General features: G+C 39.3%; 1 protein-coding gene across 3 annotated transcripts; it reads right to left on the bottom strand.

The window, feature by feature from the left end:
• Positions 1 to 6,314: 6,314 nt before the first annotated feature.
• On the bottom strand, positions 6,315 to 48,632 carry LOC149311273 (F-box/LRR-repeat protein 4-like). Of its 3 annotated transcripts, none has more exons than XM_089530696.1 (9): positions 48,441 to 48,522; positions 43,089 to 43,215; positions 40,088 to 40,667; positions 31,528 to 31,873; positions 27,400 to 27,644; positions 23,442 to 23,655; positions 17,733 to 17,804; positions 14,690 to 15,002; positions 6,315 to 6,993 (listed from the first exon to the last, which is right to left on the bottom strand). In XM_089530696.1, the coding sequence occupies exons 3-9, from the start codon at positions 40,594 to 40,596 to the stop codon at positions 6,830 to 6,832; spliced, it is 1,863 nt and encodes a 620-aa protein (XP_089386822.1). In that variant the 5' UTR covers positions 40,597 to 40,667; positions 43,089 to 43,215; positions 48,441 to 48,522; the 3' UTR covers positions 6,315 to 6,829. The 3 variants fall into 3 exon arrangements, with proteins under 3 accessions (XP_089386822.1, XP_089386823.1, XP_089386824.1); XM_089530697.1 differs by lacking the exon at positions 48,441 to 48,522 and adding an exon at positions 47,908 to 48,103; XM_089530698.1 differs by lacking the exon at positions 43,089 to 43,215 and having other exon boundaries at positions 48,441 to 48,632.
• Between the last annotated feature and the right edge of the window lie 18,289 nt (positions 48,633 to 66,921).

The raw sequence follows: 66,921 nt of genomic DNA, 5'->3' as shown, positions 1-66,921 counted from the left end.
CTTTGATGCCCTGTCTTGTTGTTTTAAAAGCCTTTGCACCCATTTAATGAAAATGAGCAAAATCTCACTCCTGGACTACTGTCTCTTTCTGCATCTTGTTCTGTGGGAACTGAAGATAAAGATTTAGGGCAGTGATGGCTAACCTTTTAAGGACCAAGTGCCCAAAGTCAAAGGTGTTACCCAGTGCCAGGGGCGGAACTTTTGGCCACATGCCTGTTCTTCCTCTTCCCGGGAAGGGGAAATGGTACAGGATAAGGAAAGAACACTATTGCCGCTTCTATTAAGAATTCCCCCAATGTAGTTAACTTAAAAAAACTTTATCTGAGCATTTAGAAATACAGTTTAAGAATCAAAACAATAGGATATGCCAGTATTCTGCAAAACCCTAACACTAAATGTATTGTACATGGACAAAGAAGCCTTTCCATTCATGCGCACTTTGACTGTTGCAAGACTCACTTTTGGTGCATCTGTAGATGTGTGTGAAAATTCACTCACAACTTGACAAATCTACTGACACCATATAGGCATTCAATGCTTCACCAAAGAAATTTAATTATCTTGGCTTTGGGAAGTAAGATATTTGAAGGAATTTCAATATTACAGTTTCTCTGCAAGTCTGAAGAAAAATGGCAGCACATTAGATTTTAGTAATAGTTCAGACAACTTGCACAAATGTGCATTTAATTTTAATTTCTGCTAGTTACACAAGTATTTTAAGTTGATTTGCTTATTTGGAACATACTTTCTAATTAAAATGCATTAATTGGGGGTTATGTTTTTGTCATTACCTATGAAAAAGAACTCAACAGAAATCTCTTTTATAGTGACCAATGCCCCATACTCTCTACTCCACTATTTCCTCCTCCCTCCCCCTCCCTCCCATCACCTGAAAATTGTCTCACTGTGATAAGGATTAGTATTCAAGCTAATCTAAGTTTTATTTTCTAAAGATCAAACACTGGTACAGTACTTTACTTTAAAGTATTTTATTTCAGGTTTTCTCTTTCAAACTGTCTACCTTCTCTACCAGGTCCTCTACTGGACAGAAGCAGACTGAAAATACTTGACCCACCTGCAACTAATAATATTCTGAAGTAAATGGTAACCTCGACTGATGCCAACAACTCTTTTCTTCAGAATGTTATGAGACAATCTTTTGAACAACTGATCTGTTTAACTAAGAAGTCTAACATTTTACTGTGTTTCCTTTTAACATAATGGTTCCCATACTTATTTGGACTACCATCCCCTTTCTTCTTGGGTGACAACCCTAGTGCCTATTTCTCATTAGGTCCACAGTTCTACTGCAAACTCAAATCAACCAACATACACACAGAATGACAGAATCATAGAGTTGAAAGAGATCACAAGGGCCATCCAGTGCAATCCCCTTCCATGCAGGAACTCCCAATCAAAATATCCCCGACAGATGGCCATCCAGCCTCTGTTTAAAGACCTCCAAGGAGGGAGACTCCACCACTCTCCAAGGAAGTGTGTTCCACTGTTGAACAGCCCTTACTGTCAGGAAGTTCCTCCTAATGTTGAGGTGGAATCTCTTTTCCTGTAGCTTGCATCCATTGTTCCGGATCCTGTTCTCTGGAGCAGGAGAAAACAAGCTTGCTCCCTCAACACACACACACTGTTTGTGCTGCTACCATTTTCCTTGGCCTGTCTGACAAAAGAGGGAGCAGGAGCAGGAGCAGCACAGATCCAACCTGCCAATCAAGTTTGAGTAAAGTTCACAAAGCTTAAACAGAGTGCCAAATTTGAAAGCTTATTTTCACAACCACTTTTCTCCCACTCAGTGGTCCTCAAACTCTGCCCTTTAAGAAATTTTGGACTTCAGTTTCCAGAAGCCTCAGCCATGTTGGCCAACAGTCTGGGATTCTGGGAGCTGAAGCCCAAAATCCCTTAAAGAGCTCAGTTTGGGGGACCACTGCTCTAACTCCTTCATCCAGTCAGTCCCCAAATGTTGCAGCTTCAAGCCATAGAAGTGATGCCCTGTGGACATGCCTTGTGAGAGTTTCGCAACCACTATTGCACTACTAGCAAAATATGCCACTAAGGGAGCAAAGACAGGTGACGAATGGGAAACCACCCCACAAAATGATCAGCAAGGCTGTGTGTTAGTTTTAAAGGGCCCTGAAGAGATGTTTCATGCAACCCTAATCCACACCATGGTCCTAAAGGCTGCTGGTTCCTTTCTCTTTCTTGTGTGCAAATAATTTGACTGAAGGCCCCCCTCCATCCCTTTTTCCCTCACTGACCCCTTCCGCCCCATTCCCCCTCAACCCTCCTAGATCTTTCCACCAAAGAACTGCTCACTTTGGGAATCACTGCTTTAAAATGTCTTTAGACAATGTCCCTGGAAGTTATCTTGTTTGGCTTGTCCCATCTATCAAAGAGATGGGGGAAAAAGTTGGCTCAGGGCTGAGTGATAAGATGACAGAATACTCAAGATTTTTAATCTCCTTCCATAATTGGTGGCACAGCTTGTTTACCTCAACCATCTGTGCTTGTTTGATCAATGTTATCATTTCTCCTATCCACTGTGGTGTAGTATACTTTCTAAATGAAGACTATGAAAACACAGAAACTCCGATGCTTCTCTAGAACCTGTAGGCTTGTTGTCTACATATATGTGTGCACTGAAATCAGACTAGATGTTATCCTAAGATGAATGTTGTATTTTCATGCAGTGAGAAAATCAAATTAGGCTTGCCTCCCCAGAGTTTCACGTTGTCAAAATCCCCTCCAAGTCCCATTTCAATGTGTTTTATATCTGCTTTCCTTTCAGAAAAACACTATGAGCAAACTAACACACAATTTTATTTATGTTCTATTATATATTTGACATTTCAAGTAGTTTTCATTCAGTATTAAGGCAAGAAACAGATTAATCTTCAAGTGCAATTAAGTAATCAGGGAGGAGATGCAATAATCTAAGCAAAAACATTTTTGTGTGAATGTAGTATATAAAGCAGAAAAATACTGATATGTATTTGGACTAGAAACAGGCTTTTTAAAGAAAGGAAAGGTAAACTGATTTTTAAGTTATGAGCATTTCTTATAAAATGGCTTTTTTGTATAATATGGCAGAGATTTCTTCAGGAGAACAGAGTTCTGCATAGAACAGAGGCCCCACTACTCATCAGTTGTTGGAACTGCAACAGAGTAACACACAGTTATCTTTCATTCTGTTGCAGGATCCAACAAGCTGCATGTAACTTGTATGTGGTCCCTCCAAAGGTGCTCTGTGTGAACTGAGCCTCTTCTAAGAACTTCACATCATAACTTTTAAAAAAAGAATTAGGGTAATCTTGGAAGTGACTTCTTGTGTAGCATGAGTTAGACTTTGAAGCAGAAATGTGAAATATCCAAACACTTGAATGTGCAAAGGAGGTCTTTGGATTCCAGCCCAGACACAGAACACAGTACTTATAAGATATTTGATAGAATGATGGTTTCTTTCTTTCCAGTATTCAAGACAATCCTTCTTGAAAGTGCAGCCCCATTTCCTTACAAGATGCAATTACTTGTTTTTTCAGTCTTCAGCCTTTCAAATAACCCCAATACAGTAACAGTTTGAATGGCGTGGTATTTGGCAATCCCCAGGATTATAAACATTGGCCAGAATTTCTGAATAAAGAATTTAATTCATTCTTGGACAAGTTTTACAAGTCTAATTTCTAGGAAGAGAGTAATCTTGATTTCTCTGAGATGTAAACAAAGAAATTGTAGTATAAACCAAAACATGTTTTCTTCAGCTATACTTTAAACCCACATGTTCTTGTATGTTCAGTTGATTGTAAAAATTGAAGGCACAAGTTTTAATTCTATTTACAGTTGGAGATGTTCATATACTTTGTTCAAAGGAAACTTCCATGCATACATACAGAAGCTACATAAACCAAGAACTATTTTTAAAATTAAAAACTGTAAACACAGTGTACACAGTTCAAAAGAGCACACTTTTGTTGCAAGTATGTACAAATATGGTTCTTAATTATACTAAATAGATCTTGTAAAAACACATTTTCAAAGGGTAAAATAACTTTTCTACTGAACAGTTTTATGGCTACTGTTTTGACAGCAAAGTACCATGTTCAGATTTAAATAATTTGAAGACCTGTTACTAAACATACTATTTCATCCCTGTGGCTATAACAGTTGAAAAACCCACAGGATAAAAAAATTAGTATGAACTGCACAACACATAAAACTGGTGGCCATTTCCATGACTGTGCAACATTCTTCAAGCATCATGATCATAAAATTAATGTAGAAGTTTCTATATACTTCTTAGATAACAGTTAACATTTATCTACAGTTAGCTACAAATACTGTAATTATGTATCCACAGATCTGACCTCACTTGCATGGAGGGGACAAACATTTTGCCTGCCAAGTAATAGTATGTTATCTCAAGTTCCCTGAAATAAAAGCTGAATGAAAGAAACTAGTGTGGCCTTATGGTTTGTCCATGTAGGAACCACATCCTATTCTGAATTCTTTGCAGGCTTCAAGTCCCCATAAAATATCAGTAGTACTGTTTTGGAATGCTGTATGCATTTTAGTAAGTGCTCAGTAGCCTTACAGGGCTATAGTTAAATATCAGCCTTTTGAGAGGAGAGCTCTCTGGCAAGCAAAAAACCCTGCCTGCCTCTTATCAACAAGAAGGGACGAGTGGCAATCACTGTTTATCATGTCTTATTTCTTCTTACCATTTTCCTCCCATGGTGAGCAATGAGAGAGAAATATTTTAGACCAGTTTCAGTATTGGTCTGAATGTTCCCTATTTTGGAAATATGGCTGGGGGCTTTGGATTCAGAGCACTCTCCTGATCTTCACTCTTACCCCACCCTTTGATATTGGAAAGGTTAAGGGCACAGATATTTCTGCAGGGATAGGGAATGTGATCCATGTTCTTGGGGTGGGGTGGGTGGATTCCAATCTATTTTTATGGTATCTGAGATACTGCCTGAGGGAACACAGGATTACATTGTTAATTTATGAACATCTGACCGCTTAATTTTATGAATATTTTGAAGCACTCATTTCTTCAAGAGTCTCCTCATTTCCAGTTAAGACATTGAATTCTTTGTTCACTGCTGTTTAATGCAACTTATTGCCTGTTTTTCTATCAGTTAAGAAGCAATGCCAATAAATACTGGCACAATTCAGGAAAAGTTATACATGCTAAAGACTGACTGAAATCCAGGGGGATACATCCATTTAGATATACCAGGTGGTATGTACTTGCTAATTCCAATAGATTGGATCAAAAATTCTCATTTCCCAGAAGCATTTTTCGGAAGGCAAAAACCTCTGAATCCGTTACTTGTTCCTCCATTTTGCAATTAATCCAAATATCAATTGTATGCTTGCTGGGTGTGCCAACTCTAATAATAGGATCACTAATAAGTACTAGTTTAGATTAACAGAAAGTACAATAAAAACTTACATCTCCTAAGGAAATGCAAGAGATAGCACAATGCTGGAATTTATCAACTTTGTCTTACAAAGATTTAAAAGCAGATAATGCAATCATGAATCTGGAGTGAGTTTCTTTATCCTTGAAACAACATAAAGGGGGAGGAAAAGCATTTTTAATTGAAAACCTAAAATCTATATGCAATCCAAAATATCTTCAGCAATAGTTTCACGGTGATTTATCTGAAGAACAGATATTTAAGAAGTAGGACTGACAGTGATGTGCTACATCTTTCAAGATCTCAGAAATGTTTCTACATCATCACTGGCTTCTCATTATATGCAACATGTTTAAGTTGCTAAACCTCCAGGATATAAGAGGCATGGAGAGAAAAGTACATAAGTAAGTTTGGCTTGGTATGTATGCATGTGTGCAGTTTCAACTCCTGTTCAGTATCAAATTACAAGCCTCACAACTACTGATAACAGTTAAAAGGTTTTGGTTCATCTAATAAAAACAAATAAATATTGAAATATACATATAGGAAAATTTGAGTTAAAGGTTTTTTTTAAAGAGGTAAGATGTTTTAAACAGAGGATCTCACTTAACTGGTACAAATAAAGATAATCTTAGCATTTTCTTTATAAAATTTAGATGTGGTGGTATAACAAAGATGCAGAAATGTGACTCTAACAATGCTACTTTTCTTCCCCTGCATGATTATTTTTATCATTTTTGCTTGATGAAGAAATTAGAAAACTTTGAAAGCTAGTGTAATTATTTTTTTGGTTGGCTCAGTACAGGTATCACCACAATGTATATTTTGGGATTTGGGTTCCATTTTACAATGTATAATAAATGTAACACTTTAAGATGGTAACACATTTAACAGCAATTCATTTATTAGAAATAAATATTAAAACTCCTTTAAACAAATAGCAATCTTAAATGAGCTACTGTTACAACAAAATGAGTTTAATTTGCACTTCAGACATTTGAGGTCCACCTATGACCAAAGCATGTCCGCCTCTTAAAGGCCAATAACAAAAATTAAAATAGAGTACGCTCTTCAATTTGTCAGTTAGTCAGTGTTACAAATTTATTTTAACGTTACTATCCTACTACTATTAAATGTGCATTTAAATATCTGCCACTTTACATTTACATGATTCTTTCCATTTCAACATGGAGGCCCATTTGCCATATATAGCAAGTGGAATAATGGCCTATCCCAATTTAAATCTTTGATTTCCCATTTAACCTTCATATTAAGAAGAGTTAACCTTTTCTTCATTATTCACAGGATATTTTTTTTCTTTGAAAAAAAGGAATCACATATTCACAGGAAGGAAGATTGTCAAATCAGTTCCATATAGCAGCATATGAACTGAGTCACTGAGTGAAGCTCTTCTTGATGAGCACATTAGGAAAGTTGGCATTCAGTTCTAGGACAACTCTATTATCAATTTGTGAACAGAAGGACACGTCAAGTAAGGAAAGCTCTTTACAAGATTCCAGCAATTTTCTTAAAGATGCAGGGCTTACCATTCTTGTGCCTGGAAAGGAAGAAAAGAAAAGAGAGCAATTCAAGATTTAACCTTGGAAAGAAACTAAATACATGTTGCTATGGGGAGGCGTTGGCATCAGAGGCTGCAATATTAACACTCATTAAAAAAAAAACCTTTAATTTTAAAGGTGTGTTCTATGTTTATTTATGTTTTTAATTTATTTATATCTGAACTTACTTGCAATAATGGCACTCAAAATAGCTCACAACGTGATTTAAAAAACAGGCAGAATTAAACTCACAACAAGTTATATTAAAATAAAGTTAAAGAGATTGTCCTATTAAACAACCAAACTAAAGGCAATTTTAAAATCTGATTGATTGTAGAAATAAAAAACTTTAGTCTAATCTAACCTACAATAAAAATTCTGAAAGTAAACGTACAAGCCAGTGTGATATATGGGATTTGGAAGGCCAAGATTCAAATCTCTTTTCAACATGGTGTAGCCTGGGGCAAGTCATGCTTTCACTCTACTTCATGAGGTTGTTAACATAATAAAATGAGCACTTTCATCTCCTCTCAGACAAGACAGAATTAATCTTGAACAACCAAACTATAATCATTATCTTTACAGTAACCACCCTTCTCCCATTACCATTTCTTCTTTGTCACCTTTGGAAGTCTATGGACTCATATCAACAATGTGGACCAGTCAAATATTGTTTATATACTTATATGTGTTTGTACATATATGTACCTATATATATGTACCATTCATATACCATATGAATCATATATTATATTATACACACATCCATATATCTGTATCTATCTATTAAAATCTACCCATTGTATAACCAATAAGATGTTTATTTAAAGTAATTAGTCAGTGGCATCTCTGCACTCATTGTACAAATCACTTGTAAGACTCAAGGATAAGAATGGTAACACACACTCATATGAATGCATGTTTCCATCAAAGGAAACATCTGGCAAATAAATTTAGATATATGAACCATATAGAAATTCTCAATTTTTTTAAAAAAATATTTTTTATATTTATTTATTTTGCATTTAACAAGAATCTGACATTAAAGTTCAGAAAAGAGATGTTCTGCTGAAGGGTATATTCAACATTTCCTGGATCTACCCCTGAATCGACTGGTGGCTTTTTCTTCTTCTTTCCACTCCGTCCTCCAATGTTTAGTGAGGTTATTTATTCCCCTATTTATATGTTATACATGTCAAGCAATTAAATAGTCATTTGACACCCTTTTAAAACACATATACATTTAACTCTTGAAGACCTGAAAAATGGTCCTGTGGAGAGTGATGTCACAGAAGATGGCCAGCCACAATGCAGCTCCAAATGAAAACTAGCAGTTCTACTTTTTCTGGATCTCAGTCCAAAAGGGAAGACCAGAACAGGATGAATGTGATTCCAATGGTTTCAAGCTGTCTAACTATGTTTATATGTACCATTGCAAAATCTCTTCCTGTAGTGAGTAATCTTCAATTCCCCAAATACATGTTCTGTATTCTTATTGGCCCTTGGTATCTGCTGGGGTTTAGTTCCAGGAGCCCCATGGATGCTCAAGCCCCATTAACTACAATGGGACAGTAAAATGATGTCCCTTATATAAAATGGCAAAAACAAACTTTGCTTTTTTGTATGTATATATTTTTTAAATATTTTCAAGCCATGGATGGCTCAGTCCATGGATAAGAATCCATGGATATAGAGGCCCAATTGTATAAGGTATAGTAAAATATATTAAAACATGTCACTTAGAAAAATCAGTTTTAAAAAGATATGCAACACATACTTTTCACTGTTTTATCTTGAGAAGGAAGACCATTAAACAGTATTAAGCATAATAAGGTGAACCTTTTTCTCTTTTTCTCCATATATTGTTTGTTAGTCCCAACTAGACGAGACCTATTCAATTAATTGTTAAATGATGAGTCAACGTCAAATTGATTCAATCCAAGTGCTTCAGCTAGCTATCCATGGTTTTGTTCAAATTCATCATGTAGGAAAATTTGTAAGGATTTTTCTGTTACAAATACTTTGATGCAGGCATCTTAAGGAATGTTTAAGCACAATTGTTGACTGAAAGCCTTCCATTTTATCTTTATTTACCAACTGAATCCAAGGAAAGTTTTAAGGCATTAAGAGCAATTCCTGTCATAATGTTCTCTAAAAATTCTTGGAACTTACCCCTGTATTTGATTAGGATGATAGTATTGAGAAGAGAGGCTAAAGCTAGAGTCAGAAACCCCTTTTCTCTCAGGGGCCACATTTGTAGTATACTGTGACACTATGCAAAGGAAGGTCGTGTCAGATCTACGGTATACATATTCCTCCCAATTACACCATTTGGTCACTCTCACTCTCTCTCTCTCAACTCAGATCTAAACTGATCACTTGCAGAGGGGATTTGAAATTATACCAAAGGTCAAATTCTATTTAGCTCATAAACTAGCAGAGTGGTTTGCCAGTTCTGGAGGTCTCTTTCAGAAGGGAAACTCTTAGAAATTCAGGTATGTAGAAGTCATTTCTGGAGCAGGGACTGTGTTTTTAATCTGCTGATTATTTCTGTACAGAAACTGAGTAACTGCATTTTGAAACTGTCAAGGAAAGCTGATGGTTTTGACAGCCATGAAGGGGACAGTTGGAGCTTTTGGCATTCTAGGAAGCTGTGGGAGGATTTTTTTTTTTTAATTTAGTTTATAGCATCTAAACAGCTATATTAAACATTCTCATAACAGAGAAGAATGCATTGTTATTCTTTCTTCAAGCCTGAACAGTTTTACATATTTGAGAATAGAGCTTTACATTTGTATGAACTTAAGACAGAATTACCCATTTTAATTCAACAATCTGAGATAAGAACTAGTGTAGGGTGCATACAGATGGCTAAACCCACTACTTTCTTTAAAGCTGTACTTTATGCTGCCTGGCTGCAGTCAAAATATCAAATGGAAGTTTGTTTTTCTGAACATGTTTTATGCCCTTTTTAAAGCATAATCCACACATATGCAGTCATTTATGTGATGACATAATGACAATATATACGATGCCCTAAAGCAAGGACCAAAACTATCCCCTTTTAACATATTATCCACTTTCATATTTAAATGAGTACACTAAACCTGGCATTTTAGGATTAACAAGGAAGGAAGGGAAAAGGAAAGACATGGACATTATAACTGCTCCCACTTGGGTTTATAATCCATCTATTTACGTGTAGAATTTAATAGGGGAACCAAATAAAAGGCATAAATACAGCCAAGAATTTCTCTCTCTCTGCTTCTTAAATGTATACAAATGTATGCAAAGGGATCTTGTAGCACCTTTGGTCTACCCCACGCATCTGAAGAGGTAGACTCAAGCCTACAAAAGCTCATGGTATGAACTTCTATCAGTTAAGGCCACAACCACATGATGCGGCCCCAATCCATCTTCAACCCTGCTGAAAAAGGAGTGGCAAAGAACTGCTCCTTTTTTGGCTTACAAAAAACCAGTTTTGCTGCCTGCACTGCAGCCAGAAGCCAGCTTCATGGCACTCCGGTGGCTTGCGGGCATGCAAACGCCGTGACCCTGGAATGTCTGGAAGCTGGCCTACGTCTGGGAAGCCGGGTGGCACGCTCTGAAGCCACCCCGAAGCAGGCTTTTTTTGCCTGTCTATTCGAGCCCTTAGTCTCAAAGGTGCGAAAAAAATCCCTTTTTATACTTATTTTCCATACTAACATGCCTACTGTATGTCTTTGAATCTTAAATTTATGGGGTACTTGAACAGCATCCCAAATTTTAATTTCTACAATAGTGAAATTTTGCTATGACAAGTACATCTCTCTCCAGATTCTCCATTCCGAACATGCATCTGAGGAAGTAGGCTCAAGTATACAAAAGCTCATGATACCAACTTCTCCTTTTCAGTTAGTCTAAAAAGTGCTACAAGATCCCTTTGCATACTAAGTACATCTGAACAGACATAGCAGAACATATTTGTGTGACTAGTCAGGTAGTGCATTGGTGTACCCAAAATCATGCCCATCTCTCTATATTTCTATGATTTAATACTGTTCTAAGGAATTTTAAAACTTAAAGAAAGTTAATACCAAAGCAGAAGTAAGCAAAGTGTAAGTTGAGAGCTTGTTGTATGCCTTTAAATCATTTCTGACTTATGGCAACCCTATGGCTTTGGAGTTTTCTTGACAAGATTTATTCAGAGCAGGTTTTCCTTTGCCTTCCTCTGAAGCCAAGAGAGTGTGACTTGTCCAAAATCACCCAGTGGATATCCATGGCTGAGAGGATATTCAAACCCTGGCCTCCAGAGCTGTAGTCCAGTGCACAAACCACTACACCACATTGGCTCTCTTACTTATTCATTCTGTCACGCTGATCCCCTTTGGTGAGCTGTTTGAGGACTTTGATATGATAACCATTAAAGAACATTATTTAAAGGATAGTATTACTTAAAGGGCCCTATATTTTAATTTACACAAGGGTTTTCACTTTCTGTTTGCTTACAGTCAAGTGCTGTGAATTTTAACTTGTTAAAAGAAATCACTGATTAGGAACTAAGGCCTGTTACAGACAGCCAAAATAAAGCTGCTTCGAGTCACAGTGGAGGTATGGTGTTTCAATGATGCATGCGTCCTAAGAGTCCAGAAGTCGCACCAAAGCCATGCTCCAGCCCTAAGGACTGGAGCGTGGCTTTGGTGTGGCTTCTGGACTCTTAGGACGCATGCATCATTGAAACACCATACCTCCACTGTGACTCGAAGCAGCTTTATTTTGGCTGTCTGTAACAGGCCAAAGTCACTTTTTGAAACTGGGTATTCTTTTCTGTGTAAATATCAAAAGGTAGGTCAAATTTAAAAAGGGTAAAAAAAGTAAATGTAAAGGCAGTCCCTTTACATGAATGTCTAGTTGTAACCAACTGCAGGGGGTGGTGCTCATCTCCATTACTAAGCCAAAGAGCCAGCATTGTCCGAGGACTACTCTGGCGGTCATGTGGCCAACATGACTGCACCTAATGCTATTACCTTCACACCAAAGTGGTACCTAGTTATCTACTTGCATTTGCATGCTTTCAAACTGCTACTAAAATTTTATTGTTGATATACAAGAGAGATTGCATGTGGAAATTATATTAAACCAGTGAAGAATGTCACTATTCAGATATGCAGTTTTAGTATAAAGTTGAGATTGCTTTGTGGAAAGAGAATGATATTATGAGAAATATTTGAGAGTGCACAGTCAATACATATACTAAGGTGTGGGTCCTAAAACCTGTTTACCTAAGGACATTTATGGAAGAAATATGTGCTTTCCCTGTCCTCTGCCTCCAGAACAATATGGAGCGTTAGATGTAAGTGGCTGCTGTGCTGAGAGAACAATTGCAACTGGACATGAAACAGCCCTCCTTCAAACAAGTGGAGAGTCTTTCTTTGTTTGAACTTTTCTATATCAGCTTAGGATATATATCCACACAAACACACATACACAGCTTTTTTTATTCAATTGGCTGAAATCCTTCTAACATGACAAAGAAGTCTTGTTTAAATCCATATGGAAAGCTTATCTAATTTATAGCAAGTAGAATAAATTGATACTTAGTTTATTACAGGCTGAACCTCCCTCATCCGAAATGCTTAGAACCAGAAGTGTTAGGGATTTCTGAGGGGGGAGGTTGGGGGGGGGATATTTGCATATACATAACAAGATATCTTGGAGATGGGACCCAAGTATAAACATGAAATGCATTTATGTTTCATGCACACTTTATGCACATAGCCTGAGGATAATGTAAACAAAATATTTTAAATAGTTTTGTGCATGAAACCAAATTTGTGTTCGTGCACACTGAACTATCAGAAAGCAAAGGCATCACTATCTCAGCCACCCATGTGGACAATTTTAGGTTTTGGAATACTTTGGATTTCAGAATTCTCAATAAGGGAGTGTGGAGAGACCGCATGCAGACTAGCCAATAGCTGCCCGCTTCCTTCCCCTTCGCCCTGAGAGAGAAAGCAAGGGTCCCTTCCCTTGCCCCCTCCCTCTGCCTCATGGCTTTGGGGGGGTCTCTCAGCTGGGTGTCCTCCAAGGCCTTGGGGCAGACAGAAGGAGCACAGGGTCCCTTCCCTTGCCCCCCCTCTTCCCCATGGCTTTGGGGGTCTCTCAGCTGGGTGTCCTCCAAGGCCATGGGGCAGACAGAAGGAGCACAGGGTCCCTTCCCTTGCCCCCTCCCTCTGCCCCATGGTCTTGGAGGACACCCAGCTGAGAGACCCCCAAAGCCATGGGGCAGAGGGAGGGGGCAAGGTAAGGGACCCTTGCTTTCTCTTTCAGGGTGACTGGGAGAGAGGGGAAGGAAGCGGGCAGCTATTGACTGTGGCTGGGGGGGGGGGGCATCCAGGAGGGAGCAAATTGATGGCCCTGGCAAGCTGCCTCTGCCCCCTGGCTCAGTGCCATCCCAGGACTGAGGGAAGCCCCCTACTAGGTCCCAGGGGGCCCAAGTTAGGCAGGGGAGGGTGCTAAACATGGAAGTAAGCAGCGATCATCGGGAGGGAAGGGAGGGAGGGAGGGAAAGGAGGGGGAGGGGGAGCTGGGAAACTCGCAAATAATCAAAATTGCGAGTTCCAAGACCACAAATATGGAGGGGCAACTGTATTAGCTATACAAACATATAAAAAAGAAGTAAATACTGAAAAGTTAAGAGAAATCAATACATAAGAGACTTCAGCTAGGATATATCAGCTCAGAAGGAATCATTAGATCATGTACCAATTTTTGTTCCAGCACCAGAAAAATGGTACAAGATCTTTATGGCCAGTATAACCATGTTATATGTTATGTGGGGTGGGGATGGGGGAACCAGTACAGTGAATGAATATTGTCTCGTACATTAAGAATACCAGTCTAAATAGATAGTATTATGTAACTTGCAGAAACGTACAACACTGGTTCACACTGGCATACAGCAAGCTGCCTGTGTGATGTGTTCCTTTTGTGTTTGCATATTGCACTTATGTACTATTTTTTTTAATAACACTGGACTATCCAGAAACAGTACCTAAATCCAATCACACACTTGAGTTTAAGTCAATTAAGAAGCTTTTTGAAAAGTCTTTTCTTTACATGTTTTGAAAACATTCATATCCAATTCGCTATACGGGCACAGATTGTGTACCATAAGCTAATGTTTTCTGTTATCACCATGAGTGGATTAAAGCGCAAAGCATCATATGTAACACATAAAAATAGTCCCTTTTTATTTTTTGCAAACCAATTTTTATTCTTATTAGTAAAATGCTTCTATTTTTTGAATAACACTGAGAATTATAGTTTTAAGTTTCAGGATAAAAGTTTCTCATGCCTACTGCAGTAGAAATGAAAATGTATTTTTATTATTTTAATTAACATGCTTTCTTTTTTAAAGAAGATGCTTAACAAGATCCAGTTTCTTTCAAAAAACTTTTTGCATGAAATCGGAAGTAATTAAACAAATCAGCAGCCTCATTCACAATTCTATAAATCAAAGAACCTAAAATTGATTTTAAACTCATGTCCCATTATTTGATTGTGTATAAACTGTTTTTATGTATGAATGTGCCACCTGGAAAGAATAAATAAATTTATTCTTGAGAACCTTATTAGATACAACACATACTTTTGTCTGCCACTGATACAGAAAACTGTTTTAAAGAAGAATAAAATGCTCCTGGTTTTACTTACCCAAAATATCAAGCTGTCGGAGATTAGTACAATTTGCAGCAAGTTCCTCTATGTCTGAGTCACACACAGACCTGTTGGCTGTCAAAAAAAGCTTTTGCAAGTTTGGGAGTTTGCGGGCTAGTTTTGCAAAGCAGCCAGTGCTGCTCTGAAGTGTCGGGCACCAGCCAAGATCAAGCTCCTCTAACAAGGGACAGCCAGTAGCTAGCTCTGCTATTCCATTTTCAGTAATGTTTTTACATCGCCATAAATCCAGTGTTTGAAGTTTTTTGCACTTTGCTCCCATCATACTAGCAATTGTGTCATAGTCTTCAATCTGTGAAGAAAAACCTTTTTTTGAGTGTATTGTTTTTTATACCGAGTCATATTTAAGCGTTCACCTATGTACTTACACCCATGCCACTACACAAACCATTGGGTGCCATTTCCTGGTTATTTCCAGGAAAGAAAGAAACAACTACACAGCCAAAGCGTGCAAATATGGTAGGTGTCCCTGGTAAATTGGATGGAAATAATTGCTAGTTTTCCAAACAAGATAGCACAGGAAGCACTGACTCACACTACAGTCTGACATATTGATCTAAAGCCAGAAAATATGAAGATGTACCACTTATTTAATTATCAACTGAGTTCATTTACATGTACAGAACCTATCTGGTGACACTGTAGTAAACTAAACTGTATTGTGTACTAACTTTATTTGGCTTGTGGCTGGTAACAAGGCTGCTGCAACCTCACACAATTCATTTCAGCTTCTGAACAGTATGTTAGCATTGCAACACATAAATGGGATAAAGTGTTCAAAACATATCACCTAGCCCCTTGGTTGAAAATAGTTAAGAAGTTGCTAGCTTTTTGATAATGTTAATAACTAAACAGTGGATAAAATATTTTAGGATAAGCAAAACATTTCTCAAAATTGGAAGAAGATGCATTTTACTTTAAAGAGCAAGATGAAAAGCCATTAATGTTGGTGTCTCCTCAAAACTGACTTGGGAATGCATCCATTTAATTGGAAATATTGTCTGATAATTTCTGTATTGAAACAATTCCATATAAACAGTGAATATATTGTATAAAAACCCTGCATCATGGTAAAGTGATAAATACATAAATACATCTTGATATTGTCTAAACTATTTGGCACACAAAAAGAAGAAGAGCAAAACATTATTCAGCTACAAAGGCTTATGAATCACACAAAATAATCCTTGGACAAATACAATGCACCCGCACCATATGTGGGTACACTATATGTGGCTTCAAGATTACGCTGAAGCCGCATGACAGTAAAATATATGATCATTTACCATGACCTAAACTAATCTAAACACATAAATCAACCTGCCTATGACTAGTAAAATTAGTAAAATAATAATAAGAAGAAGAACCAGCTTTTGGAATTGAGGTAATTTCTGACATGGATGGCTGTAACATGCAAATTCCTAAGAGTAAAATCAAAGTTTAATGAGAGAAGCTATGTGCATATATTTATACATAAACACTAAAGAAGTTCTACATTTTATTCATTTCCATCATGTATAATGTTGCATTTCTAAAAAAACCAAAAACATCCATGCCAGATTACAGCCAAAATGAGTCATAGTAAAAAAAAAACCCTGAAATAATTAAGACACAGAAATACTGGGCTAAAGGGCTAAAATACTAAAAGGCAGAAATAAATATAAAAATAATCAGCATAAAATGACACTTGGCAAAAGCTAACTAGATTAAACCACTCCTCAGTGCCTATCTACATTGAGACATAATGAATCTAGCCCAAACTTCCTTGGGTGGCTCTTCCTGACCTTGAACACCCTAAATGAAAAAGCCTGTCTGAAGTACCCACCCACTGTATTTCTGATGATGGCTGGATCCAAATATGTGTCTCCCCCCCCCCCCCAAAAAAAAAAAAGGGAGAAAAGCTGTCAAGAATACTTATATAAAGAGAGAGCATTCTTAGGGCTTTAAAAGTTAATAATAAAAAATGAAGCTTGTTCAAGAGCAATGTAATATGGGCTAAACCATCCATTCAACATACACAAACCAGACAATCCAAGAGAAGGCATGGGGTGAAGGGGCGTGAAGAAGCATGTAAGGGGAGCCTCCATGATTATACTTTGCCAGTGTTTTACTGGGCATACTGATGCCCTGTATCAGGTGAGAATCGGAGGTGTGACTGTGTGGCAGATCAAAAGGGCTGCCATCCAATGGGATGGCATCTAGGCAGAAGCAGTCAATGGCAGTGTGTTTGTGCGATGGCACGCATGCATGATAGGGAGGTGATAAAAAAATTACCCAGCAGCATGGCTTGATCCTGCGCCAGACGGTCAGGCAGTGCACATTTAGGCTGCCTTCGGGGCAGCTGGTGTGGACTACAAGGTTACAACCTACTTCTAGAAAGTGCAAGTTTCAGCCCCTTTTCCCTGCCCATCTGTTCCGCCCCACGGAAATTAGTGGACCACTTCTTCTATGGTTATATGTCTCAACTTATTTAATATTCCATCTTTCTCCCAATACGGTGGCTTTTTAAAAAAAATATTGCTTGTGGCCACAGAAAATGCAGAAAGGTCAAGCCTCCTTGGTCACATTCTGAAATCAGGATATAGAATCATAGAATCGTAGAATTGGAAGAGACCACAAGGGCCATCCAGTCCAATCCCCTGCCATGCAGGAAATCACAGTCAAAGCATCCCCGACAGATGGCCATCTATTCTCTTTTTAAATAAGCCGGCAAATGTTAATAAATCCATGAAAAAAATGCAGCCATAAAATCATGTCCATGTTAATTTTTATTTGAAGAGAGTGTAACCATCACAGTTCTTACAAAACAGGAAGGCAATATTACATTTGTGGAAAAAACAAAAAAAACAAAACAAAAAACCAAGTAGAATGTCAGACATACCGTAAACTTGTCTTACAATTCTACAAGAAGCAGATTAGTATAATTGAAGAAGCTGAAACAAGTGGTTAATTGTTGTGTAACTGAGCTTGGGAGTCTATGTGTTGGTAAGTTATGCAAAAATCCTTACTTTTAAAAACTTACCATTACACAGCTACCCAGGCTAAGGTGCTGGAGTTCTGAACAGAAGTTGAGAATGCTGAGCAGTGCTGTTTGCTGCCATTGGGGAACACATCAGAAGCAAATATAGAAAGCAAACACAAAGAGAAAGGGTCAATTAGACATTAAAGGCTGTCACCACTTTCCCTGAAATTCAGCTCAAAACCTAGGTAACAGACACCGCAAATGCCATTTAATGAGTCCCCAGATGCTCTAACCATTGATTGGCTTGGAGTCAAGGTAATCATTACAAGCCTTTATATAATAAGTCACTCTGGATGTGGTTTTGCATGCCCTGAAGACACCTTTATTCCCATGACCTATCAGCTCTTTTCCCTCAGGAGAACTCTTAGAAGTCTGGCAAGTTCAAACAACACACAAGGCCAAACCAAAAACACAGAGGGCTGGTGACATCCCAGAAAAGTGCAACATCTCTGACATTCAGTAATCAGCTACAGTCTGATGGAACTGCCAATACAGTCACACTAAATCAGGATCGAGCTGGCGGCTTTAATGTCACAGGATGCTCTTGCTGACAAAGATACTGATGATCATCGAGCACTTGTCACTGGTAACATGCATAGGGGAACAAGTATAATGTGCATTGTACAATCATGTTGCTGCCATTTTAAGCATGTTCATATTGAAGTGCCACATCATTAAAAAATAAAACAGATAATCGTATGTATTTTGGAAAATGGCAGTTCTTTAGAGTTTGGAATGAGAATTCATTCTCACACATGCACACACACTCTCATTTCAAATTAGCAATTTATGTTTTCCTGAAATACTTTTTATGCATTTATGTCTACTTAGAGTAAGCAACACTGAATCATTTAGGACTTACTCCCAGGTTTGTGTATATAGAATGACAGTCTGTGTGACTTTTAGTTTAGTAACATGCTTTGATGTGCAGGGAAAGAACAACTGAACAAATGGTATTAAGTAAAAAATGGAAATGCCTTTCTTCTTTTTAAATGTGTGTGTGCGTGCATGTGTGTGTGTGTGTATAGCCACTTTCTATTTGTTATATTTTAGTATAACATTACTAGTTTTCACATATTTACAAGATTTCTATTAGTCAGAGAAGATTGAAAAGGTATGGCTCTTTTTTAGAATTTTCACTGTGCTGTTCTACAATTATTTGCTAGTTAAAATAGCAAATAGCTAAAATAGCTTTACAGGTAACTAGGAATCTTATTAAATGTTCTTCAGCTATTCACCATTTCTGCAAGCAGCTACTGAATTTCAATATTCTAACATGTTGTATGACCTCTTTAAAACTGTGGTCTTTATGGATGATTGATTTATTGATTATTAATGACACAAATGAGTACTAATTGGGCACAGTTAAATGTACAGACATGATGAGTGAATAGGTTGAGTCTCTAGAGATAATGGCGATAGGGGGGGAAAGGAGGGAAAACAGAGAGGCAAGCTACTGGAATAGCACACATTTGTTCATTTAACAGGAAAACGGTATCCGGTGTCAATATACCAAATTAGCAGCTATCATTATGCACTATAACCTACAGTTGGGGCAACCATATTTGTGGAAATTATTTGGTAAATATATTAAAGTAATTTCTAAATCACCTTTCAAGGTACATAACAGTAACAAAGATTTCAGCACAAGTTTTGATCAAATGCACATTGGAATAAAAAGCTCTCTTCAGAAACCAGGGCTGATGGTGTAAAACTGATACTGCTAGAAAGGGAACTGTGAAGGTGCAGCCAAAGCCTACATACTGTAATCCTGTTCTTGTAAACACCAATTTAATATTTCTTAGTGGCTGACTAGTAAAATGTACTAAGCCTTACCTTGTTGGGAGCAAAATATACAGCACTATGGCTCCTGATTGCATATGGGCTTCAGAGATCTCCTCTGTGGCCCTCCACAGCTTCTCGCTGCTACTCCCCCTCCATGGTGTTACTGTTAGATATAGCAACTCTTGCATGCTGAGACTTTCTAGGACTTTAAGTGCATGTTTGTAGTAACTGATACAATTGTGTGGGAGGAAGAGTTGGGCTGGTCTCCTGTTCTCTCATGCCTGCTGCAAATGCTCTGCTTATGAAGTTTACCAATACCCTAACAGTTACTGCTGTCATCACCACAATTTTATAGGAAATAAGAGTGCATGGGAATGACTTTCTGCACCTTCACTTCAACATAACTGGTCTCCCATCAGCCCAAGGAAAAGCATGTTTGGCAGGCTGACAGAAGAGTAATTTTGCTGGAGAAAAGAATACACAAAGCAACTCAACTAACACATCCCCTCCTTTTGGGTCAGTGAGGAGGCTTTTCAGGACAGTTGAAAGACGACAAGTATTCAACAATCCCAAGAAGATTCTACTATGTTTCACATGCCTTAAACACCAGATTGCAGGCAGGCAGGACACATCTCAACTATCCAATTCAATTCCATTTCTAAGATGTTACCATCTCATAATGAATTTGCACAACATATACTATTATACAAACAAAAGCTGTGGCAAGTGTGAAACTGAATACTTGTTATTATGAACTTTCAAGAATAATAGGAAAAAATCAACTAAAATGGCTAGCTTATAAATTGCAAGAAGTGTGAGCTGATATTTAATTTTAAAACATAAAATGCTGTTTCAAATACTGTGGATTTAGTTGCTTTAATGAACATATTGTGTTGGCTTCAATACAAAAGTGGAAACAGAAATTCAAGATAAGCATCAAATCAAGATAATATACACACACAAATCAAAATAATGATGTGCATTGTGAAGTTACTATGAACAAAGTACTTTTATTGTCCATTGTGCACCTCAATGCATCAATGCCAACTAATTCTAAAAGTATGCTGTGAATGTACATTCAATGAATAAAAGATTAAAGAGTCACATATCAGCAAATGCTGAGACCACCAGAACAAAAGTCTTCTGCATATAATGGTGGTCTTAATTTAGAAAACTGTATAGGTTACTTAGATGGCTGAAACAAAAAATCATATGTTCTATAAAATGACTGCAAGTTAAGAAGCTTTAAAAAAGTAATTATTTGCAATGTGAAGATTTCTTGAATCTTGATTTTAGAAACAGCTTTACATCTTATTAAGGGACATGACATCTGGACTGTTTAAATAGAGGACCAAGTATCTTTAAAACTATCCTTTAAAAAGAAAGATACTCATCCACTACTGGCCACAGAAATGACTGACCTTGTGTACTGAGTAAATGTGGGATAAGAGGAAACAAAAACTGCAACTGAAGTCAGTAATTTAAGTCTGGAAACATGATGCATGAGGTGTATATGTATCTTACATTTTCACATAATAAGCTTTGGATGAGAAGAAAATCTTTTCCAACAGCAGAAATTGTGTTTTATGTTCATAGAATGTGTGCTGTACAGTTGTCCCTCCATATTCGCTAGGGTTAGGAGAACAAGACCCCCGTGAATATGGAAAAAATGCAAATAACAGAAACACCGTTTTTACCTGAGAGGACACCTCTCTAGGAACCTCTAGGTCCTCCAGTGCAACTCTGTGGTCAATGTCCAACATACAATGACCATAGAATGGCACTGCAGTAGCTACAAATGGTCTTTCAGTGCAACTTTTAGTTAAAATTGACCACAGAGTTGCACAGTCCTAGAGAGAACATATTAATGAAATCCTAGACAGTCCTAGAGAGAACATATTAATGAAATCCGTGAATAATCAAATCCGCAAATATCAAATCTGCAAATATGGAGGGATGACTGTACTTACATGCTTGTATGCAAGTAATAAATGACAGACAAAACAGAGATCACAATAAACATTTTTTGTTAAACATTTGGATTCCAGCTTCAGTGGAACTTCACTTGATAGCACAGAGATGTTACTGATGAGTGAAGGAAGCTGAATCACTGTACAAAATAATATTATCCACATTGTTACAATATAATTTTATACTGGGATGCTTTTGTTAGTAATTTACCCAGGGAAACAGTATAGCTGTTGTGGCAGTCAATTGTAAGAAAGTTGAAATGTAGTACATGTCAAGTCCCAGAGACCCCAAGAATTATATATTTAATAGATATGATATTTTTCTAATTCTTGCTTAAATAAATTTCAAACATCAAGCATAAGTGAAGTCAAAGGCTTTCATGGCCGGTATCCATAGTTTTTTGTAGTTTTTTTGGGCGATGTGGCCATGTTCTAGAAGATTTTCTTCCTGATGTTTCGCCAGCATCTGTGGCTGGCATCTTCAGAAATGCTTGCTGGAAAAAGTGGGTATATATATACTGTGTGAGCCTGGGAATGTAGGAGTAATTTGCATGTGTATTGTCCTGTGCTGATGGCAGGCCTCAGGCTGGGAGGCTAATGCAAAAGAGGATTAGTGTCTGCTAGTTGGTGATCATTTTCTGCCGGGAAAGCCCCTGACTCTGAGTGGTTTCCCATTTGCATTTGCTGAGTCTTTATTTTGCTATTCCTCAGGACTGGTAGCCAAATTTTGTTCACTTTAAGGGCTTCTTCTTTCCGGTTGAAATTATCCAGATGTTTGTGGATTTCAGTGGCTTCCCTGCGCATCCTGACATGGTAGTGGTTGGCATGGTCCAGAAATTTAGTGTTTTCAAACAGTATTTTATGCCCAGGATGGTTTGTGGCATGTTCTGCTACTGCTGATTTTTCTGGCTGGCCCAGTCTGCAGTGTCCCTGATGTTCCTTGATTCTTGTTTGCACACTGTATTTGGTGGTCCCTATGTAGACTTGTCCGCAGCTGCGTAGTATGCGGTAAGCTCCTGCAGCTGTGAGAGGGTCTCTCTGGTCCTTGGCTGCAGACTGGGCTTTCCCAGCAGATAATGATCACCAGTTAGTAGACACTAATCCTCTTTTGCATTAGCCTCCCAGCCTGAGGCCTGCCATTAGCACAGAACAATACACATGCAAATCACTCCTGCATTCCCTAGCTCACATAGTGTGTGTGCACACGCACACACACACACACACCTACTTTTTCCAGGCAAGTATTCTCTGAAGATGCCAGCCACAGATGCTGGCGAAAAGTCAGGAAGAAAATCTTTTCGAACATGACCACATAGCCTGAAAAACCCACAAAAAACTATCAAGCATAAGAGCAACCAGGATTCTAACAAAGAAGCCAAGCCACACCAATAAAAAAATGGAGAAGACGAGATGCATAGTGGTACAAGAATGTATTTATACTAACAAATGCCATATTGTATGTATTAATTACAGTACAAGTTATTTTTTTCCTTCAAACACAAATATTTCAAATAGTTTATTCTATTCTATTTTCCCTCCCTTCAGTCCATCTGGTGCCATCCGGCCAAGGAGGGAGAGATGCAGGCCCAGCTCCATCAGGCCTGGCCTAGATTAAGAAGCTGAGCCCTCCTTCCAATCCATCTGCCTTGGTCCACGCCTCAGAGGGAGAGAAGAACTGCCGGACCTGATCCCCTTCTCCACCACCATTTCCTTCGCCTTCTGTCTCGTGTCTTTTTAGATTGTAAGCTTGAGGGCAGGGAACCATCTTATTAAAAATAATAATAATTGTAAGCCGCTCTGAGAGCCTTTAGGGCTGAAGGGCGAGGTATAAATACCGTAAATAATAAATAAATATTCTTTTTCTTTATGTTTATCTTTGATAAACATTTACTATGTTTTTTGAAATACTACTGTAAATTCAACTTTTACCAAGTGTTATCATTATTGTCCATACCTCTACTTTCGTCCGATAAAGAATTAGCCGTGTAAGGTTACGTAATTTGGCAATGTGGTTGAAGGCCTGAGGTGGCAGTTTATCACAGGAGGAGAGATTTAACTCCTGAAGATTCAAACATGTCTCAGCAATAACGTCCAAGCAAGCCTCGTTGAGAAAATGGCTACAAGACAACTCTAGACGCACTAATTCCGAGCCACAAACTTTCAGAAACCTGTAAAAGGCATATTCTCATGTTAATTAATATGGCAAAGAGAGAGAGAGAGAGAGAGAGAGAAGAGTGTTTGTCTACAACCGCTTATAAAAACTGGATAAAACCTCATTCAATCTCCCCTTCCATTTCTCAGGTCAGGAGCAGTTACAAATATCTAATAAGGAATAACATTAGTATAGCAATAACTTAACCCAGGGCCTATACAGACTAGCAGGATACCACAGGCCAACCCTGAGGTATCCTGGCCTTTGGTTCTGGCCCAGTTCCATCTTCAAGCCACTGCACCACACCCCTTACCTGTCACTGCCATTGCATCTGCTCTGAAGGCCCTTGCTACATTTACATGGCCCAGTGTCCCCTTCTAATGTCACAGGTGGGGGCCTTCAGAGCAGACATGACTGAGGCAGTAGGTATGGGGTATGTAAGGCCAGAATATGCCAGAATCTTTAACCAATTTCAGATAGTGATTTCACATATTGATTTCTCCTACAGTTAGTAACATAGCTTTCCAAATAGCTGGGAAACTATGGTTAATAGAAGATTTCTTGGATTAACTGTGTGTGCCATATCAAGAAATGAGGAAAGAAAAGGTGTGAATTTAGAGCATGCAGGGACATCATTCTCATATATGTCTTTTTATTAAGAGAAAATATCCACAAGTTGTATTTGTAAAATAGAATAAAGGGAAATGATTCTTAGAATGTCTATATTTATTTCTGAACGAACAGAATCAATAGAGTTGGAAGAGACCACAAGGGCCACCCAGTTCAACCCACATTCTGCCATGCAGGAATAAGCAATCCAAACACCCCCGACAGATGGCTAAGTATCCAGCCTCTGTTTAAAAACCACCAAAGAAGGAGACTCCACCTCAATCCAAGGGAGTGCATTGTCTTAATATAATTCTCTTAACAGCTAGGATATTTTTAATTTCACTGAAAAACGTTAGTTCAAATTATTTAGAGAAATAATAAACGTTTTGAAGCCAAAAAGGTACTAATTTAGGTCATCAGATCAAATAAATTGCAGAGGCCAAATCTGATAACTCTGTGTGTTTGAAAAAGTTAAGAACACTAGGAAGCAACCAAGCTCTCTTTAAATCAAGTTTTCAGTTTCACTTCAGTTGGAAGTAAATAGTAAAGGTAAAGGTATTCCTCTTTGACAAGAATGTCAAGCCGTGTCTGAATGTTGGGGTCAGTGCTCATTTCCGTTACTAACCTGAAGAGCCAGCATTGTCAAAGACTCTGTGCTCATGTAGCCAGCATGATGGCACAGAATGCTGTTACTTTCCCATCAAAGTGGTACCTATCTATCTACTTGCATTTACATGCTTCTGAACTGCTAGGTTGGCAGAAGGTGGGACTAGTAATGGGAGCTCACCCCATCACACAGTGCTTGGGCCTCAAACTGCCAACCTGCTGATCTTGCAATCAATAGAATCAGTGTCTTAAACACTTCAGCCACCGCACCCCCTGGAAGTAAATAGTTCCCAATAAAACTTCTGTTATAAACATGCCTTTGCAGTGCTTGATTTTTATTGGCTAAAAAAAAGTAAGAATATACAAAGAAAAAGATTTGATGCAAACATTTTTACCATGTTGTTTGTAATACATAAACCTTTATTTTTATACAAGCAATATTACTTTTACTCAGACATTTTATGTCTTGCATCTAAAGCAACAAAATAATCTGCAACAGTATAGATTTCTTTCTCTTGCAATTGAAATTTCAAGCAGTGTCAAAATTCTACTACTCCAGTGATTCAAAAATAAAATTTTCTGTATGTAATGTGTCTATAGATCTTGTTTACTCACATGTTACATTCTCACAGGCAGAATAGCGTAAACAATTTCAGATGTATTATATTAATACCCGTGTTTGCAGTTCTATTTAGTTTATCACAGATTTCCCTTTTCAGCACAAGTGTAGAAGTTTAGGAAACTTCATAATACCCCAGAGTGAAACATAATCACATTCTTATTTAGCCCTAAGGAGATGGACATTATCAATAAGTTAAATTACCTTCAGCTTTGCCTCAGGATGTTCACATGCCTGAAGCATTCTATCCTCTCTTGGTAATATACTGTTTGCTTGCCAGATTTCTTAGCCCACTATTCTAATTTGCTCTATTCCTTTAGAGTTACTAATACTCTACCGAAACGTACGTCTTCAAAAAAAATTAACAAAAAATAGTAATCTACATAGTTTTAAATGGACATTCTAGAACTAGCCCCCACCTGGAAGCATACATTAAAATCAAAGTAATGCTATCTGAAGGCTAAAATCCAAGGCAACCTACTCATTGGTGACATCAGTAAGATTTAATAAGACATTTTGCAGAATGCAGCATAATAAAATGTTAATGGAATTAACTTTCAGATGGCAGATTAATTCAGAAGAGTTATTCAAGTGCCAAATAATACACCTCCCTTCTTAGATTTTTGCCCTATAGGAAAAGGAAGTAACCCTTTAGTAAACTACTAACTCTAGTCCTAACTTTCATGGTTTCCAAAATTTCTGCAACCAACTAAGCATGAAAGAATTAGCATTTTCTCTATTATAGACAACATTTTCTATATTTGCCAGGTTTGTGTACAATATGAGCTACAATTATGCAAAAAGATAGCTACTTCATTTTTTTTTTTTACTTCATAACTTCTAGTTAGAGATGTAAAGACCCGGGGGGGGGGGGGGGGGAATAGGACAATCCAGCCATATCCCCCAGAAAATATGAAAAAAATGGATTGTGGAATATTGTCTTGCAGAATAATGAATAAAATGTTTAAGGTAAGGTGTTCATACACTTACTCCCCAAAGTTATTTCTAAAAACTATGTAACAAGAACTCTTTTAAAAAACAAGATCCCAAATCCACAAAAGAGTGATAACTTTATTGGCCAGCCAAAAATGAACAAAACACATAATACAAGCTTTCAAAGCTCCACTGGCTTCATCATCAGGCAAAATATATTAAAAAATCACACAGTCCGACAAAAAGTGGTGGTGTTGGAGTCACAAGCCTACATTTTGTTGGTTTTGAGGGATTTCAATGTAGGCAAAAGTCATGCCTCTTTTGGCCCTGTGGGAACCAAGACAAAAGACAATAAAAATTTAATTTAAATCTGGAATCTGCAGTTTAGGGAAGGCTATTTACAGTTCTCAACCAGAGAGCTCTAGCACCTCACCAAACTACAAACTCCAGGATTCCATAGGATGGATAGCAGTTTAAAGCAGAACTGTAGTACTGCAATTGTTATTGAATGGGTTGCTGGTCATAGCCTACTTTTCTCAGTTCTTTTTACAAGAAATGAGTGCTTTATATTTACTTGATGCTATGGTGTACTGGAAGAGGCAAAGTAATTTTCTCTGTTTTACTAATATTGCTTCTGCTGTATTTATTTTTATTTACTTTATTGGTCCTTACAGTTCAGGACCTTGAATTAGAAGTAAATTATACAATGACATGCTGAAGCTATCCATAACTGATCAGACGCAGGATGACGCTCTGATATCCAGAACACCATTCAATGGCTTCAACATGTCATTATATATATATCTATATTAAAAGTAACTTTACATATTCTGCTGCATTTGCAAAGCCATCTATGGAAAATTTTCTCTGTGTAATTTACTGTTACTGTACTAGAACAATCTTAATAAGGGGAAAATGCATTCAATAGCTCCCGAATCCCTCCTGGGGTAGGGCAAGATTTTCTAGTATTTACCACAATTCATCATCACTCACCTGCTAAAGGCAGAAAGGGAAATGGTTCCTCTGTTCCCTGCCCAAGATAAATTCAGCCACTGGACAAGGATACAACGAGACTGTAGGTGTTCCAATGCTGTGTCATTTATCCTTGCCCAATAAGGCTGCAAACTGAGGTGAATATACTGTAAAGGATCACAACAGTGTTGATAGAGTAGTTTACATGTCTGTGACAGTCGACACAGATCTGGAACTGTAAGGTGACTCAAAACCAGTTGGATAAGCTGAATTGGAAAAACACACACAAACAGATCAGACTGACTGATACACAATATTAAAATGTTAACTTTCATTCTAGTTAAGTTAATTATAACATAGATCTTTCCCTTCCCATTACATTCCAACTACTTCATGTTGGGGGCGAAAGGCATTCCCAGTCATTTTTCTATTTTGTGCTCGCTTCCTCTTTTTAAAGTTTCTAAACTGTAGACATTGACTTTTTCAAACTCTGGTTTTCTACCTTTAAGATTTGTTTGTTTTTTTTTTGTACATCAGAAAAATGGAAATGTTTCTGATTCGCACCTCTTTGCATATATACAACCTCTTTTCACATGGAGGTACAAGATCAGCTATTTTACAAAATGAACTCTATCTGGCATGATCTGACTGATGTATTTCCAAGTCCTGTTAATTTCAGTAGGAGAATTAAACACAGGTTTAATTTACTTCCATTAAAGTTAATGGAGCTAGATTTTGATGAATATAAAGAGAAATGCACACAACTCATCTATAACTTACTCTTCTGACATTAAAACAAGACTCAAGTATAACATCTTAAGTACATATTTTAAGTTCACATGTACACATTAGAAAAATCAAGTTTGCCATTAATATATGTAATGAAATGCTTGGGACCAGAAGTGTTCTGTATTTCAGATTTGTTTTCCAGAATTTGAAATACCTTTGCATATACATAATTAGATGTAATGAAGTTGGAGAGAGACTGAGAAGCTGTGAAATGGCAGGTGTGGATTCCCGCCATAATAGGAAAATTGTTCGAAGAGAAGAAAATGTTGCTTTTCCTATTTCTCTGTCATAGTTGGTTAGTTAGTAAGGCCATGAAAATGTGATAATATCCCTTTTAACTAATTTCATTTTTAATGCATCTGATAACCCATATAACACTAACTCTGCATCAGAGATAAAGATCTCTTCTCAGTATCACCAGAAAAGCTAATCCCACTTTAGACTAGAATTATATTTCATAACACCTAAAATGAAAAGGGTATAATGAAATGTCACTAGGACTATGACATTAGGATGTAACTGAAGTACTTTTTGCTTTCAGTTAAACAAAGATAACAGTTTCCAAGCCCATGTGCTAAGACCCATTAATCTTTACTAGTTTAGAGCCTGATATCTGACATATATATGTGTGTGTACCCTAACGTAAAACACAATTTCTCCAAAAGCTGCTGCATACATGGTTTTCAAAACAAATCATATAACATGCATCATTTCTTTCAAACCCACTGTGATTATTACACATTATTGGGGGGAGGGAGGGGGATGGCAGCTGCTATCTATTTTTGATGTTTCTTCATTTAAAATACCCAGTTTACATAACAGTGAAAGAACTATGGAAGGACTTTTAAAATCTTCTCAAAAACTACAAAAGGTTTTCATAATGACTGTGGTGATCATCTTAGCTGATGGAGGATTTAAAATGATAACCTTATCTCTTTCCAAAAAGGAAAAAAAATTCACACATTGTGAGTAAATAAATGATTGATATAATAAAATTTCACAAACTGGGACTAATTTCTTCTATAATAAAGACAAGTGAATGAACAAACATGTTCATTTTTAAAAGCATTTTGCATAATAGTCAAATGTTACATTATTTTTAAGAGTCCTATAACAAATCAAAGGAATAGAGAAGAAAATCTTTACTCTGGACAACTGAGAATTAACAGATTTATGCTGATTTTTTTTTTCTTACACTGGCACTATCATTCTGTGGTGTGGGTTTGTGTACTCCTGTGAGGCAAAGCACTATGCTGTCAGTAGCACTGCTACTGGTAGGACCACTAAGCCAAACAGTTTTTCAGAGAAGAGTCAGACTAAATGTGTCAACCCCTTAACACAAAGAGGGTAAGTTATTGGGTAGAAGCAATTGTAGGTGGTAACTCTGGTGGAGAATCTCTTTGGAAACTACCAGGTACTAGCAGACAATAGATCACAGACCAACACTTTGGCCACCATTGCGAGTAGCATTGCTATAAAGAACATCTCTGTAGAATTTACATACCACAGAAAGAACCATGCAAAGCACTAAGGAGAAATAAATCACAAGGAATAAATGGCAAATCAATAGAGCTGTTTCAAATTATATAGATGGAAACTATCTAAATTATAACAAAAACCTGCAAACAAATATGGGAAACAAAACCATGTCCCAGGGATTGGAAACACCCAAAATGCATTCTAAGAAGATGTCTTTCCCCCAGGAAAGAGGACTGTTGTAACAATTGGGTCACTGCATCAAACTTGCTTTGCAAAGTGATGCTCAAGCTTTTACAAGAAAGCCTTTTGCCATTTATGGAGTCAGAAATGTCAGATGCCCAAGCTGGATCAAGAAAAGGAAGAGGTATTCAAGACCATATTGCAAACATTTGGTGCAGTGTACCAAATGATTTCAGAAGAAAACCCACTGACGATTTATAGATTAGAGCAAAGCCTTTGATAGTAGAGACCATGCAACTATACGGATCACTCTAAAAGAAAGATGGATGCCACAGCTTTTTATTGTCCTGTTGCTTAACCTATATTCTGGAAAAAGAGGCCACTCTCATGGAACATGGCTGCACTTTATCACATACATTTAATTTATACCTAGAACATATCACACAGAAAGCAGAATTAGAGGGAAAAGGTTAGAAACATGGGAGAAGGAACATCAATAATTTACAATTTGCCAATGACATTATATTACTAGCATAAAATAGCAAAGACTTGGAACAACATGAAAGTCATGGAAGAAAATGCAGAAGTAGGGTTACAATTGAAAAATGAAATAAAATTAAGATTACAAATGAATTACATAATAAAGTAGGAGAAATCACAAGACTTGGAAGGGCAGCTATGAAAAAACTACATAAGATCTTCAACTGTCCTCAAGATATATCATTAAATGCCAAAAGCCAGATTCATTGATGGTTCAGTATTCCCAAGTTCTATGTAAGGGTACAAAAACTGGATTATGAAGAATGCTGACAGGAAAAGAATCAACCCATTTGAAATGTCGTGCTGGATTAGCATTACGTAGATACCAAGGACTGCCATAAAGACAAATAAATGGGTCTGAGAAGAAATCATGCCTGAAATCTCCCTTGAATCCTAATTGACTAAACGGAGGCTATTATATTTTGGACATGTCATGAAACAATCTGACTCTGTGGAAACAAATAAATACTTAGTAAAGGGGAAGACATTAGGAAAAGAAGACCATATTACAAATGGCCTGCTTAATCAAGAAAGCTGGTGCCCTGACTCTGCAAGACCTCAGCAGGGCTGTTGTTGACCAGGACAATTTGAGGTTTCCCACGCAAAGGGTCACCACAAGTCAAAACTGATAATGGTGAACCACAACAACACTAGATTTTTAGTATTTTGATGAATACTTGTATTTGTATAACACTGTGAGAAGAACACATTCAGAGGTAGCTGTGTTGACCATTTAACAAATCCAAACAATAAACCAACAGTGATACCTTTATTGGCCATCTGAAATGCACAATATGCTTGTTGTAAGTTTTCGAAGCTTCATGCAGTTCTTCATCAGGCAAGATGTTACAAATCAAACAGGAGAAAAAAACCAATTAGAGATGTTAGTCAGATGCCTGCACGTTGTTTCTGTAAAGATGGTATGCTAGGGAAGGTATCTTTTGCAGGCATTTCAGTTGGCCAATTAAAGTATCACTGATGGATTTTTGTTTGGAACTGTGAGAAGAACACAGAGTTTACTAACATATACTAAGCTTATGATATTTTACAAAAAAAAAACCCCATACAATTGCAAGAGCCATACATGAAGTCATTAACCCTTATAATATAAATTGTTATTGCAATTCCACTTCATCCTAATAAGAAGCCCAATTTCTTTACCTCATAAGGCAATTTATCAAAGTATCCATTAGTTGTCCATTCCCTGAAGCCAGCAACACTGAACTGTTTATTAAGACTGTCCATACTGCAGCTGTTTCTCTCTTCATCTTCATCATTACCCAGATCATTCATACCAATAACTGAAGTATTATGTGAAAGTACAGGCCTCTCTCTTAAGCCATGTAGAACTACTGCATCCAATTCAGTGTAATAATCCAAAAGGGAACTGTTTATTTCCAGTCGTATTAAATTTGTAGGAAAGTTTATCTGTTTGATACTAGGCATAAATTGACGTGCTTGAGATGAATTCACCTTGGAAGGTGGCTCAGACCAAAGGGTTTCCCACCTATAAAAAAAAAAGCATGTATAGAACATTAATGTTATGAAAAATGAATACTCTCATTAACAATATTAAGTTCATTTGCAAACAAATATAACAAAACAGATGCAGATTACCCAGAACTCTACCAGTGAATCCAGATTTACCTTGGACCCACTCATGGAAGAGGGCATGCTCAAGAAACGTTCCAAGCCAGTTTTAAATAAAAAGAGCTGAGACAGTCACAGAATGAAGTAAGAAAATGTCAGAATAATGTTTTGAGGGAAAATACATCTTCTGTTGATGTTATGCTTGATGTCAAAACGTACCTTGCACTTGAAACATGAATGCTATGTTCAATTGCTAATGGAAAAAAGCGATTAGTGCCAACTTCCTATCATAATAATACTGTATGGCAGTCCAACTGTTACTATTTAAGTTTTATGCACAACAGTTATGCTGAGCTGGTAATGTACTAGGAAATAATGACATAGAAGATGAGTTACCTGAGAGACATAAATTTCAAAGTCACTCTCTAGAGTGTAATGTCAAACATTTTTACAGTGCACCCATGTCATACACGGGCATGCCATACGTGTGACAGAATTAGCAATGGCACGCATGCCCATGGTGTGCGCACCACGCCATGTGCATGAGCCCCATTGTTTTTAATGGGGCTTGAGCATATGTAATATTTCTCTTATGCAGAAAGGGGGGTCCCAGAATGGATCCCCGCATAAGGGAAGGGCTGACTGTATGACAAAAACTGCTACAATTTCTAGCAAATGTATGGCGCGTTACAGACCACCCCTTTGGGGCGGCCTGTAGGCGCGCCTTTCCCCGGTGTATCAGGGCCTCAGTGGCCAGAACGGCAGCCGCTGAGGCCCCGATCCGCCGCTTTCCAGGCTGCGGTGAGGAGGAGAAAGGGGCCGCTTGGCCCCTTTCTCCCTTGCGTTGCTGGGCGCAGCCGTCTGAAGGCTGCGCCCAGCGACGCAAACCAGCGACGCAAACCAGGGAGGAGCTCTGAAATGGAGCTCCTTCCTGCTCCGCGCAAAGGGCACATTAAGCGCCCTCGTGCGGAGTGACGACGTCACACCCACGCCGCCCCGTATAGAGACGGCGCAGTCGTGACATCGTCATGGCGGCCCCCATGTGGAAAGGGCGCCGCCATTTTGTACCGACTCAGCACCACCCCTTCCTAACCCTAGTACGGACTGAGTCCGTACTTAAAGGTCTGTTTGTAATGGGCCTATGTTTCATGATATGAGGCAACACCACACAGGGAAGTTTAAAAGCAAATTTAAAAGTAAATGTGTTGACTAGATAAAGAGAAAAGGAGCAGAAAACAGACACAGACTACACAAAACAGAAAAAGGTTATTTCAAAGGTAATCCTCAAAACAACACCAAAAAAACCACAACACCTTTTCCCCCATTTCATTCTGATTGCAACCGCACATACAAATCTGATCTACATTGTGGTTGCAAAATTTGTTCCAAATTAACAGAACCACTCATGACAGCCTAAAATCTGACTTAATTGCAAAATTGTAGGACATAAAAGGGTAAGAAAAGTTTAGGGAATCAGAGAAGGTAAGAGTACAAGCTCCTAGAAACATCTGCAGCTTCTTCTGTTTTTTTTTTAAAAAAACAAAAACATTTTCTTAGTATGGAAGTAGATATTACAGAAAATTATCAGACAACTCTTGAAAGCATCAGGCCTGTACCTCCTTCTCCCTCTGTCATGTTACCTCTCAGTATAATCAAAAGATGATATCATGTTCGCTGTACCACACTTCACTGAATGCCCCTTCTGGCAGCAGGGAAACCCACTACATGCCAATATCAGATGACAAGTTGAGAACAATATGCCACAGAGAGAGGAAGACACACAAAGTTTGTGCAGCCTGGTGCAATTCTGTATCGTTTGTTACGTCAATTTCTTCTTTATTCATCTGTATATATGCTATTATTGGGGGCGGGCATTAGAAAAATTCATCTATCATTAAAGGTCTATTAGAAGATAGAACTTTGATGTTTGTATGGAAACTGATATATCTGATTGAATACCATTTGCTGGGGAGATCTAATGCCATCATACTCTGACCCTTGATCACAGTGGGAAGCAGGATGCTCAGTTACATGGATAACTGACATGATCTAACATTCTTCTTGCTATTTTAAATGCTTGCAGAAGGCCAGAGAGTAGCGTTATATGGATCTCTCCAATCCATTTGTTTGTTCTGGTATCGCAGAATTATAGAAATTTGTCTATTCATAAATTAATTGCTTTTTTAAAAAAAAAAATGCAAACACAGTGTGCAGCTGAACTCCTAAATACTTTATCTGTACTTATGTACATTTAGCCCTACACAAGGTGCATATGGGTATGCATCTTCATCCTTTTTCTGTATGGTATACTGCAAAGAACAACATGGTACGCATAAAGTTTAGAGAAGTTTCATTAAAATGTATATTGAGAATCTTACACGGGATCTTAGTCATCCAGGACAACTGCAAGATATCAGGAAATGAAATAAATTCTGTGCCTCAAGCTGAAGAAAGCAGTACTTATTAAATCTTTGCAATGCTTTAATAAATTCCTTAGTCAATTGTTTGCACAATTCCTTACGTATCTGTTAAATCTGAGGATGAAACTTTCATTTATGTAGGTTTACCTGAGTAACAAGATACTCAAGCCAAGACAGATCTATGAATAAATATGTTAAGAATATTTTTGTTATATGAAATATAGAAATAAATCTAAGGGCTTGAATTTCTTCATTAAGCTGGATTTCTTTAGACTCTACTTCATCAGCTATTCAGCTAGAATAAAACAGTCCCATCAACATTGTCAGTATGAAGCACACATAGAAGAGCGAAGTGAAATTTGCTCCTAGCACCCAACTATTTCAGCTGTTATCCTTCACTATAGCAATTGTTAGGATATAGAGTTACAAGGAAAATGCACAATGTGGGTTTTAATAGTAACCAGGCATTGAAGGATTACTGTGAGGCATAATAATTAGGCATTTAAACAGGAAGTGACATCAAAAGGATAGTCAACAAGTGCTATAAGTACTATAGAATGCTGCCAGTCTGAAAAGTCACTCAGGAGGGTGACTGGATCCTTTGTGACACAGAGGGAGAGGCAAGTCCTAGTAGCCTCACGGACCCTTTGCTAGAGTAGTGACGAGCATTGTACCTCAAAGAGGGTTGTTACTAGTGCGGATGGTGGATGGTGTGGATGTAATTATTGTTGTACACAGTGGAACTCCTTCTAAGAATAAAAGCCTCATTTGAGAGAAGTTTACAGTGTCTCTTTGCTCATTAAGAAAGGGAGAGGTGTTTCTCCAGCTCACAAGCTGCTGACTAAAGTCATGAAGGGGGAAAATCTGATGCTAAACGTTGACATGTTGCCTCACGTGCTGCACAATATCAAAAGCGTTTTAACAGCAACTGCTACATACATGTAATTTAACATATACCATTCCAGTTTGAACATTAAAGCACACCAAAACTAATCTGACTAATGAGAAAACAGATTGGAAGCCTGAATCCTCAGTTAATTGTGGGGCAATTCACGTTTCCTAAGGCTTCAGCATTTGTTTAGGAAGCAAAATTTTTAAATATCAAAATAATATCAAATCTACTGTATATAACTCGTGACAAGTTGACTCCATGTATAAGTCGAGGACAGGTTTTAGGGACAAAATTTTAGATTTTGGTATGACCTGGGGATAAGTTGAGGGTACAACTTAGGGGCATGTAACAAAGGATGTAAATGACAAAGCGCCCCACACACATGCACTTTCTCCTTGCAAAATGCAATTGGGGCTGTTTCCTTCCTCCCTGGAAAAAAGGGAGACATACATGCACTCTCTCCTTGTAAAATGCAATCGTGGCTCTTTCCTTCCTTTTTCAGGGAGCAGGGAAAAAGCCCCAACTGCTTTTTGCAAGGCACACATGTGTGTGTATATGTCTCCCTCTTTCCCAGGGAGCAGGGAAAGAGCCCCCATTGCTTTTGGCAAGGCACGTGTGTCTCCTTCTTTCCCTCCTCTCTGGAAAAGAGAGGAGGGGTGAGGAAAGCAACTGGGACTCTTTCCCTCTTTCCTGGGAAAGAGGGAGACATACACACGCGCCTTGAAAAAAGCAATCTGGGCTCTTTCCTTGTTCCCTGGGAAAGGAGGGACACTCACAAACTCACAAGCCATTTCTTTCTCAGTGCTATTACTGTACTGACCTGTATATAAGTATACCCAGGATTCTGGGGTCAGGTTATTAGCATAAATTTTGACTTATAGATGAGTATATATGGTAAGTCTACTAGAGATTAGCTTTCATCTACACAGTAGTGGAAGAACATACTCCAGTCTGACATTGCTTTTCTGAGAACAGAAACTGACTAAAATAGCAAAACAAAGCAAGTACTGTATCTTGCAATTTAAGAAAATTTTACTAATGCCTTATCTACACATGCATAGGGAGCCTACATCCTAACAACCATACATACTCCACTATAAATCAATCTCATCTATAAATCGAGGGCAGGTTTTTGGGTCTAAACTATGGAATTTGGCATGACCCATGGATAAGTAGAGGGTTAAAGTCTGGGGCTCGGCACAGGCCTTTTTGTATCCACAGTGGCTCTTTGAGAGGCGAGCCTTCACCCCTCCTCCTCCTCTGCCACCTCCACTTGTCTCTCTCATCAGGAGAAAGCCGGGCAGCAGAGGAGACTTGAAGGATGAGCATTCTTCAACCTCTTCCTTGGCCACCCAGCCCTCTCCTTGGGAGAAAGCTGGATGGCTAAGAAGCCTTGAGGGGTGAGTGTTCACCTGTCTTTCTCTTCCCACCACTGGCCCTCTCCTCGGGAGAAAGCTGGGCAGTGGAGGAGCCCTGAGGAGCAAGCATTTGCCCATCCTCCTCCTTTGCTGCCCTCTCATCAGAAGAAAGTGTTGGATCTCTAATGTGCTCACTGCTGTTTCAGGAGCCAACTTTCAGCGCAATCTGAGGATGATATACTCAGATGCAGCTCAAACAATACGCTGTTGACACCCAAATACATTTCTCCATGCTTCGGACTACTGCAACGACTAAGGATGGCATCTCTCCTCTGTCTAAAAGCGGTAATGGACTGGATGACAAAAAACAGACTAAAACTGAATCCAGAGAAAATGGAGGTACTTGCTATAGGGACCCCTAATCCAGGTATGGAGAAATGTCAACCGGTTCTGGATGGGGTCACACTACCCCGAAAGGACTGTGTTCACAGCTTGGGAGTACTCCCAAATGACAGCTCAAATAGACGCGGCAGTTAGGAGTGCTTGTTATCAGCTTCGGCTGATACGCCAGCTGTGACCCTACCTGGAGCCAGGGGACCTAGAATTGTTAGTACACACACTGGTAATCTCTCGACTACACTCCTGTAATGCACTCTACATGGGGCTACCCTTCTGCCTAGTTCGGAAACTTCAATTAGTTCAAAATATGGCAGCCAGATTGGTTGCCGGAAAATCTAGAGGCGATCATATAACACCAATCCTAAAACCCCTGCACTAGCTGCCTATTAGTTTCCAAACACAGTACAAGGTGTTGGTAATTACCTTTAAAGCCTCAAATGGCTTGGGTCCAGCTTACTTGCGAGAATGCCTCCTTCCATACAATCTACACTGCACATTCAGGTCCTCTGGGGAAAATTTTCTGCAACCAATAAAAACCAGGTTGGCTGTAGTTACCCAGAGGGCCTTTTCATCGGCTCCTAAATTATGGAATGGCCTGTCAGAAGAGATCCGACATATCACCAATCTTGATGGCTTTAAGAAAGCCGTCAAAACGGATCTCTTCCAACAGGCCTTCTCTGACTGATCATCTTATTCCCACTGATATGGATTACCTTGACTACCCCAAGATGTCTTGCACAAATTTTGATGTTTTAGTGATTTTAATATGATTTTATAATGTTGATGTTGTATGTATGCATTTTATTATTGTTTTTATTATTGTAATTTTTTACTGTTATAACCCGCCTCGATCCATTGGAGAGGTGGGATGATAATAATAATAATAATAATAATAATAAATTAATTAATTATTATACAATAACATAGCAGACTACAGAAGCAAAAAATCCAGATATAGGTATTGGCAATGCACTGACCACTTTCCACACTGAAAAAAATAACTGACAGACACTGTTGATTTCATCCAAGTCCTTGCAGGTTCTTTATCTTGAGTTGCAATACATACAAATATTTGCAAACTCTCCTCGCCAACTCCCATCAACTTCTCCGTCAGTAGTACATCAGTTGACAGATTAAATCCAACCCACAAGCTATCCAACCCACACTGATCCACATGAATCCAACCGGACCAACCCGCCCCAATTCAACAATCCACACATGACCTGTCTCCTGGTCCACTTATATACAGTATTAGTTGTGAGTCATAATCTGCTGCCTCACAACATGATACAACCTCAGCAGAGTCTCCATCATTCCATGTGATCTGACTCAACATTCTATGGCAGTCCCACAGGATATGACACCACCTGTCAATCAAAATATTTTCACAATTACTTAAAAGAATATTTTTCTAACAGAAAGTGGGTGGTGCGGCAGCCTGGAGGAGTGAGTGTTCGCTCCTCTTCCTTTGTTATCATCTGGCTCTCTCCTTCAGAGAAAGCTAGGTGGCTAAGGAGCCTTGAGGGGCAAGTGTTCACCTGTGTTCCTCTCGCCATCACTGACCTTCTCCTCGGTAAAAAGCTGGGCAACGGAGAGGCAAGCATTTGTCCATACTGCTCCTCCCCTGCCTGGCTCTCTCCTTGGAGGAAAGTGGGTGGCGGAGGAGTCTTGAGAAGTGAGTGTACAATCTTCTTCCTTCACTATCACCTGGCTCTCTTCTCGGGAGAAAGCTCGGTGGCAAAGGAGCCTTGAGGAGTGAGTGTTCACTCCTCCTCCTTTGCTACCACCTGGCTTTCTTCTCAGGAGAAAGCTGGATGGTGGAGGAGATTTGAAGGGGTGAGCGTTTACATATAATAACATAAACACATAACATAAAATAATATATTTTAAGATTTCTGTCTTTAATTTTCCCATTGTATTTGCATGGAAGAAGAGCATTCAGTCCAAGCCAGTGCAGTGTTTTAACCTATTAACAAGATCTGTTTCTCAAAAACTGTGGTCACCAGAATTATAAAGATGGACTTCCTTAATAGCTACATCCAAAAACTCCATCAAGGAAGGTTACACCGGACCTCTCCCAGCTATTCTTCTGCGGCTTTTAATATTTTAATGTAATCTGTGTTTTAATGTTCTATCTAGTCTGAATCCACACAAGACCTATACTGCAGCTCCAGTGCACAGCAGTCTGCCTCAGTTTGACACTGTTAATCGCTCTCACACACATTTTAATCTAAATTCTATAATTTATTTTGAAAGTCATGCAGTTCCCTCACATTGAAAGAGGGTTTCTGCCATGTTCACATCTTCATTGTATCAGATTATTTTAAGTCATGGCAGGAAGGGTCTCAAAGGGGTTTATCTTGGCATTCACATGTGGCAAGCATGGTGTCAACATTTTTTTTTAGTTCAGTGTATGCATGTATGCAGATATTCACGTATTTGAATATGCATATTTGAATATGCAAAGGGATACCTCCCTTTCAGAGGCCCTACGAGCCTTCTGATATTCAAATACCCCTTCGTGCCAAAACCTGCCCACTCCCCACCCAGTGAATGTAACTTTAAAAAAAAAAAAGGTAACATCATCTGGGTAACCATCCAACAACCTATCCATTCACCACCCCACCAAGCTTCCGAGTTCCCCATGCATGCAACCAAGCAAATAATGGTATCAATGTAATACACCAACCTACTCAGACAGAACTGACTTAACTATAAATCCAAACAAGAACAACATAAAAATGACAAAATATGGGATGCTCTTACAGGTGGCCTTTCTGCCCTGGTCTCAGAACAATCCAAAACAACAGAGGTTGTTTTGTACAAGCCCAGTTCAAAGTCCAAAAATGGTACAATTGGTAAGTTCTCCAAATCTAAACAAGTCCACCTTTTCCTCTCCCAGTCGCCAAGTAGAAATGTGATTTGAACCATGTTTTTTATGCTTCTGTATAAATCTTCAGTCATGAAAATAAGACAAAACAAGAATAATTTTTTAAAAGCATGACATTCTAATTTCAAAAATTTAACATTTCCTTTTCCGGGAAAGAAAGAATAGGAATTACCTTACTTCAGCGCACAGATTTTGGGAATATGGACTTGCAGAACATGCCAAAATCCTAATGACAGCACCAGGGTGATATGTTTCCAGAACACGTATTGCTGTAGGATACACTTGCTCCTCAAAAGCAAGTTCTACATAGTCTTGACTGTGGAAATCGGGTGGTGTCCTTGTGAAAGGTGCCCGTGCACTAGGGCACATTTCCCACCATGTTCCATAAGTTCTAAATACTGCAGTCTGCGTGAAGTCACCAGAGCTAGGGTACACATTAGGAGTTCCTGCCAAATTCCACATGGTATATGACATGCTGTTTTCACTACCATAATGAGAACTGAAATCCAACACTTCTTTGGCATACTGGACTAATTCCACATCAATAGGTAAGGTTCTGTGTGATTCAATGGCTCTCCGGTTGTTCATTTGCTCTCCTCTTGTAGCTGTCCTAGCTTGGCGCCGAAGGCAAATATAATAAAACATGCTCAGGACTGTCAACATGGGAAATGCTGGTGACATCCAGATAGATAGTATATGTCTAAAGATCAAGACACATGCATTGTGGGATGTTTTAGTAAACACCAAGGGACCTGAATAAAAACAAAAACAACAAAGCATAGTCAATTAATCCCAAAAATCAACAACTGTTATTTTTACTGGCAACAGCTTGTCAGTTTTAAGTTGGCACTGCAATGGATAAATATTGGTATTACTTGGGAAGAACCATTACTAAAACACCTAATCTAAGCATTAGTGTTTAATGTATCTGAGATTATTTTAAAAGTAAACCATGAAAATAAAACTTTTAAATTTCACATCACTCTCACAGTAGAAATAATGAAAAAGCATGCAACCTATCTCATCCTCAGCATCTTGAACTCTATTGAGAACAACATTTATGACCCTGGGCAATGAGAGATTCTAGCAATCACTGTAGAACTGTAGCAAAACCTTGGGAAAAGTTTGTGGAAAAGACAAAAAAGTTGATACAGGTAGATAGGATAACTATGCTATCCATTAATGCATACTTCAAGCACTATGGTGACTGTCAGACCATTGTGGTACAAAGGTCCTGCAGAATGCATACCATCCCAGACACAGAAGAAATGCCATAATTATTGCAGTAAATGCTACTCAGCTTGAATCATTTGTGTCTGAATACAGAAAACAGCCATTATCAAGAACAGCTAGATAACTCCATGTTTTATCCACCACATACATTTACTACTAGTCCCATATGCATTGAGATGACTGGCTAGAAGTAAAACAAGTAGCAACATCTTGTTTAATTAACTATGGTCCCATACAGACAGGCCAAAATAAAGCTGCTTCGGGTCACTTTGGAGGTACAGTAGAGTCTCGATTATCCGACCTTCGATAATCCGACATTCCAGATTATCCAGCGTCACTGCTCAGTGATTTCTTTACAGTTTCAGAGGACTGAACTGTTTATACTGTACAGTACGTACTGTACATCACAATGTTGCTCGGTGATTTCTTTACATTTCCAGAGGACTGAATTGTTTATACATTACAATGTTGCTACTGTAATGTTACTGCAATGTTACTTTTACTGTTACTGCAGTAAAACTTCAAAACGTTTGCAATTCATAGTGATTTCAAGGCTTTTCTTGGACCCTCCGGATTATCCAACATTTTCAGCTATCCGACAATCAGCCTGCCCATTTATGTTGGATAATTGAGACTCTACTGTATGCTGTTTCAATGATGCATGCATCCTAAGAGTCCGGAAGCTGCATCAAAGCCACACTCTAGTCCTTAGGACTGGAGCATGGCTTTGGCACGGCTTCCGGACTCTTAGTATGCATGCATAATTGAAACAGCATATCTCCAAAGTGACCCAAAGCAGCCTTATTTTGGCCTGTCTGTATGGGGCCTCTGATACCAGTATGTGGCCCAGACCTAACATGCCTGATTTAAATATGCATATCTTTAGGCACACATGAAGATCTTCCCTATGTGGTGGTAACTGCACAGCAACTGAACAAAAAGTGAGTACAGTGGGCCCTTCTTATCCATGGAGGTTCTGTATTGTCTCCCCTGCCATGAATGGCAAAAAATGCAGGACCTCAAGTCCCACGGTTTTCAATGGCAGCGCATGCATGTGCAGCTGCTCTGCATGCACACCCATTAAATTCATTGAGCTTGCCATGTGCAGATGTTCAGACCTGTGGATAGCAAGCCCACGGTTGGGGCGTGTGTGCTGTTCTGTCAATGTAAGCTGATAAAATTGGCCTGAAAATCTCAGTCATGTCTGCCTGCAGCCCAGGCAAGAAAAAACTACCAGCACAGACTGAGGACCACCCACCCCAACAAAAAAATCAGTAGACTTAAAAAAAAAATTCAGTTGGGTCCACCAGATCTTAGTTCTGTTCTATATATCCATCATTGCAAAACTGTCTGAAAAAGAACTCAGTGAAGACTCTCCTTAGGGAAGGAAATAACTTAAAATGAGGTAGGCACGATTCAAGGCTTAGGTAATGGTTTCAGCAAAGTTTCAGCAAAAAGTATTCAGAAGCAGCATTCCATAAGATGAGAACAGGAACGTAATTTCTCTAAGAGGTGAAGCAGACGAGTGGTTTGGAGTGGCCTGTGGCCGCTCCAGCCCCAATCAGCTCCTGATGGGCAGGTGACTGTGGCAACTGCATGGACCGCTCTGAAAGTGGGCTGCCACCATGGTATCAAAAGAGCTGCCAGCAATTTTACAGTCAAAAATAAGATAGTATGTATAAAAGCATTTTAAAAAAAAGACTATTTTTCCACTGTTCAGAAACATCATCATAAAGAGTTATAAGCATGATGAGCATATATGGTAAGCACTTTAAAAAATAGTCTGTATTTTAAGCAGCCATGTAGCAAATTCTCACACACATGCACACAGACAGCAGATAGATATAGTTTCTTGTCAACAGAAAGAAATTAATCATATCATAAGAACACTACAAAGGTATGTGTTCAAAGTGTTTTAGTAATCCCAGAATTATATTAACCTTGAGAAAGATACTTCTGTACAGACTTATGAGTCAAAACGTCCCCAAATTAATCTTCTTGCCTCAGCTTTTAGCAGTTTATCTTCAATGGCAAACAGAAGAGGCAGTGCCTGTAACCTGTTGGAGTCTGTAACAAGGATGACAAAATCTGTCTTAAAATAGATGCAGCATTTGTGTAGCATTTACTAGAACATGCCCACTGGACTAAATGGTGTCTGCATTTGAAAAGGAACCTTTTTTTCTTAACAAAACAAGAGATGACCATAGCAGCCTTCCTCATTTCAATACTACTAATGTTTAAGACACTAACAATGCAATCCTATATTTGCTGCTGTTTATCCAGAGGCAAACCTCAGTTCAACCAGGGTTACACATAGTTCTGTATACAGGATTGCAACTTTAATCTATTTAAGTAAAAGAGGGAATAGGTTTTCATTCTGACAGCCAAATTACACCAAATGGATAAGGAGCAATCTTCTATTCCCGCTGCACCCAAAAAAACTCATCCAGAAGCTAGGGCAACCTGCTGACATCATCCTTCAGGCAGTCTGGAGGGCTGCAACAGTGAGGGAAAGGAGTTCTGTTGTACTGGCCAGCAGGATGCTTGAATCCGTGCTTGTAATGTTTATAAATTTACTTTCTACCAGTTGGGCTGATAGATGGATCACAGACAATCAAGAGGCGTGTCAAAATGGCAGACTTAGATGAGCTAAAGTTGATATCAGTCAGTCTCAAACTAGAGAACATGGAAAACTGGGCCAATACCATTTTCCATATTTATTTTTGGTAGTTGGCAGCAAGTTATGGCTAAGTCAAAATTCCTTGCTGACGGTTTACTATATCATTCCACTTCTCTTAAATAATAAATTACAGTGGGCCCTCGCCTTACGCGGGGATCCATTCCGGATCCCTCCATGTAAGGCGAATTCCGCCTATGCTCAAGCCCCATTGTAAACAATAGAGCTCGTGCATGGCGGTGCGGCAGTGCAGCGGCGCGCAGGGCGCAACGGGCGCATGCGCCCATTCAATTGAATGGGACGCGCCGCCCCTTCCGCCCCACGCGCGCCTCGCGGCTTGAGCACGTATGCTCAAGCCACGTAAGGCGCGCCCGCGTCATACACGGGCACGCTGTATAACATAACTTCAATGTTTTTTCCAAATCAAAATTGTCTTCAAAGCAGAGTACAGGCACCTCAGTCCAACAGCATAAACACAATTCAGAATTACTGAACTCAACAAACAAGTTCATCTCAATGAATTCTGCTGACCCCAAGGCTCCATGATAGGCAATACAGCCCCCAACTCATGACAATGCCTACCCTTGCTACAAATGATCATGACAGATCACGCACCAGCCAGATTTGGCCTATAAGTGTCTCCTCATGAATAAAAGTAATACGTGTTTCTCCTGCTAATTCTCCTCCCAGTCTAAACAAAACAAACCTACATCCATAGAAGATCTTCCTTCTCAGGCAATTATAATTATCCTCTGAATTCTATTCTATTAGAACAATCCAAACTTCCCCTATCTGTGCCATTCCTGAACAATTGTTCTTCACAGATAAGCCACCTTCTGATTTGAACAATTTCAGCTCCCTCTTCTTCCTCCTTTTATCATCTCTTTACTCTCTACAACATACAAAGTAACAGTTAAAATTATCTTCCACGCTTATCTTTCACTAGCAATACGAACCAAAGGTGGACGCCTTTATGAATTCTTATGCAGCTGTATTTCATCAGGATCCTCTCTTGAAATTATTTTGTTTAAGAATAGTCACTCTTAGGTCAGAAGAACAGTGTCCTGGAAGAGTGATCTGTTTACTCCAGGATATCAGAGAAATTGCACATCTCTCTCACAAGCTTTGTGTGATAGCCCTGAATCTGCTTACAGACTTTATTTACCAGCAAAAGGAGGCCTTGCAACAGAGCTTCAGACCCAGAAATCAGATCCAGTGCCAGATCCAAATGCCAACCTTATCTCCACATCAACTAGTCTGCCAAGACCGTTACAAGACCTGACTACATCATTCACACCATGGTTCATATATATCTTCTCATCCTCCTGTATGATTTGCCACAATTTCTCAACAAGACCCTACTGCATTGCCCTAGGATAAATAGTTCACTCTCTGAAGAAAAGAATAAATTATCACAACTCTTAACATCAGAAATCGCAATATTCAAAAGTGTGGAAGGGGAAAGATACCTGCCATAATACAGGTTTGATGACAGAAATGCTGCAAAATACTAAACGATAACAGGCATGTGCCTTTAGCAGCTCAGGGCAGAACCCATCACAAAAACATAGGCATAATATACACTGGACAGCTGCATCACACTGTTGTAAAGATTACCAAGCAAATGTACAGCGAGCAGTTTAAACACTTGAGAAGTGTAATAAGAGTATTTTCCTTCACTTTAGCCTCGCTCTGTGCACATGAGACACAAATCTCTTTCCACCATCAAAAAAAAAAAAAAACATTTTGGGGCTTTAGCCTAAATTCTGTCCCCCCCCCCCTTATAAATTAGTACATTCATAACCAGAAAGCAAAATAAGCAGTAGAGACAAGAGGCACCCAATCTTCACACTGGGGATCAGTTTGTAAAGACCTTAGGACCCAGGGGGGATATTTATTAATATCATCAGCTTCATTTATACACCAGCCTTCCCCCAAAAGGTATAGAAATGCTGCTCCTTGGTAAAGAGGGCAAGTGGATCACATGCAGAGACTGGTTTCCAGTGAATGCGCCTTTCAGAAGCCAACAAAACAGGATTCAGGAAGACAGTGAGAGGAATGGTTATCCTCCTCCCATTTCTTCCCACCAGGCCTTGAAAAGCTCAAAGGGGAGAGCAGGGCATGCCCCTGAGGAAAGAGGGTCTGGTTGGGTTTCTGCCCATCCTAAGCCCATATAATAATGACATTTATGGAGCACTGGCACTAATGGGCCATGAAAGACAGCTGGCGGTTCTTTGTTGGCTTTTACTATTTCCACTCTCAATGGAGAAATTTGACACCACTTTGTGTAGCTCTGTCCTACGGAGTCTACACCCTTTGCTGCCGAGCAGGGTGGCTGCCACGCTGAACTGCAAATCCCAGGATGGAGCCATGGCACTTGGAGTGGTGGCAAACTGCACTGGCATTACTTCAGTGTGAGGAGACCAAGGCCACCATAGGAGAGGAACTTTTCTTGTCTCTTTCCTTCTGTCCTCAGAGCCTCACATGTACCAGAAGTTCATGGAGTTATTTTAGTTTATTGGGTTTTAACCTCCCCCACCAAGCTATGTTATAAAAATCTTGCAAATACCCCCAGGCATTTAGAAACAACCGCCTAATTTATTATTTGCTCAGGTTTCCAAAGTAGCGTTCTATCCAAAAGAAGGGTACTACCAGAGGGAAAAGTAGAGCTTGTAACACAAAACTGACGCCTGTCTCCTCTGGCCAAAAGTGTTCCTCTTTAGAGCTTCAGACAATCTAAGCAGGGTATTCCACCCCACACCTCCTTTTTAGGTTATAGTCTGTGAGCAGTGGTTCTCAACCTTTGGGCCTCCAGGTGTTTTGGACTTCAATTCCCAGAAGTCCCAGTCTGTATGCTCATTGTTCAGGAATTCTGGGAGTTGAAGTCTCAAAAAAATCTAGAGGACCAAAGGTTGCGAACCACTGCTGTATACAGAGGGGGCTGTTTTAGGAAAGGGGTTAACTCTAGACTTTTTAAATCTTATTTTGGGATGTACTTCTGCAGGCCCTGGGCTTCCCTGAAAAACACACACACACATATATACATACATACATACACATACATACATACATATATGTATATATACATATATACACTTGTCCCTCCATATTTGCCAGGGGTAGGGGCACAAGACCCCATATTCAGAAAAGCCGCAAATAACAAAAACCCAATGTTTTTACCTGAGAGGACACCTCTCTAGGAATCTCTAGGTCTTCCAGTGCAACTCTGTGGTCAACGTCTGACAGACACTGACCATAGAACCGCACTGGAGGAGCTACAAATGCCTGGTAGAGTATTCTCTCTAGGAAATCTCTAGGTCTTTCAGTGCAACTTTTAGTTAAGGTTGACCATAGAGTTGCACTGAGGACCTAGATATTCCTAGGAGAACATATTAATCAAATCTGTGAATAATCAAATCCGCAAATATCAAAGCTGCAAATATGGAGGGATGAGTGTATATGTATTCCCCATACATACTCCCCAGTGATTCTCTTATTCCTACTGTTCTGCTGGCATTCACACCTCTAGTATGCTAGTACAGTGTGCCCTTTTTTTACACGGGGATCTGTTCTGGACACCACCACCACCCCTGCCGCATTAAAAACCATGTATGCTTGAGCCTCATTGAAAATAATGGGGCTTGTGTATGCTGTGGTGGCACAGGCATATGCCCCATTATTCTTAATGGGACATGCTGCCCCTTGCTCCTGCAGGCTCCCTAGTGGCTTTCAGCATATGACATGGGCGCACTGTAAATCCACTATGGCAATAATGGCAGTGATTGTGAGCGCAAGCCACAAAGTCTGGTCACTACCTGGCACCTTCCCATGTCTCCCATTTGCTACACTGACTGAGCATGAAGGGCCTTGTAATTCGGTACACTGAGAGCGTCAGTTGTGGAAAGCTATTGATATGCGCCCTGCCTGTGTGTTAAGGAGTCTACTTCGGATCCTAGAAAATCAGAAATGTTTGGCACACCAGATTAGACTGTCAAGAATGCAAATCTGTGACCCAAAAGGAAGAAGGCATTGCTTAATGTCACCCTTGAGGAAGGGAGGCGTCATGGACTGTTGCTCTGTACCTTCAAGCTGTTTCCAGCTTATGGCGACTCTATCACCGGCTTTTCTTGTCAGAATCGTACACAGAGAGATCTTGTAGCAGCCTTGGGACCGATTAAAAGCAACCGGCAGCATGAGTTTTTGTAGACTTCAGTCCACTTCCTCAGATGCATTTGGTGGAGTGGAAGCCAGGCACAGACCTATATATGCCACTGGCATGTGAGGATCAGACCCCATCCTTGTTCAGCACAGGCGAGTCCCATTGCAAAACTGGATCTGCCACTTCATCTCCAAACACAAAGGATTTGTAATTTGGACTGACACATATATAGGTATACGTCCCTGGCTTCCACGCCACCAGATGCATCTGAGGAAGGAGACTGAAGCCTAGGAAAAGCCCGTGCTGCCATTTCGTTCTTTCAGGGAGTCTCACACAGCCAACTCCAGCTCCCAGAATTCCACAGCCTTGAGCCAGAAAAGAAAAACAGGGTTAAAGCGGTGCCAAACCGGGTTATTATTCCTCCAGTGTGGATGCAGCCAAGGAAGAAGGACCCACCTGAAGAACCAGAAAAGGGCGACGGCGCTGGGCTTTGTTGGCCGGCCGGGTGAGCCCCCCAACAACAACAACAACAACAACAACAACACCGCCTTGCGATGGGTCCCTGTTGCTGGAGGAGGAGGAGGAGGAGGAGGAGGCGGGGCCTTTCGCTGCTGTCGCTGCTTACAGCCGTAGACACAGAGCACAGACCCCTCCTCCTCCTCCTCCTCCTCCTCCTCCCTGCTGCGAAAGGGAACGGCGCGCGCTCACAGAAAGGCCAACGGCCGCAGAGTCCTCCAACGTTCCACGCCCCTTGGGCTGCGCGCGCAACCAGTGAGTCGCGAGCCAATGGGAGGGGTTAATTCTCTCTCTGACGAAGAGGCGGAGCTCCCCCATAAAAGGGAGGGAGGCGCAGTCGGCCAGGGTTGTGGGATGGCACACGCGTGCGCATGCGCACAGGGAGTAGGAGGTGGTAAAACAAAATGGAGGCGGGGCTTGGAGGTGGGGTTTAAAAGCTACAGGGAGCAGCAGCAGCAGCAGAGTGAAGACCAGGGCTGGAGCCTTCCCTTCCTAAGTTTGCGTTTGTTCGTTGTTTCCTGAACGTCCAACATTTTTGGAGTGCCTTGGTTCTCCTCCTCCTCCTCCAACTTCGTGGTTTTTGCATATGGCCCAAAGGGGCCAGCCCTTCCTCCTTTTCCAGGACATGTCTTACATTCAGATTTAGTTATAAGGAAAAGGGGGGAGGATGAGGAGACAATTTTAATTTTTCTATGTATGTAATTGTATATTATGTATATAATATGTCATATTATGTATTATTATTATTTATGTGTGTTTTATTGTTGTAACCCGCCTCAGTCCTATGGGAGAGGCAGGGTAAAAATATCATCATCATTATTATTGTTGTTATGATTACATCCCAGCCTCCCTGAGGGACTCCACAGCCTCCTCCATTTTGCGCATGACTAAGAAGCATGGAGCTGACATTTCCATAGGAGCGTCCTTAGCTTTCTTTTGGTCGTCTTTTCCATTTTTTCTGGGCTGTCCCATTCCTTCCTTTCTTCCGTATACAACCTAATAAAATCCACTTAACAATAGTAAAATGTAAGTTAAATCATTAAAAGGCTTCATTAAAACAATCCAAGACGGGAAGACAGAGTATCTTGGGGTAGTCAGTAGGGAGTCATTGGAAAGATGGCCTATCTCCATGGGGTGATCAAGTGAAGAATTCAGGGAATGCCTGTCGGAAAAGATTATGATTATCTTTGTTGTCTTATATCCCGCCTTTCTCCCAATACAGGGAACCCTGGAGACCAGGGCTAAAGTCTCAGTTCAGCCATGGACACCTTTGAGCAAGCCACTCTCTCTCAGCCTCCAGAGGATGGCCAGAGGCCCTCCTTTCCCAGGATACATCTCAGCCTTCTGTCCAGGAGCAATTTCACAATGTCCTCCATTTTCAGCATCACTGAGAAGCATGGGTTTACATTTCTAGAAGGGTGTTCAGTTTTTATTGTGTCATCTCTTACATTTTTCTTGAATGTCCTGCATTTTGCAGTGCCTTGTCCTCCTTTGCAGTTATGACTTCTGGTCACCCTGCCTCTGAAGAAACCTGAGAAGAAATACCCTATGATAGGTTCGCCTTAGGATCACCATAAGTCAGGACTTGAAGGCATACAGCAGCGACAACAACAACAGATATATATATATATCTTCTTCCTGGGAAACAGACCATTTAACGTTAGAGAAATGGTGGAACTGTAGATGGGACTCTTGGTTGCTTGAGAAACTATCAAACAACAGAAGACACAAACCAAGACTCTTTTGTTCAGAAATGGTACCTATTTGCAGATACATACCTGAGAATTGCCTCCAAGAAGAAATGAGGAAGAAATAGTTTCACTTGATTTGACTGGTACTGACTAGTATCACATTTGTATTTTGGCCCTTGTTTAGTTATTCTGAACCATTTTGTTTTTTTACTTATATACTTCTAATCTGAGGAGGATTTTAATTTTAATTAAAAGAAATTTAAAAAATGAAAGAAGTGCTGTAGTGATTTGAGTGTTGGATGATGACTTTGGAGACTAGAGCCATGGAAAACCACTGGGTGAACTTGAGCAAGTCGCATACTGTCAGCCCCAGAAAACTTCATGAGAAGGTCACCATAAATCTGAAATGACTTGAAGACAAACAACAACAACAAATCAGGAGCAGTTTATAACAATTTATAGCAGTGCAAAATTCTTTTAACAATGTAGTCCAACTCATTAAGAAACAACGATCAGTGTAAAATCAATCTGTGATGAATGAAATACCAAGAAAGAAAGGGAAGAGATTACACATATATACTTTTTAGGTGTATAGTCTCTTCTTACTGTTTAAATTTATTCTTGAATTGAATATATTTCCAAAGTGGCTGTGGGAAAAAAGCAACATATATATATAAGAGTGCTTGCATTGATTCTTTACCAGAATGCATACTTTTTCCATGTGAATTGAATTGTTTTTACCTTTTGTAAGCTACTGCGGTCCCAACGTTAGGAACTAGGTAGGATATAAATGAGTACATTATGATCATATTTGATGATAGGGAAACAGAATGAGACAATTTGTTGCAGCTGCCCAAAGCCAGCATGCAGTCTTCCAATCCAAAGAACTAGGTACAGAGGGCTCAAGTTTGCCAGACAGGTCATCATATTTTTTCCTCCCTGCAGGTACATGTGTACATCTGCTATGGAATGCTCTCAAGGAATGGGAGTGCCAATACATTGATCTAATCAAAAGAAGGCATTAGATAATTTGTGGCATGCCTTGGATGCATTTTAACATGCTAGCAATAGAATGCACCCATCTTAGATACACGTAGGACAGTGGCATGGCCTTCCTCTTCCACATTTGCATACCACTACTATTTGGTTGCCTTTAAATCAGAAGTGGCTTACATTATATCTTTTGGTTCACACATAAGTGATATGACTCAGTTCACCCACTGTTTGATTGGGGAGTTTGGTATGTCCCACGATAGGATGTTTCCACCTCCATCGCTGGAAAAAGGAACATTGATTCTTACTTGTGAGATGTTTGTTTTTAGCAATGGAGGTAGAAATATCCTCCCCATCCAGAACTGAGGAGGCTGTTTCCCTTGGCTCTGCAACGATGTTTGTTATAGCAATAGCAAGTAAATTTTATACTGCTCATCAGAGAACACACTACCTAAACGGTTTACAGTCTGTAAACCAGTTGCCCCCAACAAGCTGGGTACTCATTTTACTGACCTATGAAAGGATGGAAGGCTGAGTGGACCTTGGAGCCCTGGCTGGAATTGAACTCACAACCTTGTGGCTGCATTACTGACATTTAACCACTGCGCTATCAGGGCTCCCTTAGTTAGTTACTATTTAGTTTGAGTTTATGGTAGTTTCTATTTATTATACTTATATTTTACATTTAATGCTCTCTGAGTTGGTTTTGTATCCTCGGCTGTAATACAGACTGAGAGATGATGAGGCTTGCTCCCTTTGGTGGCGATTCCCTCGAAGTCTGTTTCCTGCCTACTGGAGCAATGAGGGGTAAAAGAGGCCACTATCAGAACGGAAAATGGAGAAACAGAATGGTTCCCAAAAGGCAACGGAGTCAGGCAAGGCTGCATATTATCACCATATTTGTTCAACTTGTACATAGAAAATATCAAACAAAGAGCAGGGCTAGACTCAGAAGAAGGACTGAATATAGGAGGAAGGAACTTCACTCTAAGATATAGATGACACAATAGTAAAAATGTAAAACATCATTGACTTGGAACAATTACCAAGGAAGGTCAAGGAAGAAAGTGCAAACGGTTGCTGCTGAACATAAAGAATGGGATACACAGAGGGATGCTGTGTCTACACAGAACATTATGGTTACCTGCACTTGAGCAATGAATTCCACTGTTTAACTGGATTCTGAATAGGTCAACCAAAAGAAACAAAATGCATTTTGCTAGCTTTTGGGGCTTCCAAAGCAAAGATGATAAAATGGTATGCAGTGAAACATATGACTATGTTGTAGTCACAGCATGTAAATTATGTTGTGAGATGTTTTAGGAAGTGTCACCTCTGTATTCCTTGCCTAAGAAAACCCTATGGAATTAATGGGGGCCACCATAATTCAACAGATGACTTGAAGTTGAGTTCACACACACACATAGATAAAAACAGCCCCTTCCTCCATGGCTGTAAACTAAATAGGAACAAAGGCAATAGAATCTAAATTCTTCGAAAGGTACAAAATGCCCTGCTCCTCTAAGAACTTCTGTCTAGGATGAGACCTCCAGCTATCTTAATGGAAGGGTGGAACTACAACAAAATCCACAAAACATCATGTAATTTCGTGCATTTGGGTTGGCCAATAAAAGTATAACTGTTTTTTGGATTTTGCTGCATGGCTAACACAGCCGTCCCTGAATATGTTGCCTAGTCTCTCAGTAAAGTTTTTGTATTCACAGTTGTGGAGACAGGTTTAGACATTGGGACAGAAAATATGTCAGTTGAAACCAAATTACTGTAGTTCCCCTTACCTGGTATTGGAGGAATTAAATACTTCAGAAAGTTCCCAATGTGTTATCTGTTTATTTAGTTTATATTTTATTTATTTATTTATTTATTTAGGTATTTATATCCTGCCCTTCAGCCCTAATGGCTATCAGGGCGGCTTACATTTAACCAGACAGTTCCCTGCCCGCAGGCTTACAATCTAAAAGACACGACACAAAAGGAGAAGGGAATGGTGAGGGGGGATGGGACCAGGTCCAGCATTCTTCTCTCCCTCTGAGGCCTGGACCAAGGCAGATGGACCGGAGGGAGGGCTCTGCTTCTTCCAGGCAGGCCTGGTGGAGCTCACCTGCCTCTCTCCCCTACAAGATGGTGGCTGAAGGGAGGGCTTGTTTATATCCCACCTTTCTCCCATTATGGGTTTTTTTTATGACTAAATTCACTTCCTCAAGTATAGGATTCTGCTCTTGCAGGAATATGGGGTATCTGGAGATCAAAGAACATTGGGCAGGTTGCCATGTTGGCCATGAAACAAAAAACAACAGAATTCATCTTGGTAGTGATACTTTTATTTTGACAACCAAAAGGCATAAAATACATCACACATTTTCAAGACTTCACAGGCTTGTTTATTAAGCAATGAAATGTGACCTCAAAAGCTAATGGATATGGGGCAGCAGAGGAGTTTTCCAACATCTGTTTCTGAGAGTGAGTTTCTTAAAGGCAGTGATGTTCCTATAATACTATATCGCTCCCTGTTAGCCCCACCTCTGCAGCATGCCTTGGCCAATGTTACTACAGGCCCCTAACAGACCCAGAAATAAAGGGTTGCACTCCTCTCCCACATCCCTGTCATAAGTCATCCACCAGGGTAACCAAGACTATTTCTGCCCCCAAAATGAGGCCAAAAACCAGACTGGAATGGATTTATATAACTATTGACAGAGACCATCAGCTTCTCAAGAATCTTATTCAAGAACAGTATATGATACACTGGTCAATAGTTATCTGAAATATGATTATCTAGATTTGGGTTCTTTTTCAGGGCCTAACAACCTGCTTCTTTAAGGACATTTAGAATTAAGCCATGAGGGAAGCTTTCACCAACTTGTGGGTCCAAATGATTAGCCCAGACCTAGCTGTTATTAACCACAAGATGGGACAGGGATCCAAACAATATGTGGTGGGTTTCAATCCTCCAAGACTCTTCTTCACAACAGACTACACAAAACTAAGCCTGTCCAAAACAGCATGACTGGATGGTGTCCTTTTTGCAATCAGCTGTGATTCTGTTACATATCTGGCATCCAAATCTTCCACTCTGCACTCCTAAAATTAGCATTACCTATTCAATGACAGGCAGCTGCAACTGTCAGTCTTTCAGTAGGACTTCTTCCATGCACTAACGAAGGATGGTAATGTGTTGTTGTCACTGCTCTATAGCACTTAACCAATGAAAGATTAATCTTCCACTGCTAGTATAGTGGGAATTTGGTACCAGTTTCTTAGGATCGTTTTGGTGCATAGAGTGTCCAAACCAGTGCATTACTTGTAAAGCTCCAGTGATGTGTAATCTTGAAAATGACCTTCAAGTCTTGTTTTGTTTTTTTAAGGGTTGCCCCATCACCATTTGTCATGCTGTTTGGCCATGCTCCCAGACAATATAGGATTGGTTCAGTTCACTGGCACTCAGAATAGAAGGCGTCAGTAAACTAGCTGGCTGACTCCAAAACCTTCTCTCCCCCCCCCCCCCCCAAATTAATGCTGTGAACAGCCCAGTTGAAGAGGAGATGGAAGAGGAAATTTGACACTACTACATGTCTTCTGCTGCTGTTCCTTCACAGACAGTCATTGCTGCCTGTTGGGAGCAGGTTGTTCAAGAGCTTCCCTAACTGCAGTGTTAGCACACCCTGCATCACCCATGCTGTATTTCATATTTCATATATGGAACCATCATGTCCTCATAGTGACTTTTTGGAACACTGAGGCCTGAAATAGACATGCAAAAAGTGCCAGATTTGTCTACTTTCATATATTTATTATATATGATTTTGAACATGCATATTTTATGTAGGCTTCCAGTCAACATTCAGAACACCCTGGGCTTCTCTGCGGAACAGCAAAGAATCAGCAGTAATAACAATAGCTGCAGCAGCAGTCTGAAGTACTAGTATCAATAAACTCAAAAATCAACTCAAATTTGGTGCTGGAGGAGAGTTCTCTGGATTCTGTGGACTGCTAAAAAAGCAAACAAATGGATTTTAGAGCAAATCAAGCCTAAACTCTCCCTAGAAGTGAAAAGGAGTAAATTGTTGTACTCTTAAACTTCATGGCAGTAGAAAAAGAGGGACACCACACTACAGGTGGATAGATTCAATCAAGAAAGCAACAGCCTTGCTCAAAACCTGAGCAGCAAAGCTGATGACTGGAGCTCTTGGAGATCTCTCACTCTTAAGATCTCCAGAAGTCAATTTGTTGACAAATAACAACATTTAATAAACAATTATTTGCTTACTTATTTGCTGCTTAAAAAATGACATTGTGGGTGAAAGTTTAAGCAATGCATTTGCCCAGCAGTAAAGAACACTGCAAACTGATGAATAATGTTGTTGTTGTTTTTTCCCTTTTGGAATCTGGTATATGAACCCTGCTACAGAAGACAGAAAGAAGCAAGGATGGCAAGGAAAACCTAGCACTCCTGAGTTCCAATTACAGTTTTGCTGAATTTTGCTGAAAATTAGTGGCTGGCAAGTTACTGCTCTACAGTGACGGATCCTGTACTTGAGAAATGACATAAAATACCGAATGTTTTTTTACAGAAACATTAGGAGCCGCAAAACAAGTTGCTGATTTTAGCTTGTGATAAAGACTAGAGCAGAATATAAATAGAGTCCTGTACTCACATTTTATGTTGGCACTGCAGAAAGCTTTTTAGTACTGTATTCCACTGAGGCTTAAGAATCAGAATGAAACATCTATATGGCATTTTTATTATTATTTTGCATATAAAGATGATACTACAACTCACAGCATTCCTGATCATTAGCCATGCTGTCTGGGGCCAATGGGAACTTAAGTCCAAAACATCTGAAAGAAATCAGGTTGGAGAAATTTGCACTAAAGCAATGCGTTGTTTCACAAATTCTAATTTGCTTCATTAACAAATGTTTCATGAACTGTACTCCACAAAGATCATGCTATAATAAACTTGGTGTGCATCTACACTGTAGAAATAATGCAATTTGACACCACTTAAAGTGCTGTAGCTCCATTCTATAGTATCCTGGGATTTGTAGTTTTGCAGGGTCTTTAGCCTTCTCTGCTAAAGAGTGCTGGTGCCTCACAAAATGTCAAATCCTGGGATTCTGTAGGATGGATCCATACCAATTAAAGTGGGGTCACTGTATTCTACAGTGTAGATACATTCTTGGTAGTCTTTAAGGTACAACAGGACTCTTTTGTTTTTGCTGTAACAGATTAATGTAGCTACTGTTTTGTAATTCACACAGATGATAAATGTGGATGTCACTTCTGAATGGTTGGCTCGTGAGCAAAAGCCTGCCTGAGCTGGGAAATCCCACCAGCACCAATGCTGCCATCAGAATAGCTTCTTGCCTCTCAGGAACACACAATTCCACCATCACAAAAAAGTACTGTATTAGGAAGTCTAACATTGGTTGGAAATTCACACAGGTGATAAATGTGAATGTCACTTCTGAGTGGTTGGGCACACAATTAATTTCTTGTTAATCTAACTCTCCAAGGAATAAGTGTCATAAATTTCAACATATTACTGACTCTTCTGATAAAAAGCTATATCTGTGATTTAAGATCTGTGCACATAAAATAATAAGGCTATTTCCCCTTGATTTCCCCCCTCCCTGAAAATAGGGTTAAAGCCTGGAGCAAATGCCATAAACTTCCCCACCCATGTTTGGATCCTAAAGAATTGTGTGTAGTCACTTGTTACAATTTGCAAGCAACACATGAGAAGCTGGTCAGTGTCTGACTATGGCAACAATGGGAATTTTGCTATGGTCACATGTCCAGTGTGGTTTTTTAAAAGATCAAACTTTGGCTGAATGCTATAGGCAGTTTCCTTCTCATATTCACATAGTAGCTAAATGTATGCCATGATAAGTGAGATAATAGTTGGCTGAGGCCATACCAAAAGTTATTTAAGAAAGTTTTCTGCTTCAAGTACACATAGAGGCTAATTTAATAGTAGAGCAAAAATTCTCCATGCTTTGTAATTTACTAGGCAACTGATTTTAAATGGCCTGCTGCAGTGGGTTTTCCATTTGGCACAGTAAGCCTCTGTTATTTTTCTTTTCATTTTTCAAAGTTGGTAAAGTGTGGAGGCCTGGACAAAACTAATTAAAATCTTTTTGTGGATTACTGGTAGCTCATGACACAGTCTGGTTGGGCTCAGTCACTGTACTACTTACATCACATTTATTTCTATTGGAACCTTATTAGATAACCTGGCTTATTTGTTTATTTCTTTAAAGTCCTGCTCTGATTTGAGTGCATCTGAGACCCTCAAATAGGTTCCAATGCAGAGAAAATTGGTCAGTTTTTAGCATGGTTTCTTCTGATTCCAAAAGACTGTTTAATCACTCATAGCCATAGAAAGTTCTCCTTAGCAACGTTAATTTCAATTTTTCTTCAACGTGACATTGAAATATCCTCTATCATGAATGTGAAAACTGTGGCCTTTTGGATGTCATAGACTTCAGTTTCTAGACGTTTGAATCATCTTTGCCAACACTAAGGGATTGTCAGTACTGTAGTCCAAAATGCCATACCTTGGCACTACTTTTCTGTGGCAGTAGAACAGCATGCTCTTGTGAGGCAAGAAGCTATGCTGACAGCAACATTGTTGCTGATATAGTCTCCTGCATTAGACAGGCTTTTGCTAAGGAGCCAGACTTAATGTGCCAAACAGCTACTGGGCAGCATTACCAGTGGGCAGTGACACTGGTAGAGAATGTCTGAGAGACAACGGCAGTGACACCATGAGACAATCCAAAAAGAAACAAGAGCTGCATTGAGTCCATATATCATGAGAAAGGCAATAAATAAATAAATAAATAGTGCTGGACGATTAGACTCCCAGGTTGACAGGCATTCAACCAGCCACTGGGGAAGGACGACAACAAGAATGACTACTGATGAAAGTAAAAGAAGGAAATGCAACCGCAGGGTTACAGTTGAAAAAAAAAGAAAAAATAACGACTACAAATGATTTACAGAACTTTAACGCACATAACAAACAATAGAAATACCTTCACATTCACTGGTATTAGGCGCACAAAACCTCTGTGCAAGTGGAAAAAATGCAAATTTAAAAAAACACTACATTTTACCTGACAGAATACTTCTCTTGGTATTTATAGGCCATCCAGTGCAATTCTATGATCAACATCTGCCAGAGGTGATCATAGAATTGTGCTGGAGGACCTACAAATGCCTAGAGAAGTGTTCTCTCTGGGACTCTCTGAGCCCTTCAGTGTAATTTCTGTGATGTTGTCCCTAGAGTCAAGCTGGATGACCTAGAGATTCCTAGGGGGAAGATATTAATCAAATCTGTGAATAATCAAATCCGCAAAAGTCAAAGCCATAAATGTGGAGGTCTAACTGCAGTTAAAGGTTTCCTATACCTTGGAAATTAATTAAACTTAAAATGAATCAAAATGGAAACTGCCGTCAAGAAATCAAAAGACAATTAAAACATGGAAAAGCAGGTATGAAATAACCAAATAGGATCTTCAAGTGAAAAGACATCTCATTTAATACTAAAGCCAGAATCATCTAGGCCATAATATTTCCCATTTCTGTGTACGGTTGTGAAAATGACAGTGAAGAAAGCTGACAGGAAGAAAGCAATTCATTTGAAATGTAGTGCTGGAGTTGAGTTCTATGGATACCATGGATTGCTAAAATGACACATAATGGGTCCTACAGCAAATCAAGCCTGAACTTTCACTGGACTCCGATGATTAAAATTGAGGTTGTTATACTTTGGACATATCATGAGATCACATGATTCATTTGGGAAAATGATAATGCTTGGTAAAGTGGAAGGCTAAGAAAAGAGGGAGAGTGCACTACAGATGGGTTGAATGAATCAAAGAAGTCACAGCCCTGAGTCTGCAAGACCTGAGCAGAGTTATTGTTGATAAGGTGACATGGAGGTCTCTCATTCATAGGGTTGCCATCAGTTGAAGTTGACTTGACAGCAATAACAACAAAACAACAAGACGTCCAAAAATATCTGGTGGGTCAAATGTTTCCCATCCTTGGCCTAGTAGATAGAAATGTAGTTCACCTTACTCTCCATTCAGCAAATATCCTGTAAAGAAATATAAAAGAAACTTCAAAATATACCTATATGGAATATTTTCCCTGAGGTAGAGGATTGTTATAACCTGTCTACAAAATTACCATTTCTGTGGAACCTGAAGATACTGATGTGCTCAGAATGAGTTAAGCATGATTGAATTATGCACTATTAAGTCTGCATGTTCAGTGATTTTATCATTTGTGGATTGATTCCTGGTATGCTAATGAAGACCTATGTATAGTTTTCTTGATTAACTCATGGCTTAGAACTTGTTACTTTGAGTACTAAACAAGATTTAAGGGTGGATTTTTGTGCATGTTTTTGAGGTGTTGCATCTGATACCTCAATTATTCATCCTAGGAATTAATGTACAATTAGCATGAATTCCTGCTACCATAGAAATAAATGGCTATGTAAATTTGGATGCCTTTCCTGGAACAGTTTAGAATAATAAAAAGGCTGGCATTAATATCTTTGCATTGGCAACAGTTTAGATTTTTAAGGAATTACTTTGTGGTGATAAAAGTGAATTTGAAGATTTTCTTTTTCCTCTGTTCTATTGTTCCATATAATTCAAACATTTAGCTGTAAGTCAGTCAAACTCTATATTATTCTTCCTTTTTATTTATATAAATTTGGCACCTGCTATTTTACTTCAGGGACTTAATTAACTGGCTTTGGATCTGTTATGCCACTCTCCTCCATCCCTGCACCCTCCAGATCTGTTGCATTACAACTCCCATCATTCCACCCAGCAAGTTAGCTGTGTTGGTTAAGGATTTTGAGTTGTGTAGTCCAACATATCTGGAAGGTGCAGGATAGGAGGAGAGTTTGCTATGGTTATGTTCAGATTCTTCATCAGCCATTCTAGATTGCTGTGGACAAGAAAGTACCTCAAAGCCTAATCTCTCACATAGTTTTTGAGAAATTAAAGAGGAGAAGAACTAACATAGCAATTTGATAGTGGGCTAAAAGTAGTTTGCTTTTTCCTGAGCCTACTGGGAAGGGCAAGATTCTACCTTCTCTCCATGCCCCTCTGCTGAGTTAAAACTACAAGTTTTGCACTTTGAACTCACTTTGCAGGAAGTGAAGTAAACCAAGGACAAGGGAGGAGGAGAAAGAACTGGGAGAGTTGGAGGGTATGTATATGAATATATGGATGTGGCTGCAAGGCCCTTAATTTTCATACACAGGAGGAATTTAATGCCTATCCTGCATTGAACTGCAATACTGAACTGGAAAAGTATAACATTTACTTTTATGAATTCTTTATTTGCTAATAATCTCAGCATTAAGCAGCAACATCACAGCTACAGAATGCAAGTAGGTCATTTGAAGCCACCTCTAACAGCTTCTTTTTACACTGCAGCTTATGTGATTTGAGTGTGAGTGAGTGTGCATGTTGTGACAAAACAATTTGTCATCCTGTCAATTGCTACAGGATATATTTTTAGCTCTTTAGGAGCTGAACTTCTCAGGTCTGGTCTGAGTGTAACTTCCATCTCAATCCTACTCTGGCTTTGTCCCACCCTTCAAGGGGTTAAATTCTGGCTCACCAATGTGGGCTATTTGATATGAAAACCATCATTGTTTGATATGTCAAATAAAACATTTGTCAATCAGGAATCTTTAAGCACTGGGCTATGTGACATTTACTCTTTTATACATCGACAATGTCCCTGGTGGCCTGCCTTTTTTCTTCTCATTTAAATAGTAGTAGGAGAACAAATCATACTTCAGGGCAAGTTGATAACTGCCAGTCACGATTCCTGCCTTGTTTACTATAATGAGGAGGGTAATAAATGCATCTGACCATTTTAGCTGGCATTTGCATAGATGAATGATTTGTCCAGTCAGTTGCTCTCTTGTGATTTGGGCCTTTTTGTCAGCACAAAGAGCATTCAGTCTCTCTGGAATTTGCAGCCGCCAAGCTTTCATTAGTAAACATCCTTTACCATGAATGATTCAAATAATTACCCCTGAAATAATAAACTGTTTCACAAAAAACATTTTATTTGATGGCTCCAAAACATCAACTTTTCTGAATTGTTGACATTCAAATAAGGCAGAAAGCTTTATTGTTCAGCCACAATGATCCGTTTGTAAAAGGATGGTCATTGTTTCACCACCAGTAGACCTTTCAACTTGGCCCACTATCAAATGGGGTCTTTCGGTCTACCAGCCAAGCATTTTGGGTAAGCAGAGGGCATGCGTCAGATGCAGGGAACAGCATACTTGGGCTACAAACAGATTTTCATGCAATTTACTTCTGATGTTGTAAGCACAAAAATACCAGGCTAATTAGTAGCAGCTGCAGCTGTTGACACCTATCATGGTAATAGAATTTGGACCTTTTGTTTACATTGAGTTGCCGCTGTGTATGCTGCCTTACATAATGGTATTCAATGAGTATAATTATGTGCCATTTGATATAGTTTACTTGAACCCAGACAAGTGAGCAAGCAACAATTATACCTTGTTATAATCTGTGCTAGTGCAAGGCATTACACACGAGAGACATGTGTTAGCAACTCCGCTTCCCATCTTTTTAGCATCTACTCTGTCACACCTAATTTTGAAAAGTGTTATTAAGCTGAAGCTTCTTTTGGTGCAGAAAGTATTCATAAACTCCACTAATCCTTTATTATGGTGTGTTGATGAAAGTGTGAAAATACCTGCAATGTACAAGAAGACCTGCTTAATTGGAACCAAATTGGGCAGCGTAAAAAAAAGTCTTCCACATGTGGGAGAAAAACATTTGGCAAAGGAAAAGAAGATTTCTCACTGCCATATAGTAAAGTGCTTTGTTTCAGCTTTGAATTCATGGGTGCATCTACACTGTAGAAATAATGCAGTTTGATGCCCCTTTAACTGCCCTGGCTCCATCCTACAGAATCCTGGAATTTGTAGTTTGGTGAGGCATGAGCACACTTAGACAGAGAAGGTTAAAGACCTTGTAAAACTATAAATCCCAGGATTGCATATGATGGCGCTACAGCACATAAAGTGGTGTTAGACAGTATTCTTTCTACAGTATAGATGCACCCCAAGGAAAGTTCAGTGTCATGGTAATCACTGAATTAATAATTTACATATATATATATATAACTTACATTTGTGTACACAGGTGATAAAGTACCAAAGGTGCTTTCAGATGACTGACTCGTTTCACTCTCAATCGAAATTATATTGCATAACTTTTTCATCTTTCCCATTTTAACAGTTTTTTTTGGTTGGGGGTGGGAGTGGAGGAAGGCAAATAAATTACAAGTCAGTGGGGTCTGAAAAACCCTATAAAATTTCTGGAGTTAGATGATTGCATAATGAAAACATAATCTGGTGTCATGCTCCAGCAATCTTTGACTCAGGAACACCAAACTTCAGTGTAAAACACCAAGCTTTATCCAGAAATCAATGCAATTCACAGCATGGTGATGTTGTTAGAATTGAGGTGTTTCAGTTACACAGTATAATAAAAGAACAAAACAAATCAAAACTTTTCATGTGCTCAGACCTCATTTGTGAAAAGATCAAAATATTTTCCCTAGACTGCCCAGTTGTTTCCTCTTGTACCAGGCATTCTCACAGAAGTGACCTTGGTAGACCCCAGCATCTATCACTTCTCCTCCACATTTGTTCATTAGCCAGCCCCAGGATAGATAACAATTCCCTTCCACCCAGCACTAACAGCATGGCATATCCCAGCATCCAGAAGCATGAAACAAAGCAGGCAAAAGGCAAAGCGTAATGAACTAAAAAGCATGGTAGGAACATGAGGGTCTCAGATGTTGGCATCTGGAAGCACTCATGAGAAGAGAACCAGAGACATAGATGTGGATGTGTGTCTACTGCTTGTTTGTCCCATAGTTATTCACAAACAGCATCAGTACCACTCCAAACACATATATACCACACTGAAGTGCCATCCATGAGCTGACACTGAGAAGCCTTTTGCATAACTCACTCACCATAGCAGAGCCTTCAAGGTCTGATAGTGAAGCAATCATTGTGCAACACCAGCACATGTCAAGTCCACAGTCGTTATCAAGATGAAAAGCTAAGATGGAAAATGAAGGAGAGGAGAAGTAGAAAACAGCATTGTTGAGAAGGGTAAATCCACAACCCTCAAGTGTTCTAGTTTGGCAGGGATGGCCCTGAATAATACTCTGTCATCCTACTTCTTCAGATATTTCTAAAAATGTCCCAGTTTTTCTCTCCTCCTCTCACTATCCCCCTTTGTCATCAGCTTACTTAAATTGCTGCAGACTGAGATCAAAGTGTCAAAATAATTTGGACTGAATTATTTAATAAGCAGGAGGGAAAGGAGAGGGTGGAATAATGTGCTTCCTGATAGGCTCAGGCAAAAGCAAACTGCTGCACCCTCCCTTAGATTTTGATTTTACCTAATTAATAATTTTTACTAACTTGACCACGCTCAGATGTAGCTGGGCCACAAGTGTCCTGGTTTTCAACTGTGAAATATTGGAAGTAAGAAAGGTGTGTTGGTGTGGGGGTGGCTATTCTAGACCTTTTTGTTGCTGCTACTGCTGTTGGCTACCTTTGAGTTGACTTCGACTCATGATGATCCTGTGAGTGAGGTCTAAATTCAAAACCTCCATAACTGTTATTTGTAAATGTTTTAAAGCAACAGCCCTAAATGCTTCTTTCTGGCAGTCTGTGAAATGAAAGTATTTAGCTTGTTTCACCATGGCACTGCCTTTCTGTGGTGGTGGGACTGTGTGCTTCTGTGAGGCAAGAGACTATGTTGATGGCAGCAGTGCTGCTGGTAGGGTCTCCCTCATCAAGCTTTTAGCAAGAAGCCAGAGTAAAAGTGCCAAACAGCAGTAATGAAGAGTGACACTGGTGGAGGACCTCTTAGAGATGACAGTGGCACCATACAAAGCACTAGAAGGAGGAATGGTGAACCCCTTTTGAATGCCCTTTATCACCAAAACCGTGTGATGAAACAATTCAAATGAAACAGGAGATAGTGCCAGAAGATTAAACTCCCAGGTTGGATGGCATTCAACAAACAGCTGCACAAGACAACAATTAGTGGCTAATGATGCCTGCTGAAAGAACATTCATATGTTGACATGTTCAGAGGTGAAAGGAAAGATGAAACCTGTCAAACACATAGTATAGGAACATGGAATATGGGAAGCATGAATCAGGGGAAGCTAGACATAGTAAAACAAGAAATGGAACGTATAAACATTGCAGTACTTGGTGAGTGAGCTAACGTGGAGAGGAATGGGATATTTTGAGGCAAACTTTTATTCAGGAAATGAAAAAAATCTAAGACAAAAAGGGGCAGCATTAACAGTGAAGAGAGATGAAGCAAAGGCAGTCTAAGGATATAATGCAAAGTCCGACCAAATAATATCAATAAGACATTAAGAAAAACATGTCAGTATAACCATAATCTATTTTTTTGCTCCAATTACAGAGGCAGAAAAAGAAATGTAAGGATTTTCTGTTGGAACCTAGGTGAAAATTGACCACACACTTGAAAAGGACTTGTTGTCAATCATAGCCAATTGGGATTTTTAAAAAAAGAAGGAACAGAGCAAAATCGAAGATTGTTGCGAAAATTGGCTTAGGATGAAGAAACGAAGCAGCAGAGCAATTGACTGAATTTTGCAAGGCTAGCAGTTTTCCCATTAGAAACACATTCTTTTAGCAATGAAAGAAGCAACATGTACATGAATATCACTTGATGGCCAATACAGAAATCAAATAAACTAAGTAAGTGTAAGCACAAGATGGAGAAGCCCCATTCTCTTTGCAAAAACAGGACAAGAAACTGATTGTGGCATAAATCATGAACTGCTAATATCAAAAATTACAGTAAAACTAAAGAAGAACACTAAACCAACCATTATACCAAAATACAACCTGAAAAACAACCTGGTATTTTTGAAGATAATGTAAAAAATAGATTTGAACTATTAAGCCTAAATGATCAGGAGACAGAAGACTGAAGCCAGGGACATTGTCAGTGAGGACTGCAGAAAGACACTATCTGCATCCAAAAAGAAAGAGATGGATGACAGATGAAACTCTTAGGGTCAGTACTTTTAATGCAACTCTTCAGTATTCTATATCCAAAAATGACCTCAAAGTTGCTCCATTCAGTACAATTTTTCACAAGTTGCTTTATCATTTCGCACACATACACGCACGCACGCATGCACGCATGCACGCACGCACACACACACACACTTAATACTCATAGGCTTACCAACAACAGCAAGAAAAATCCTAAGAAATATTTTTACAATTCAAAATGTTGCTACTACAAATACAGAATTGTTCTGCCTCAGAAGAACTAGCTGTGCAGAGTGAGTTCATCTCTGCATAAAATGCACAAAATTTCACACACACACACACACACACACATCCAAGAGGTTTGGGGTTTTTTTGTTTTTGTTTTTTTGTTTTGTTTTTTTGCAATTTTGTACATCTTCAAAACTAAGTCACTACACAAAAAGGCACATCAGCAAAGTTTCCCAAACTAGTCAATTTTTGTACATCTAGTGCACTGAGAAGAAACAGTAAAAAGTATTTTAAATCATTGATGTTTCTTTTCATGTCTCCTTCCTGTGTCTAATCCTGCTTTCCATGCAATATGTTTGGCATATAAATGCTATGGACAGGGTGAAAAAATGCATCCTTGTCTGATCCCACCACCGCCAATGGGAAACCATTCCATTGCTCCATATTGTGTCCAGAGTAGAGGTTACTTATCATGACAATCAGATGTTGAGGCATACCCATTTTTTAAAAAATACATAATTTTTCCTGATTTACACAATCAAAAGTTTTGCTATAATCTATAAAGCACAGTTTCATTTTCTCTTGAAGTTCTTTGGTGCACTTCATTATGCAACATATGTTTGCAGCATGATCTCTAGTCCCTCTTCCTTTGTAGAACCCAGCTTGGACATCTGGCATTTCTCACTCCAGATATGGTAAAAATCTTTGTTGTAGAATATCACTTTGCATGGGAAATTAATACAACACTCCTGTGATTACTACAATCTCTGGTATCCCCTTTGTTATGGACTGGAATGGAAAACCACCACTAGAGCATTCTTTGCCTAAGAAAACCCTGTGAAATTCATGGAGTCACCATAAGTTGACAGGCAACTTGACAGCACATATATACACACACCTCTATGCTCCGTTACAGCTTCTTAAGAATGATTTGGGCAGAGACTGAAAAAATAACTTTTTGGACTACAGCCCCAAGAATCTCCCAGCCAAAATTTTAACTTGTTCAAGTATTTGATTCAGGTCAGCACAATGACTCAAGGGAAAAACATTCAGTGCCACTAGCCATTGTGCTACATTCCTAATTAAAGTGTTGCATTTCTTCTCACTGGGTGTGCATTTAAAAGGCAAATATTAATTCCAGAGCTTCCACTGTACTGCAAAGGATAAGAGAGCAGTGCAATGCAGCCAGAGTGAAACCAATCCCTGTAAGGCAGAGGTGTCCCCCTTCAGATGTTGCTGGACTAGAACTCTCAACCTCCTTCACAATTGCCTATGCTGTTTTGGGATGATAGAAGTTGTAGACCAAAATATATGTGGAGGACTCTAGTCTCATTTTCAGTAA

The sequence above is a fragment of the Sceloporus occidentalis genome, unplaced genomic scaffold, assembly GCF_023333645.1.
Source record: "Sceloporus occidentalis isolate IW3139 unplaced genomic scaffold, rSceOcc1.0.p SCAF_6, whole genome shotgun sequence".
NCBI classification, from domain to species: domain Eukaryota; kingdom Metazoa; phylum Chordata; class Lepidosauria; order Squamata; family Phrynosomatidae; genus Sceloporus; species Sceloporus occidentalis.
The sequence above is the reverse complement of the archived record's forward strand: the minus strand, read 5'-3'. Positions and strand labels throughout refer to the sequence as shown.

Coding starts and splice junctions, on each gene's coding strand:
- LOC149311273 (XM_089530698.1), bottom strand. CDS start 40,596: ATGTCACCAGCATTTCCCATGTTGACAGTCCTGAGCATGTTTTATTAT. Junction 27,645..31,527: donor TTGATAAATTGCCTTATGAG/GTAAAGAAATTG, acceptor TTTCCAATTCAG/CTTATCCAACTGGTTTTGAG. Junction 6,994..14,689: donor CCGACAGCTTGATATTTTGG/GTAAGTAAAACC, acceptor CTTCCTTTCCAG/GCACAAGAATGGTAAGCCCT.